General features: G+C 38.8%; 1 protein-coding gene across 2 annotated transcripts; it reads left to right on the forward strand.

Moving 5' to 3' along the window:
- Positions 1-1,227: 1,227 nt before the first annotated feature.
- On the forward strand, positions 1,228-41,217 carry ube2ia (ubiquitin-conjugating enzyme E2Ia). 2 transcript variants are annotated; one of them, XM_028814466.2, is made up of 8 exons: positions 1,230-1,384; positions 5,708-5,784; positions 23,297-23,375; positions 32,404-32,487; positions 32,775-32,847; positions 33,246-33,355; positions 34,787-34,866; positions 40,566-41,217. In XM_028814466.2, the coding sequence occupies exons 3-8, from the start codon at positions 23,310-23,312 to the stop codon at positions 40,627-40,629; spliced, it is 477 nt and encodes a 158-aa protein (XP_028670299.1). In that variant the 5' UTR covers positions 1,230-1,384; positions 5,708-5,784; positions 23,297-23,309; the 3' UTR covers positions 40,630-41,217. The 2 variants fall into 2 exon arrangements, with proteins under 2 accessions (XP_028670300.1, XP_028670299.1); XM_028814467.2 differs by lacking the exon at positions 5,708-5,784 and having other exon boundaries at positions 1,228-1,384.
- Positions 41,218-72,089: the final 30,872 nt, after the last annotated feature.

A 72,089-nucleotide genomic window follows, 5' to 3' on the forward strand; every position in this document is an offset into this window, starting at 1 on the left:
ATGTTCCTTAAATTTGCGATTCACAGAAAAGGGAGGGTGGATATTTCATCCCACCCTCCTTTTCAGTGGATGCCCATGCCCCGAGTGACTCACTTCACCTGCCAGTACTCTTTAACAGTATACAGTAAATCACGCTGGTTTACATGACTTCTGCCTTTCAAACCTGGCGGTTCGCAGAAGAAATGCACCGCGGGGAGAACAAGCCGTCGGAGTTTTCCGTCGTGCCCGTAACGAGTTTAAGTTTTAGTTGCTAAGACAGTCAACAGTCTAGATTCTTCTCATCTTGCACGAACTATTGGTCTAGTCTTCACTGTAAAACGCTTATCGTTTTCTTTATTTTGTGTAAGAAGCTCCACACCAGGACGTGTGCTTTTCGTCGTTTTAAACATGTTCTATGACTGTCAGTTGTAGCGGAGCTTTCTTTCTCTTTCTTTGAATGTTGCCTCCAGACATCTTAAATCTATTCCGCGAATGCCAGTTTTGTCGGAGCTCGCTTTTCTTTTTTACTTACAGACATCCCAAACTTAATCAATGGCTGCTAATTGTAGCAGGTATCTCTTTCTTTTGTACCTCCAGACATTTTCCACTTATTATATGGCTACCAGTTGTAGCGGAGCGATTTTTTTTTTTACCTCCAGACTTATTTAACCTTACGGGAGCTGACGCTTTTTAGAATATAGGGCCGTCTGTATTTCTTCCCCACATTGAAATAATGACTACATTACTGTTTCTTAATTCGTCACTACCATTTTATAGCGAATGATAAGTTCGACATACACAAATAATGAACATTCCTCGTCGTTTGCCGTGATCACACACACAATACTCTTCTCATCAGAAAGTAACACGGGAATTTGTAGACACTCCCTCTGGCTACGAACGCGGCTCCTTTAAATTTTTAGTAGTCCAAGTATGTGCCTGTGTGAAAGGATTTATGAAGTCCCATCTATTTTTAATAATATAGATGGTAGAATTAAGTTAACATTTCATATCGTTGCTCGTTTCAGTGTTGTAATATTCTGTTTATCGCTGTTGACGTTTTAGTTAAAAATATCACACTACACGTATAATATATACAATCAACAGCGCACAATGTGTTCAAGTTAACACTCTGTAACATGAATTAAAACTTCTTGTTTAAAATTTTAAAATAACGGGAGCAGGCCTTGGTATCCATAAAAAACGGAACTTAACGAAATCGTTTAGTACAATACAACAGGCATAGGCCTGGCACGGCGTGAAGGGTCCTATTTAGCCTGGGTGAATTTCGGTGTTCTTTTCAGGAGGGAAACTTCGGGGGGGTTTTTTGTCCCGAGATAAAATAAAGACAAAACGTTCAAATCCTAGTCCATAGAGGCCATTATAGAATTTCGAAATAACCAAGGTAAGGAACTGGCAAGCAAGGAAAGCCGTGGCGTCTTGGATGTGGCCCAAGGCGCGCTCTCCGGCGTGAGTTTTTCGGCTTGTTTTGTTTGGTTGCGGTGTGAATGGATGTGCGGCTGAGCTGAGAACGCCGGCCCGGCTCTTTGTCCTGCGCGGGCTAAGTGCTTTCGGAATGGCTCGACTCTGTCGGCGCATTTCCTTGGTGCCGTGCAGTACAATTTTACACGCCCACAGGTGCGCAGAATGTAATATTTTCTCCATTTCCTTCAGACTTCACTAGTAGCTTTTCTATCCTGCGTAAAATATGGGGCATTTGAGGTTTGCTAGCTGTTTGCGCCCCCGCGTTACTTTGTCGAGGCGAGCGGTAAAAGGCGATCATAGCTGGTAATTCAGCTATTGAAATGAGAAGTTCAGTGGATAACGAGACTGCGGAGACTACGTCGATGTTGTCGTACCAACGGTATTCCTATAAAAAAGGGGGCGCATGGTGGCAACACGGAAGATGACGGGAAGTCGCCGTTCTGGCCCTAATTTCCTGCGTTGTGTTTTAACGATCGGATTCAAATGGCTGGACTGCGAATCGGATATTGCGCGCCATCTACACCACACTTCAGTCCCGCTGCACACCTGCCTGGGGAAGTCTGCGGGCGCGGCCGGGGTTTTCAGCATCTTCTTCTGTAAGTCTGTGATTTGATGTTTTGTCGTTGGGACGTCGGTATGCAAAATTTTTTTAACTGCTTAACGTGTGGTAGCGCTTTATTAGCTTGAGGCACGTTTGAGTAGCGGTCTCCCACATGAGAGCGTGTTCATCAGAAACTGTTTTGTATTGGCGAAGTGGATGAGCGCACGAGGTGTCTTTGAATTGGAATCTGAACCGCTTTTATTTGCCAGTACTTTATTTACAGGAATTTACCTTGGTAGCGCTGGAGCTGCTCAGACCAGAACACACCACCTACAAGTAATACAAGTTAAGCCAAGCACATTATAAACAGTTGAATGCAAATGAAAGCGTGTGTATGTATCAAATGTGTCTGCACATGCGCACCTTCATACAGTATATGAAGTATATTAATGGTTTGTGAGTACTAAGGCTCTAGGAAATAATCCGTTTAGATGTCCGTTAGTTTCAGTTGACCTTAGGAGTTTACCAGAGGGGAGTTTTTGGAACAAGTGGTGACCTGGGTGAGACGAGTCACTAATGACATGGTTTGTGACCCTAGATGTATAGAGCTCTGCAACAGATTGATTCGCACAATTATTTTCTTAGACCTCGCAGCATGTGTTGTTTTTTTGTTTTTTTTGCAGTAGACCGTTGCTGAGCCACATTAGACAACAATGAAGACTGTGATTACACTTTCATATATGTAGAATTAAAGTAGGTTGGGCTTTTACATTTCTAGTTTATTTAGTCAGTGCAGAAAATACATCTGCTGCTGACCATTTTTAGTTTTGGAAGTGATGTTACTGTCCCAGCTGAGAGTGTATTTGATAGTTATGACCAAGAATTTGAAGGATTTAATCATATTGACTGTAGACTGGTTAATTTTTAAAGGGGGGTGTGAGTTCTGACTGCTGATTGTGAAAATCAAATACCATTTCTACTGTTTTGGTGCTATTGATTACGGGTTATTTGTATCCTACTAAGGCAGAAGACGCCTTCCAATGGTGGAAGTTTCATTGGCAAACTTAATGATTTTTACTGAACAGTCAGTGGACATGCAATCATTGGTGTATAGGGGAAAAAGTACACAACCTTGAGAGGCACATATCCTGATATGGGCAGTTTGAGAGGTGGGGGCTCATCCAAACATAATTTCATATTTGCCAGGAGACTTTAAGGTCATTTACTGATAGAAGCATTCAGTTCAAGTATGAAGAGGTTTAGTTAACAACATTTTGGGGACAATGATTTTAAATGCATTGCTGAAATAAACAGTACTTTGGTTTGAAGTTTTTTTTTTTACAATGTTGATGCTTTTTCTCAAAGCATAGGCTCGTATTTATGGCATTGTCCACAGATTTGTTTGGTCAGTATGTAAATTGAAGTGGGTCAAGATTAGGAGTAGTAATAAGACGGGGAAGAACCTCCTGTTGAGGTGTTTTCATTAGAACTTCCATAACTACAGTGTGCCTGTAATCACTGCAAAACTTTTCTTTTGTTTTTGATAACTCCCCCAACACTAGCAGTGTGTCACAATTAACTGTTTAACAGAATGTACTTGTGGACTGACCTAGATTGATGGATAAGTTCTGTTGCATCTTGTTTCATTGCTGGCCTGGAATTGAAGGCTGACCTCCCCTCTGCCTGGAGATTGCAGTCATTTTAATGTTGACATGTTCTTGTTTATTAATTTAATATATGCACTGGAAAACAAACTTGTATGTTTTCATAACACTTGACTGCCCTTTCTGCATTCACGCCACAAACAGTCGCTTGTTGTATGCAAATGCTCATTTAGACAAGCCAGATTCATTTTGGAACAAAGTGCTTTGGACTGATGAGACAAAAATTGAGTTATTCGGTCATAAAAAAAGCGCTTTTCATGTCTGAAGAACACCGCATTCCAAGAAAAACATCTGCTGCCTACTGTCAAATTTGGTGGAGGTTCCATCATGCTGTGGGGTAGTTCAAGGACTGGGGACCTTGTTAAAGTCGAGGGTTGGATGAGTTCAACCCAATATCAACAAATTCTTCAAGATAATGTTCAAGCATCAGTCACAAAGTTGAAGTTACGCAGGGGTTGGATATTCCAACAAGACAATGACCCAAAACACAGTTCAAAATCTAAAAAGGCATTCATGCAGAGGGAGAAATACAATGTTCTGGAATGGCTGTCACAGTCCCCTGATTTGAATATCATCGAAAATCTATGGGATGATTTGAAGCAGGCTGTCCATGCTCGGCAGCCATCAAATTGAACTGAACTGGAGAGTTTTTGTATGGAAGAATGGTCAAAAATACCTCCATCCAGAATCCAGACACTCCTCAAAAGCTATAGGAGGCGTCTAGAGGCTGTTATATTTACAAAAGGAGGCTCAACTAAGTATTGATGTAATATCTCTGTTGGGGTGCCCAAATTTATGCACCTGTCTTAATTTTATGATTCATATTGCATATTTTCTGTTAATCCAATACACTTGATGTCACTGCTGAAATACTACTGCTTCCATAAGGCATGTCAGATATTAAAAGGAAGTTGCTACTTTGAAAGCTCAGGCAATGATAAACAAAAATCCAAAGAATTAAGAGGGGTTCCCAAACTTTTTCATATGACTGTACACCTGTCTAGACACACACCCATACACACAGTAGTATTTTATTTTATAGTAGATATAAAGTATAGGTAGTGAAGCATTTGTTTATATTTTTAGAATAAAGTTTAAAATAATGTTAATACTTTTGAACAGAAAATTTGAGCTAGTGTTTAAGAAAAAACATTAATAAAAATGGTACCCTAAAATGCTAGATTCTGATAGCTCAGTGACTCATAAAGCTAACGTCTAGGAGTAAATTGCGGCTCCTCCTAAAGTGACAGTGTTGAATTGCCTGTTTTGACAGATTGTACTTTTACAATTGTAATTTATTTTTTTCCATTAATTTTGGTTTGTTTCTGGGTGATCAAGTTTTTTGGCAGGTCATTCATTTATTGAAGCTAATGCGACTGTATATTTTATGGGAAGTTTCCTTCATTCTTGACTTCGCTCCAGTACTATATGGACAAAAAAGTGAGGCGCAACTAGATAGCAAAGGTGTGCACTCTTTTCAGTTATCCATACGTCCATCCATTTTCATTTTTCAACCATTTTTTTCCACCCTTGTATTGTAAATTGTAATGCAAATTCTGTATAGTAGAATCTGATTGTCAGCTTGAGTGTATAACTCGCCACTCAGACACATGTGATTCATCTCTTGCAGGCAGAGCAAAGAAATGGATTTTTGTAAAATTTGTCCAGATCTTTACATATTTGTCTGTTTTTGTTCTTTTTGAAGTGATATCTGGAGTACAGCCATCTTTTTGAATATCTCTCCTGTAGAGTGCTTTGTGTTTGCAACTTCTAGTTGCTTTTTTTCCACATCCCCACAGACCTGTGCGCTGGGTTGATTGCCAATGCCATATCAACCCTTTGTGAGTGCAGGTGTGCACGTGAGTGGGCTTGGTGGATAGAATGCTCTTTTCTAGGGCTGCTGCATTGTACCATGTGCCAGTTTTTTCTAGCATAGGTTGTAGCTCACTGTACCCCCAAAATTAGATTAAGTATGATTCTGAATCTATTTTATTTTTTCTATTAATAAAATTAATCTCTGCTTATTTCTGCCTGACAGGCACCTCCAGGTTACTGTGTGAATAATCACTACTTTCACAACTGAATCTGGCTCTGTGACTTCTTCACTTCAACAAGGTAGGGACTGGTTGCTCCATTAGTGGTGGGATCTGTCATTTTGATCAGTTGAATCGACCATGCCTCTTTCAAAGCCTCTCTGTCTTTATGCAAAGTCACTTTTATGTTTATATTCAGTGTGTTATACACACAGTGTACCAGACTACACTTTTATTTACCTTTTTTGTTATAGCAGGGGACAAGCATTGAAAAGCAGCGAGTGTGTGTAGTGTTGCATGCATCAGTATGCAATTTCAGTAGAACAGTTTTTGGAATGCTAAGAAAACATAGTGGGTTTGGTAATAAGGTGTGTATTTTCGTTACAAAAGAATAAACATGAGCTCTCTTGATGGTAACAGGCATACTAAATCTGGACAAGAGTGTTGTGTGGCGCCTGCGCACGTGCGTAGTCTCTCCCATTTCACTATGGGGGGGGCTTTGTGTGGCGCTTGCGCACTGTCTTTTGCATCCACGGGCATGTCCCTGCTTCCATATCCGGTTTACCATTCTCGTTTAGTAATATGGATAGAACACCCATGCAGACGTGAAGCAAAAACTATATCAAACTGTATAAATGAAAACAACCTTTTTGATCTACTGTATGTATGTGTGTGTGTGTGTGTGTGTGTATGTATGTATGTATGTATGTATGTGTATGTATGTGTGTATGTGTATGTATGTGTGTATGTGTATATATATAATATATATACACACATTTTGAAGTAATACATTGATCTTTTCATTTTTTAAAATTGGTCATATATTAAGTTCATGATGCTTTCAGAGAAAGAGACAAAAATTTGAGTAAGTGCTGCATTGAGTTATTCCGTTTAACTCTGGTGGGTGTAAGGTGGTTAGCATTAATGCAAAAGTTAGGTATAGTTTTTTGCACTTTTTATTTTAACCTTTGTAACCTTTAAGTGATAAAGATGAATTGTTTTCCTTGCAGAGCTTAAGTCTAAATACACAAATGAGGAGTTAAAACTGAGCTGGCTTGAGAAATTAAAAGGTGTTCTTTGGGTTGAGTGAGTGTGGTAAAATGTATGTACAGTCTGTAGCTGCAGTGAGGTCAGGGACACGCGATCATCTTGATTTGTAACACTATAAATTTGACGTAGTGATGAGTGTTTGGCCAATTTTAAGTCTGTATTTCAGGAGATCTTTTTAAATTTTCTGAAAATTGGAAGATGCAGTTGAGGCTGAAAGGACCAAGTGGACAACTTTTAACTGGAATAAGTTTAATTATTGATGTTGTGAAGCTGAAGCATACTTAGTTGGCTGGTTGACATGTCACATTATGGCCATGCAGATGTGAGCTTTCACTGCCTTCACAATGCATGCTCAAATATACTCTGCTGTATCCTTGTAGCGTACTGGTTATCAGCATTTTGTCTATGTGCTGCTAACCAGTGTCTCAAAGAGTAGGCATTTCTGAAAGGGCTCATGGTTAGACTAAATTTCTCCCCCGCCGTTCTGAATGGGTGCATTTACATATCATTTAAGCTGCCTCACTATTTTGTGGTAAAATATGCATATTTAGCTATCCCATGGGGTACATATAAATTGGCACCATTGCATCCACTTCAGTTTGTTTACAAATCTACCTAACCTAGTTGCTGTTTTCTCCTTCTCACCAAACATAATTTTAGCACAGCTTTTTGGCATTATTTTCAGCATTGTTTTCAATGTCATAAGTTATGTAATATGTAGAAGGCATGTCTTGTGTGGTTATTTGCTTTGGGTTGGACATGTTTGATTTGTTTTAAACCTGTTGTTTCATGTTTTAAATAATGCCCAGTTGGCTATAATTATAAGCTGCATAAATTAAAAAAAATAAATAAGTAAATTAAGATATACAACTTAAAGAATCTGAGACAGATGATAGCATGCCACAATTGTACAAAAATTAGTTAAAAATACCAAACTTATCCATTGTGTTGCTTAAAGTTTTGCTGTGTAGATTAGTGCCAAATTGCTCGGTGTGGCCCTTGCTCATTAGTACTCAAACCACACAAGCTGCCTGCTGTGTGTACTTTTTCAATACTAGTGTCAAAAGACCAGTTTTACAGGTGATGATGAATGTGCTATTCATGCAATACTCTATCACCTATATAATTTTTTTTCTTTTTCTAGAGATGTGACTTGCATACGCATAGAACATGTAGTAATATAGCTGAAGATAGTACCACTGAATCTGTGGTTTATTTTTGTTTCTTGGGTCATGGCCATTTAATTTTGGGGAGGGGGGGTTTATGTAATTCTTAAACAGGTCATTTTAATTCTTAAAATCAGTACAAATATTCTCCTTTTACTCTGAACTCTTACTATTTGCGCCTATAGGTTTTGAATTTTATAAATGTCAGAAATTATGAATTTTAAAAATGCACCATACAGCTTGTGCTGAAGAGAGAAGATTTAATATGTAAATATGTGCTTGAAGTTGAAGTGTTTTCGCGTCAAGTTTAACTTTGTCGCTATCGGTGAGGCACTCTAGTTTTGAACAGATTGGAGCACGCTGTGTATTATGAGTAATGCAGACTGTTAAATTCTGCAGTATTTCTTTCTTCTATTTTTAAAGAAGAATAAAAGCCTGCCTTTTATATGTTGTAACCCAGCCACATTTTGGATGGCCTGATTGGGTAATTCTGACATATATCCCTCAAACAATTTGAACACTAAGGTGAAGGCCTCTTAATTTGTACATCTCCTGCAGGATAAACATTTATAAAGTGGTATTCTGGTGATATTCTGCAGTTATAACCATGTGATGTCCTGCAGTCAGGACTGTTTATCTTCAGTTTAGTAGCAGCAATTTGCAATTTCAAAAGACTTTGAGCACGGGAAAGGCACTTTATAAATGTAGTACTAGTATTTATTATTAAAGACATTGTTGGTAGATGGTCATGTGAGAACCACTCAGTAACTACATTATTTGAAAAATAATTTATTTAGTGTTTTTATTAATATACTTCATGGACTGTACTATTTACTGATCCTTTATGAGACATACAATATTATGGTTTGGAGTAAGATTTCTTGATGTAAGACTTACTACTTGTTACTTTTAAGAGTGATGTGCTGACAGCTTTTCTATAGTACCAATTTCAGTTTGGGAATTTCTACAAGATTCAATAAACGTTATTGTGCATCTTGTTGCATAGTTGCTTTTTATTCTTCAACCAAAAGCAAGATTTTGTATTCTGTTGATACAATACAATTGTGGAGTCGTAATACTGAATCCAGGGTTGAGCTCTTCATGTGCTTTTTGTCTGTGTAGCATTTGAGCCCCCAACAGGGTTTCACTCTTGTATCATGCTTTAGATTCACTAGCCCTGGATCGACGTGTGCGAGCTTGAGTGTACTGAGCTGGGTTAGGGCTCTGTTCAAGGTTGGTTCCTGAATTGCACCCATTAACAATGGGGTGATCTCTAGCCTCATGTGACAAGGGTCCTCTGGTGTCACTAGGTACAATTTAAGAACTAAGAAAATGATTGGGTAATGGAGTCTTTTATTCTTGCTATCGAAGTGATGCTGTGTGTTACTAATACAAGTTAAACCCCACAAGACATTTATCAGCTGTTCTTTCTATTTCCAGTCCATTGAAAATCTGAATAGAACAGAAAGGGTTTGCAGGGTGTAATTGTTAAACGATCAAGTAATATGTATAATCTCTCTCACATTGGTTTGTCAGATATGTTTTGGGTACTACAGGTAGGCCAGTCCCCTACACTGATATCTTGAGGGTATTATAGCAAACTTGCACCAAAATAAAGTGGGAAAGAATTGCTTGGAGTATCCGTGATGAAGAGTTTTATCCTTTGATTTGCATTTCAGTTTTTGCTGTAGTAGTTTCTAATCCTTTATAAGGAGAACCCTACAAATCAATTTGACAACAAAATTGTGATCTAAAAAGCAAAGAAGCTATAAATGTATTTACTCAAAAGTATTGTTGCTGCTTTTGGTCATGTTTAGCGTTTTTCAGAATGTCTTTTATGCAGAGCCTTTAACAAGAAATAATCAAGCATGAACCTGGCATTCCTGTCAAATATGTCTACATATAGCACAGTACTTTTGTGGGAGAGGAATACTTTTGTATAATGTTACTGTCCATATTAATTTCAGCTTGCAGTAAGAGGACACTTTTTTTACATAAATCACCTGTCATAAAAGTCAGATGTTTGTCTCTTTTCATACAAACATTATGGATGTTAACCAAACATATGCATTCTGTGTCTCAGCTTAAATGAGCTTTTGTCAACCTCGGCATGATGAAAGCATAAAGTAGTCTATGGTTTGTTGTAAATGATGGCATCCTCATTTGGTAATGCTGAGACATTATGGCAACATTTACTGTATTCATACAGCATATTGTCTTATTGTCACCAAAAAGGTAGAATTGGAAGAATCCATAATGGAGTTAAGTAAAAATTAAGTAACAAAGCATTATTTTTGAGTTGTAATGGTTAAAATGGGCACCCCCCACCCCCATAGGATTTTACAGTAGTTAAATGTGATAAGATTTAACATTATCGATGTGCAGTCCTAGAAGATTCACAGCACAACCTTATAAAATGTGGAGATGTAATGGAGTTGTTTTGTACACCACACTCTGAAGTGGCAGCAGTCTGAGTTCCAGTTAGCATAAAAGTAATGCAGACATATATATCTCTTTATTGACTATAAAGTATTGATATTTCAGCATCCATATTTTAGAATGTTAAAATACAAAAGTCCTGTTAGGTACGGTTCTTTGAATTTCTCCGAAGTTCAGTTTTGTTCTGCATGTCCTAGGTTTGTCATTGCCTTCTTTAATATTGTTGCCACAGAATCCAGCGGAGTTTTCTGTGGTATTCGAAAAACAGCATATCTGTGCAAAAGATGCTTTCTGTTGTTTACTTTTCATTATTTCCATTGATGATCTCCCTTGTCTCCATGATTACAGTTTATTTTCTTCATTGAAGGCAAATATTTGTATTTCAAATGCCAGTTTCCATCCTTCTTATTCATGTATCCAACTAACAAAGCACTGTTCTCCAGCTTCTTGTGCGAACAGTATTTTTGTTGTAGTTTAGTGTGTGTACTGGATGCTTGTCATAGTTGCTTGATATCTGCAGAGCTGTCTACAATTCTTTAAATACTTCTTACTGCACTTGGAAACTTAGCCTGGTCATCAATAAGTCAGTTACAGTGCTGTTAACAACTGCCTTCCTACTTTTACTCCTTTGTTTGTAATGTTTACAGTACATGGAGGTTTATAATCTCTTGGTCATTTGCTGAACGCCAACTTGTCTTGTACATCCTCTGTCCGTCCTTCTAGCTTTCTGTTTATTCTTAGATTTTGAAGTAAGCCAGTTGCTCGGTCTTTCTCTGACCTGTTATATGCTCCCTTGTTACTGCTTCGGAATGTAGGCAGAAAGATTCTTGCTGCTACTTTAACCTGAATTTTTAAACCTTACTGTGCTTCTAATGTATAGCATGAGAGTTATGAATAGTTTTTTGGCCACTGACACCACTCCAGGTAATCGTAATCTGACCTTTTAAATTTTGCTTGCTAGTATAAAAAAATGAGCAGCTGTTGTTTCCTAATGAAAGCTAAAATATGTTTAGATCCTAACACTAGTAAAAATGCTGTTTTGAACTGTTAGTCTACCATATCAGGTTCAGTAAAATAGTTGTTTGCATTTTATGTGTGACATCTATGGAAGTTCTTTTTATTTGAACACAACTGAAGTTGAAGCACTGGCCATGACTGATTAGCAGCAAATAATTTTGCTAGATGCATGGAGGTCATGGTACACTTTGGGGGGGTGGGTGTCTACTTAAACTAGTACAAGAGTAGGCTAGTCCTTTATCATAAATTCACATCCACATTTTACTTAGTTTTACTACTCTAGTTTAACGTCCCCACACTTAACATGGATCTACTATTCAAAGTCATCACTCCCTTTTGAAATAGATTTGTCATACGGATTGAAATCAAAAACCATGTTCAAAAGAACTTTTGACAGCTTTATTTACAAATGTTGCCTTGCAACATCAAACTATTGAAGAGACAGTGACCAATTCAGAAATTTAATTAAAATATGAAAAACAAGATTGACGGGGTTAGAAAAGTCATCAATCCCCTGAATTAATACTTGGCAGAGCCATCATTTGCCATAATTACATCCATTAATCTTTTTGGATATATCTATACTAGTGTTGCACACCTAGATTGGGGAATGTTTGCTTATTCTTCTTTGCAGACTTGTTCCAGTTCAGTCACATTCCATGGTGAGTGCCAATGGACTTCTCCCCCAGTCCATCCACAGATCATCTATTGGATTTACGTCAGGGCTCTGACTTGGTCACTCTGGTACATCCATCTTCATATTCTTAAGCCACTGGGTTGTTCTTTTGACAGTATATTTAGGATCGTTGTCATGTTGGATGGTGAATGATGTACCCACCTTCAGCGGTCTAGCAGAAGGGTGCAGATTTTCCTCAAGAATTTGGGCGTGCTTGGCAGCATCTATTTTCACTTCATTCCTGATCAATTGTCCAGTCCCTGCTGAAGAGAAACACCCTCAGAACATTATACCCACTGTGAAGCATGGCGGTAGCAGCATTATGTGTTTTGGATGGTGTGCTGTTTTAGTTTTTTTTGGCAGGGCTGGGTGGTCTCATGGTCTGGAACCCCTGCAGATTTTATTTTTTTCTCTCCAGCCATCTGGAGTTTTTTTTTTTTTTCTGTCCTCCCTGGCCATCGGACCTTACTCTTACTCTGTTAATTAATGTTATTTTATTTTAATTCTTTCTTTTTTATTTTTCTTCATCATGTAAAGCAGTTTGAGCTACATTATTTGTATGAAAATGTGCTATATAAATAAATGTTGTTGTTGTTTTTTGACAAACATTGAGGTTGGAGTTTAATCCAAAAAGGTCAATTTTTGTCTCATTTGACCATAGCACCTTTTTCTACATGGCAGCAGAATCTCCCAGGTGTATTTCTGCATAGAGCAAATCGGACTGAATGAGGCACTTTTTCAGAAAAGGTTTCTTTGTTGCCACCCTGCCATATAGGCCAGCTTTGTGTATAGCTTGAGAAATTGTTGTCACATCACATGCACAGATCAACCAGTCCCAGCCATGAGGCCTCGTAAGTCCTTTAAAGTTGCTTTTGCCCTGTTGGTAGCCTCTTTGATCAATGCCCTGCTAGCTTGGTCATCCAGTTTGCCTACATCAGGCCCTCTGTCCAATGTTTTAGTGGTGTTTTACACCTTGCACTTCTTAATAATGCTTTGAACAGTGTACCCGGAAGGATAGCTAAAGCCTTTGAAATCTTTGAAATCTCCTAACTTGTGGAAAGGCACAACATTTTTCCTGAGGCCTTTTGACAGCACTTTCCCAACCATGTTGGCTTCTTTTTCAGAACCTTTTATAGTACTAGTTCTGAAATCTTCAAGAGAGCTAGTTTTATTCAACACCGCTACAATTGATGTCCAGTGGGACAATTACCCGAGTGCTTGATCTGACTGCTGATTGGTTGTATTTGATTAAATTTGGAATGGTGCATTCTATGGGTATGATCACTTTACCAAACCACTTATATCACTAACTGATTTTTAATAATTGTCAAATGTTTTAGAATCTTGTTTTCACATAGACAAAGAGGGTTATAATGTGTACATTATAGCTAGAAAAAGTGAACTTTATTTTACTTGGTATGTGACAAAAGGTATAGATTTTCACACGTCTGTCTGTAGGCATTGTATATAACTATGGATACATGAAAGAGAAATGTGTCCCAACTCTGAGGGGGAACATCTTGCGGGAGGGAGGGGTTGGGGGTTATGGGCAATATAGCCTAGAAAAGTACTTTCTCATCACAGGATATGCCTTGTGTGTGTTTTTTTTAATATTCGTAGTCTTTACATCTAATTTCTACATGTCTACCAATAAGGACTGCTATTTTAATTTGTCAGGTTGCTCTAATTTTTCAGTTGCCTCATAAGAGTTAATTCAAAACACAACACCAAGCATCATAATTAGAATTAGTACATATGTGTAACTCCAGTTCTTTAGTCCCATAAAATGCTTAACCCTTCCACATATCATGCAGAATTTTTAATGCCTATACTTGTGAATATATACTCTGCAGTTCAAGTGCTGGTCTTTACATTTATGGGGTAATGGAAGCTGATTTAGGAGGCTGATCCTTTAGCTGTAGAACCCCTAAACTCTAGAATGATCTTCTTGCCAATATAACAGGCATTTAATTCAGACCCAAAGATAGCTTATGCTGAGGCATTAGTCCTGAGCCTGATTATTATTTCTTATAATGACTCCTTTAGTTAGGTTAAATAAACTGACAGTATAACACACTATTTATACAGATCTTGAAATTTGCAATGTCATATCCACTTCAAGTACTTACGTGAGGATGTGTTGGTGTTAATTTTTGTGGTGTGTTTTAATTTGACTGAACTCTATAATTATGCACAGCAAACTGTTTTTTAAAAAAGGCATTTATAGTGTACAAAGTTTAGTTGAATCTAGATATTAAAGATATGATTACCTACAGGTATATAGGTATTAAAGCTTTTAAATACATATTTGCATAACAATTGTCCTACGTACACTACCAGTCAAGAGTTTACTGCTTAATTTTTCACCATTTTAGGTCATTCGTTGTATTTCAACTGATTGAATGTGAAGAAAAACTGATATGTTCTAAGTTTTGACCAGTGGTGTATGTATTACATATAGTTACCCTGGATTTGTGTAAAAGGAGTTTTGGAGTGCCAGTCTTATTCCATCTCGCTGCTGCTTTTATAAACTTAGCATAACTTGACAGTGGAAGAAATATTGGCACTTGTTTGTCATTTTGTATATTGAGTAGAGATGCAACTAATAGATACTTTGCTAGTTATTTTTTAGACTGTCTAGGGTTTTGAATGTGTAATGTCTATGCAAACGTGCCAGTATTTTATTTTGAAATTGAAGTTATAATTCTTGTACTATTCTTATGAAGGAGAACATTGTGCATGTATGCTTAAAAATTACATTTGACAAAGGTCATAGCATCGGCATCAAGCTTAGTAATTAGTCAATCAACACTTTTAATGCAGGTGTTGACATCAAAGAGCAGAAAACAAGAGATTTCTGCTGCTTCCTGTTGTAGCTGCATTTCTTCCCTGTAAAAGAATCTTTGTGTTTTGTTTTAAGAATTTGGTTGAAGAGCATACTCATTGCACTGACCATTAAAACCCCAATGTGCTTACTATTACTTATACTCAAGCTGGTATTCCAGAGTGCTTCCTGTTACTCTATACAATATTCAAAGCCATTTACTACTCCTTCCACAGCTGAACAAGTATGGTCTATTGGTACCCACTTTTCCTTGTTTAAATAGTGTTGTATAAGTGTATTACAGGTGCTGGTCATAAATTAGAATATCATGACAAAGTTGATTTATTTCAGTAATTCCATTCAAAAAGTGAAACTTGCATATTACATTCATTCATTACACACAGACTGATGTATTTCAAATGTTTATTTCTTTTAATATTGATGATTATAACTGACAACTAATGAAAGTCCCAAATTCAGTATCTCGGAAAATTAGAATATCAATTAAGACCAATGCAAAAAAAAGGATTTTTAGAAATGTTGGCCAACTGAAAGGTATGAACATGAAAAGTATGAGCATGTACAGCACTCCATATTTAGTTGGGGCTCCTTTGGCCTGGATTACTGCAGCAATGCGGCGTGGCACTGCTCAGGTGTTATGAGAGTCCATGTTGCTCTGATAGTGGCCTTCAGCTCTTCTGAATTGTTGGGTCTGGCGTATTGCATCTTCCTCTTCACAATACCCCATAGATTTTCTATGGGGTTAAGGTCAGGCGAGTTTGCTGGCCAATCAAGAACAGGGATACCATGGTCCTTAAACCAGGTACTGGTAGCTTTGGCACTGTGTGCAGGTGCCAGGTCCTGTTGGAAAATGAAATCTGCATCTCCATAAAGTTCGTCAGCAGCAGGAAGTATGAAGTGCTCTACGACTTCCTGGTAGACTGCTGTGTTGACCTTGGACCTCAGAAAACACAATGGACCAACACCAGCAGATGACATGGCACCCCAAACCATCACTGACTGTGGAAACTTTACACTGGATCTCACGCAACGTCGATTCTGTGCCTCTCCTCTCTTCCTCCAGACTCTGGGACCTTGATTTCTAAAGGAAATGCAAAATTTACTTTCATCAGAGAACATAACTTTGGACCACTCAGCAGCGGACCAGTCCTTTTTGTCTTTAGCCCAGGCGAGACGCTTCTGACGCTGTCTCTTGTTCAAGAGTGGCTTGACACCAGGAATGCGACAGCTGAAACCCATGTCTTGCATACGTCTGTGCGTGGTGGTTCTTGAAGCACTGACTCCAGCTGCAGTCCACTTTGTGAATCTCCCCCACATTTTTGAATGGGTTTTGTTTCACAGTCCTCTCCGGGGTGCGGTTATCCCTATTGCTTGTACACTTTTTTTCTACCACATCTTGTCCTTCCCTTCGCCTCTCTATTTAATGTGCTTGGACACAGAGCTCTGTGAACAGCCAGCCTCTTTAGCAGTGACCTTTTGTGTCTTGCCCTCCTTGTGCAAGGTGTCAGTGGTCGTCTTTTGGACAACTGTCAAGTCAGCAGTCTTCCCCATGATTGTGTAGTCTAAAGAACTAGACTGAGAGACCATTTAAAGGCTTTTGCAGGTGTTTTGAGTTAATTAGCTGATTAGAGTGTGGCACCAGGTGTCTTCAATATTGAACCTTTTCACAATATTCTAATTTTCCGAGATACTGACTGACACTTTCATTAGTTGTCAGTTATAATCATCAAAATTAAAAGAAATAAACATTTGAAAAACATCAGTCTGTGTGTAATGAATGAATCTAATATGCAAGTTTCACTTTTTGAATGGAATTACTGAAATAAATCAACTTTGTCATGATATTCTAATTTTATGACCAGCACCTGTATATGACTGAAAGACGGGTTTTCCTGATACAGGAGTATCTCACAGTACTTTCCATGTTAATATGAAAAGTGCAATCAAATTTAATTTCTTTTGCTCCTTGCTGAAACATTTGTATATTTATAAAATGTCATACAATTAGATAATGACTGGCAGACACAATCAATACAACCTTTCCTGATCAACAATTAAAAAAAAACATTTCTTCAACAATGATCTCTTAAAGTTTATAAATGTTCTTGAATCTGAGAGATGTGGAAAAATGTGGTTCTCATTAAAACTATTCTGTCTAGTAAAGTGAAGCTATATTGGGATATTGTAATCTACTCCATATGCTGTCTCTCCACAAGTTGATGCCTGACTTTGGTAGGTGTTTCTTGTCACCATTTTGTTTTACTTTTTAAACATGTTGTCAAGATCGTAAGCTTTCAGATACCTTGTGAGTAAATCGCAGAGTGATTGTAATTAAATTGCAGAGTATTTTGTCAGTCATTAGATGTTCAAGTGAACATTATAGCACGGTGGAACAATGTTAATTTGATTTTAGTTTACTGTGCACGTTTGCATACTGTAGTACTGGGTACTCCAATGTTCTAGAGATCTGCAGTGGCTGCAGGTTTTCATTCCAACCAGGTTGTAATTGGAAGCCAAGCCAAGCAACAAATATTGAAACTTTGTATTTAATTATTGCTTGTTAGTGCTTTCATTCTTCAAAGACACATTGGGATTTTTTTTTTTTTAATAAAGTTCTTTGAGGACTTTATACATATGTTGTGTGGTCCCTTTTTCTCATTTATTTCAAAACATTATATTAACACAGATACTTCATGATGGATGTGCCCAGATTAAATGTAAGCACGCTAGCTGGTTAAGAAAACATGCAACAATTAAAACCAAAATGCAGCAGTTTAAAACTTAAATTGGCTATAAAGAGTTCTGAATTGTAAGAAGTAGGGTGGTCAGAATTACCAAAATATCAATAAGTATCAATTGTAACATTTTTAAAATTGTTTCAATTAGGGATGCTCTGATCAGGTTTTTAAAGACCAATTCCAATTACCAGCTGATTCAGATTTGTGTGTTGAAGCCAACCCCCCCACCCAACCTCCTTTATCCCCATATAAAACTTTTTACACTAAATTCCTGTATAACCAGGCAAATAGAAGTCATATGTCCTATACCAAACTCTATTTTTATAATTAAACTATCAACCACAGGTGTTAACTGTTCATTTTTTTTTATTAACAAAATGAAATTCTTTAGGCTTATTGTTCAGTGACTATTAAACAGTAAAATTTCTCATTAGAATATCAACACTGTACTGTGTGATAAATTTGCAAAAAGGAATGCAAACTCAATCTTTCCAAATCAATGTAATTTCAGTTCATCACATGTTTTATACAAAGGACATGCAGATGAACTGGGTGCTGCCATATCGATTTCTTGAAAGATGGTAAAAAAGCAACGTGTTGACACATGCTGCACCAACCAACGAATTTAAATAATTGACATTGATGTGCTGTAATAGCAGTGTAATATTGTCTCACACAATCTATCAATTGATAATTGTCAGTTAAATACTGCTTAAATATAAATATACATGCACTTATACGTTTTAATCTTTAAAAATCATTAATTGCACTATAGCTTTTTCCTTTTAAAATATACATTGACTGTATTTATACAGGTTTTTTTTTTTTCTTCATTGTATCATCTAGACATTCGTAAATCTTCAGGTGTAATTATAAAATTTGGATTACCATTTTAGTTATGTAGTACTAGTTTCTTACCAAAACTTGTGGTTTATGACACACAGCAACAAATTTATAGACATTGTTTACTAAGCAGCAATTTCAAATTCGTCTTTTTTGTTTTTCCCATTAAAAGTGTAAGCTGCTGCATTGTAAACAAACATGCTGTCCAAAGTCAAGCAATGTCTTTTTTTTCAATTTTAATGGATAAATTAAAGGTCTGAATTCCTTAAAGAAGCTGTTCTTGCCATTCGTCAGGATAGATACTTTATTAATCCCAAGGGGAAATTCACATACTCCAGCAGCAGCATACGTCTAGTTGCACAAGATAACTTCTCAGATTACTTTTATTTTCCAGTTTATTATCCCACTTTCTTTAATGTAAAGGCTAATATACCAACTGATCGCCAATTTTTGATCAGCAACTAATCGAGCGTAGCATCCCTAATTTCATTACTTAATAATGGTATTGATTCTATAGCCTACATTATGAATGGATTTTGGGGTCATTCTAACAGTTGGAAACTTAGACTATCAATGTAGAGAAAAGCCAAGCAAAATCCATCCATCCATTTTCTAACCCGCTGAATCCGAACACAGGGTCACGGGGGTCTGCTGGAACCAGTCCCAGCCAACACAGGGTACAAGGCAGGAACCAATCCTGGGCAGGGTGCCAACCCACCACCGGACACACACAAACACATCAAGCACACACTAGGGCCAATTTAGAATCGCCAATCCACCTAACCTGCATGTCTTTGGACTGTGGGAGGAAACCCATGCAGACACGGGGAGAACATGCAAACTCCATGCAGGGAGGACCCGGGAAGCGAACCCAGGTCCCCAGGTCTCCCAACTGCGAGGCAGCAGAGCTATCCACTGCGCCACCATGCCACCCGCCAAGTAAAATGACACCTTTTATTGGCTAACTAAAAAGATTACAATATGGAAGCTTCCGAGGCAACTCAGGCCCCTTCTTCAGGCGGATTACATCTTGCCTGAAGAAGGGGCCCGAGTTGCCTCGAAAGCTTGCATATTGTAATCTTTTTAGTTAGCCAATAAAAGGTGTCATTTTGCTTGGCTTTTCTCTACATTCATAATAGCTAACACAGTACAACACCCTAGTACTACAGACTATCAATGGGAATGGCTAGAGTTGCAGCCCTGTTTCTTCTAGTTTCTTCTTACTAAATTACAGAAACATTAATCAGTGTAAGCCTGTAACCTGTTGCATTTGAAATAGGGATTTGATGTTTATTTTTACCTGTGGACCAGATTTATTCTGTGCTATTAATTCAGGGGCAACACTCTTTAGCCCCACAGCTCTGACATTCCCTCGATACTCCCTTGCCACAATGTGTGCAGCTGTAGCATGTTACCTTTTTTTTTTTATTACATGCAGTTTTAAAATCATTTACTACATAATGTAAGGCTACAACCTTTAAGTGCCCATTTGCATAAATGTTGCTGCTATACTCTTTGTGAAATTGAATTGTAGAATTGTGAGAAAGTGAAAGTTGATATGGTAGGCTGTGGTGCCTGCTTCACGAATGGGCCTTGCATAAATGCAGCAGCATGGTGCATTTCTCTTTGAGCTGTATCACCAAAAAGTGCTGCCTGGTGCAACAGCGATGGTGGTTTTGTTAATGGTTCTGTTTTCCTGCAGTTCCTTCATACTTTTTGGAGAAATCAATTAAACATTCAAATAAGCCTATACAAGGTTATGACTATGAGTGAATGGGAACTTTCACTGTAGTTTTTTTGTGTTCAATATTTATACTTTTCCTAGTATCGTATCAATGTTTGAAATTTTGGTTGTGACAACCCCAATAACAAGCAAGTTAACTAAAACTAAGCCCCAAGAATGTTTATTAGTAAACAAATGGGTTCTAATTAAGAACCTGGTTAAAGGGAAAATCTACTGCCACTGCAGACCTCCAGGGCCGTAATAGAGTACCACTGCATTAGTATTTGCATTGGTCATTATGATTTAACAGTAATGTTTTGTTAAATGTATACTGTTATGTATAAACCTGAAATTGAACAATAAAAAAATTAAACACAATACTTCCACAACTTTGAATGCAGATTGATGACTTCTCAAACTGCTTTAGAGCAACAGTAGATTTAACCCCCTTACATTATAGGATGCATTCTCTGTAATCTGTTCAGTCAGTTCCTGTGTGCATAGTTTGACTGTTTTATTTTCCAGTAATTCTTCTCCCATTATATCTGGAACTAAGCCAACAAGTGATGTTAGTGCATTTGTAATGTAACGGAAACATATGTCCTTGGATGTTTGCAAGTGTTGAGGTAATTGAAGGTGATAAATGTAACACTGATGTGGGGGCTTCTTTAAACTTGATAATTACCATGATTTGAACCATTGTTAATAAAAGGAAAAAAATCCAGATTTTCTGCATCTGTGACCTTGATGTTGAATTTTAAATTGCTACATTGTAAAGATGCTTTTAGATTATCATTCCATTGAGGCTTCTAATTTTTCTTCCCTTGGCTTCTAAATGTATCTATAATAAGTGTGTGTGTCTAATAATAAATACATACATATATATTATACACACACAATTATATTTAATGTGTGTATATATATATATATATATATATATATATTGTGTGTATGTGTGTATATATATGTTTACTGTATGTATGTGTATGTATTCACAGCGCATCACTTTTTCCACATTGTTATGTTACAGCCTTATTCCAAAATGGATTAAATTCATTTTTTTCCTCAGAATTCTACACACAACACCCCATAATGACAACGTGAAAAAAGTTTACTTGAGATTTTTGCAAATTTATTAAAAATAAAAAAATTGAGAAAGCACATGTACATAAGTATTCACAGCCTTTGCCCTGAAGCTCAAAATTGAGCTCAGGTGCATCCTATTTCCCCTGATCATCCTTGAGATGTTTTTGCAGCTTAATTGGAGTCCACCTGTGGTAAATTCAGTTGGTTGGACATGATTTGGAAAGGCACACACCTGTCTATATAAGGTCCCGTAGTTGACGGTTCATGTCAGAGCACAAACCAAGCATGAAGTCAAAGGAATTGTCTGTAGACCTCCGAGACAGGATTGTCTCGAGGCACAAATCTGGGGACGGTTACAGAAACATTTCTGCTGCTTTGAAGGTCCCAATGAGCACAGTGGCCTCCATTATCTGTAAGTGGAAGAAGTTCGAAACCACCAGGACTCTTCCTAGAGCTGGCCGGCCATCTAAACTGAGCGATCGGGGGAAGAAGGGCCTTAGTCAGGGAGGTGACCAAGAACCTGATGGTTCTCTGTGGAGAGAGGAGAACCTTCCAGAAGGACAACCATCTCTGCCGCAGTCCACCAATCAGGCCTGTATGGTAGAGTGGCCAGACGGAAGCCACTCTTTAGTAAAAGGCACATGGCAGCCCGCCTGGAGTTTGCCAAAAGGCACCTGAAGGACTCTCAGACCATGAGAAAGAAAATTCTCTGGTCTGATGAGACAAAGATTGAACTCTTTGGTGTGAATGCCAGGCATCACGTTTGGAGGAAACCAGGCACTGCTCATCACCAGGCCAATACCATCCCTACAGTGGAACATGGTGGTGGCAGCATCATGCTGTGGGGATGTTTTTCAGCGGCAGGGACTGGGAGACTAGTCAGGATAAAGGGAAAGATGACTGCTGTAATGTACAGAGACATCCTGGATGAAAACCTGCTCCATAGCGCTCTTGACCTCAGACTGGGGCGATGGTTCATCTTTCAGCAGGACAACCACCCTAAGCACACAGCCAAGATATCAAAGAGTGGCTTCAGGACAACTCTGTCAATGTCTGTGAGTGGCCCAGCCAGAGCCCAGACTTGAATCCGATTGAACATCTCTGGAGAGATCTTAAAATGGCTGTGCACCGATGCTTCCCATCTAACCTGATGGAGCTTGAGAGGTGCTGCAAAGAGGAATGGGCGAAACTGGCCAAGGATAGGTGTGCCAAGCTTGTGGCATCATATTCAAAAAGACCTGAGGCTGTAATTGCTGCCAAAGGTTTATCGACAAAGTATTGAGCAAAGGCTGTGAATACTTATGTACATGTGCTTTCTCAATTTTTTTATTTTTAATAATTTTGCAAAATCCTCAAGTAAACTTTTTTCACGTTGTCATTATGGGATGTTGTATGTAGAAATCTGAGGAAAAAAATGAATTTAATCCATTTTGGAATAAGGCTGTAACATAACAATGTGGAAAAAGTGATGCGCTGTGAATACTTTCCGGATGCACTGTATATACTGTGTGTGTGTGTGTGTGTGTATTTTAGTTTATGGGAGACTATTTTATTAGTTTACAGCAGTTTCTTGTGAAATTATCAACAAACATCAGCCTCTATGTAAATGCTAAAATATTTGCATTAAAATTTTCATCCATTGGGTTTAATTTCATACCAGTTTGATAAGATGCATGCTGGTCTGACACGCAAGAAAGAATTTCAGTGTACTCTGTACTCTGAAAGTGAACATGAACTCAAGATATCTGTTAACCTGGGAAAGAGTTGGAAAGAACTAGACTATTTAAAATGATGTTGGCTCTTATTAACATACAGTATATCAATTTAGAACTGGTCATCATAAATCAATAGTTTAATACAGTATAGATGAGTCTCTTCCAAAAAACTTGGTGTGAAATCCATTTGTCTTACTGTATTGTTTATTTTCTTGATATACTGTTTAGTTTTAAGCAACAGTTTGCTCTGGATTATTTTTTTCCCCAAATCAGGCTGTGTTTCCATTTTGTTTCAGAGCACTTGAAGTCATGTCTGGTATAGCCTTAAGCCGACTTGCACAGGAACGGAAGGCTTGGAGAAAAGATCATCCCTTTGTGAGTATAGTTATTTCTTTTACATATGTGTGGTGAACTTTCTCTATAATTCTAGTCATGTAATAGAGAAAATGTAGATGCATTAAACACTTTTCCCAATGACTTACTAGTTAAAAATAATCTATGTATATTGTTACTACTTCTCTAAACAGTCTGCTTACGCGGCGGGGAAAGACCTCTTAACAGAGAGCATTTCCCACATTTCTAAAATTAGTATAGATTTTGGACTCCACTCATAATTTTCCTAAACAGTTGCAGGACGTATTCCTACTTGTAGTGAGTATAATTACACAGTTGCTATATTTTGCTTTTACACTACTTTGACATTTACTCAAATCTGTATTTGATTAGGTGGTTTGCATTGGAATATTCTTCAAGCAGAGTAAGTGGTCAGTAGAAACAAATTATTTCAAGTATGAAATGCTGCTTACTTATTATATATTGTTTTGTGCACAAATCATTGAAGCCTAGTTTGTGGCGGTGCCACATAGTCTGCATTATGTTCTTGAAGGTTTATTACCAATTAATTATTGAACTGTCCAAGGTAAGTGTATAACACAGGATGCAGTGAAAACTACTGAAAATGTTTGGATCTTTACTAAACTGATTAATTTGATATGCCATCTGATGCAAAAGTACTTATTGTCAATATAATGCCTTAAAGTGAGAGTTTTACTTTGGTCTTGTACAAGTGAATGACAAGAAAATCAAGAGAAATCTGTGGCTGAGTAGAGCACACTGCAGTAATTTCCACATGCATTTTTTAATAGATTTTAAACTTGTAATGAAGCATCAACACTTTTTTCTGCCTTCTGAGTGTAATGGTTTACGTGTAAGAGAGGGTGAAATCGGCAGAAGATGTTTTAATATGCACAGTGCAATACACTTTATTGGCAATGAAGTTTTGTGTAGCAAAGATTTGCCATCTTGTTTTCTTTTGGAATTTGTTTGAGCACTGGGGCTGTTACTTATGTTGTTACAAGAATGCTCCTTTGTTTGATACGCACATATTTGTAGAGGTGTAAAAGTTTGAAATATGAGGTGCAAAGTGCACCCTTACTTCAATATCTATGTAGCTGGAATATTCTTCATTGATTACTTTTGTTCTAAAATGATTAACATCATGTCAGCAAATAAGATAATTTGTGTGTGTGTAATATATAAAGTTCCCAAAATGTCAGAATGATCCCGAATGGGGCTTCTTGTGGAGGGTTAGTATTGACATAAATCTCCATGATTGGTGTTACAAGAGGTTATAGGTTGAAACATGTATTCATGCCGGTGGAGTCCTATGGCTTACTTAGCCTCACAAGGTCTTTGGTTGCCTAAACAGTTGTAATGATTCCTGTACAGTAGGGTAGCATCATATAATTTCTCCAGTGTGGGTTTGGGATTAGCACACACAAACCGGTTTCAATTTAACATGTCAAAGATCAGATTTAGAGATTTGGGGCAGATTACACAATTTCTGAACCTAATAATAAACATTTTGAATAGTGTATCATTGTAATGATGTATGTTCATGTTTGTTGTTTTTAGCAAATCCTGTTTTTCATGGAATTTGTTTTTTCTGTACTAAGTGTGCAGGCCTTCTAACATGCATATCAGTAAAAGAAATGTTGTTAGCTGGTTGCATAGGACTAATGGAGAGTGCGGTGAAGGGGTGTGCATGTTGACGTGACTAGCATTAAGCACCCAACAACATCCTAAAAAGGAAAAAAAATGTAATCTGCCAAATTCATGGCACAAAAATATCGAAAAACAAGCAGTCCTCAAGTTGACCAGCACTTTGAAGAGATTGAAGCACAATGAAAAGAACTAAGAAATTTACATCACATGGCAACCTTTACCCAGCTCCTGATCAACCAAACTGCTGTAAACCACCCCTGAATATCAGAGCTGGATGAGTTGTTGATCCACAATGCAGAATGTTCCTGGAGAACTAGAGTTAAAGATAGAGGTATGTCAGTGAGATGAAGTGACAGAGTTTGGTGATCTCCAGCAGGAGGCCAGTAATAATTTTGCAGTAATAGTAACTTGAGTGATTACCCTCGGCTGCAGTACAGAGAGGGAGAAATCCAAAAGGAAATCCTGAGGTGACCAGGAACATGAGCAGAAAGAATTGAGGTGATTTGGCTACATAGAACCAGAGAGTAGCAACTGTGGGACACTGGCAGCACATGTGGAAGAAAGTGCCAGGGGTATTTATCATCTTTGCTCCTTGAAGTTGTTCTGTAGCCAAGCCCTGAAAAGTTAAAATTAATTCTGTGTTGCACTTACAGGATGGGATCTCCATTGGTTCTCTTAAGGCTGCATTGAACTTTTTGCCAAAGGCATATTTAAGTCAGATGCACAAGCTTTTCTGTCTGTAGATATAATGGACTCTGTGGTTGTCTGTTTTGAAATTGGTGACCACTATTCCCTTCTTTCAGCTGGTAGATATTGTTTCTAATTTCCACACAGCATTTCCTTCTTATCCTTAAATTTTTGAGCTTTTTGACCACTTCAGTAAGTTTTTTGTTTCCATAAGATTGACTTGCCCTGAAATGATTTCCCCAAACCCACATTCTACAATCGTTCATTTCTGTACAGTAATTTAGAGGTACTATAGAAGTATGAATGGGTAACATTTACATGTGCTGAACACAAGGTGGCAGTGTGCCACCATGCATTCTAGTATTACACTTAACTGAGATTCTGAATTGGTCTCGTGGACAGTAAAAATGTTTGCATAATGCATGTGTGTGACTCATGGTTGGTTCCCAAAACATTTCAATATACATTAATTTTTTTAAAGACCATTTTAAACCCCTAACTGTATGTAGGGAGTGTAACAGTGTTCACCCTGTTTCACCTATCAATTCGGTTTCGTAGCTTATCTTGTTTGCCTTGTCCTCCGTCATGGAACCTGGCCTGAAATACTCTGTGGACTCGGAAGTGGGTTTTGTGCCTGCATCTGTCCTGCAGTAGATAGGTGTTCCATAAGGGTATCACTCAGTGCTTGGTGGTGTTAGAATAAAAAAAGAAGAGAACCTATAAAGGCTTGGATGGATTTTAATGTACACTTTACCAATAAAATAGATGGGTATAAACTTTATTAAAGAAATATTGAAATGATGACCTGTATTTTTTGAAAATTTAGGATACTTGCCTTAATCTGTTCCAACCCTTTGCATGTTGTTTTGACCTTTTACACTGAAGTGATTCAACTTTTTGAGCAATATTTTCAGCTTTTAAGATTAAAAGTAAACTATTGGCATATACAAAATGAACATTTAATTGTTTTCCATTAGTGTAGGAGTGGTAATCCTGGCACTGAAGGTTCAAGAAAATAGAACAGGAAAGACTTTGTTTCTGTGCACCTACATTTTCCTACTATTCACCTTGTTTAACACCAGATTTTTTCATAAATTTTCATTTTTGGAATTATCATAATTTTTGTATGCTGCCTATGGGAAAACTGCACTAATTCTTCTGCATATCAATTAATTGAATATTGGGGAGAGGAGTTAATTTTGTAAATCATAAAAATAAAATACTGTTTGCACACTTCCTCATTGAAATGTTGACTTCTATTCAGAGGCTAAGGCCTCTTTAATGGCACAAGTTCCCTTTCACTCTACTCCGAAATATTGTAGAATCTTGGTTGAATTTCATGGTCAAGTATGCTATCAGAATAAACCAGTCCCTGAGTCCTTCCATTACCTAAGTTACTAAAAATAAAGGTTATCATGTTTTGACCTTTAAATAACAAATCGTCAAAAATAAAGCACTTTGTCAATCATGTAGCATGTACTGTGGTAAGTTGCCAGTGTCAATCAAATGCTGCAGAAATTCAATTAAAGGTTTATGAGAAATTTATGTTCAAATATCCCAACAGATATTCACACTGGTTATGATTGGTGTGTTTGTTGTGAATGTCTGCTTAGTTCTTCATTTTACAGTGATACTTTAAAGCAGTACATGATATGGCTTAATTAAGTACTTGTTCCCCCCCTCTTATCATCCAAAAAGAAAAAAATAACTGCATTTATAATAGTGTCCTTTTATTTTAATTGAATAATAGGATTTTAGAGCCTTTTCACAGCTAATGATGCTGTTTTTAGCTGCCTCCCAATCTTTGTACAGCTTTTGTTAAAATCAGCTATTCACATTCTTGTTGACTACTTCTGGCATCAATTTCCATAACAATGCTTTGCAGCTTAAAATCAATAATTAAGATTCATGGTACAATTAGGTTATACAAAGGTTAAGAATAAATCAATAAATAAAATTGGCCCTCTGCTATAAAGAACAAAGTTAGTTTTCTGGGGTGTTTATTTGTAAAACTTTGCTTGGGTTCCATACAAAAATTTTCCTTGCGTTAGACAAAAATGACATATACACAAAACAAAAGTCTGACTTCTAAAACCATGCGCATGCCAAGTCCCATGCCAAGTTCCTTTATAAATCTCAAAACAACTTAAAACTCGTGTGCACATGCTTTTACCTACACCCCATCACCTCCAGTCAGTAACCATGGCGAGTTAAACACTCCTTTTGAATATTCATGACCTGATCACCATATGAATTTGGCCATGTTCCAGATTAACATCATCATTCTCAAACCAAGAAAACAGAACATCAGTTAATGTGAACTTGAGGTGTTACTGACCTGTGGCAGAGTTTAAGGAGTGGCTGTTTGGAGTTTGCATGCAAGTCTGTTTGTTTGCTTCAGTTTCCTACCAGAGTCCAAAGACATGAAGGCTAGGTGAATTGATGCTAAATCGTCCACTGCTGAGCATGTGTGTGTTTACCCTGGAATGTTGGCGCTCTGTTGAGGGGTTGTACCAGCCTTTGCCTGTTGCTTGCTAGGATAGACTCCTTCTGCCCTGGATAAGCAGGTTTAACACTAGAATTACCAGAGCCTACGAGAAAACCAGTAAAGCCGGCCCACCTTAAATCCGTTCGCACCTCTCGGTCAGTGTCTTTTTGTCCTGTAAATGTGCCGATTAAGACAAGTAGCAAGCAGCCTACTATTCCATCCCCCCACCGTCACAGAACGTTCACAAAGTTCTCCCAGCTCATGCCTTGATTATCTGGGAGTGAAGTGCTGGAGTTTTAGAGTGGAAATAATGTTGTTATTTGGAACACATGCATTTCATGTGTGTTCCGTTTCTACAGTAATTTGTATAAACACATTGTTAAAACAAACTTTTTTTCATATTTTCTGCTATTCTCCCAGATAATCAATCAAGGCATGAGCTGGGAGAACATGGTGGGGGGATGGAATAGCAGGCTGCTTGTCTTAATCGGCACATTTACAGGACAAAAGACGTTGACTGGGAGGTGCGAACGGATTTAAGGTGGGCCGGATTTACGAGTTTTTTCGTAGGCTCTGGTAATTCTAGTGTTAAAGGATGATTGGATCAATTAACACTATTATTTGTCCTCCACAAAGCGGCTTTCACTTGCACATTGCCAGTCCTTAAACCAGATACAGAAATACTCTGCACAATTTCAATGACGGGTTAATTCACAGTTTCAGATTTAGCTCATGAGTGGTTGTTTCAACTGGAATATATCGTATACAGCAGGGGTCCCCAACCCCCGGTCCGCAGCCCACTACCGGTCCGCAGCCGTCTGACAGCCAGGCCGCGAGAGAACTGCCGGCAACGACGACTCACTCAGACTTTTCAGAACGCTTGGCGGGCGGGGCTTTGCAGCGGTGCAGAGAGAGGAGAGAGACTATTACAACAAAGTATTTTTATGGTCCCGACAGTTTCCCCATATGACACGAGTCTATAGAAATCACGTTACTACGAAGTACATTCAACAGATGCTTTCATTACAACGAAGTGACCTTGAAATGCTTGAACGAATCATCCACAGAGCAGTTAGATCTGTGGTCGCAGCTCAGATGTGCACGTTTGCACAACGATCCCCAAACAGAAACATTGTAAAAAAATCTCTTTCTTCGAACTTTCCTCGTACTGTTTTTTTTTTTTTTTGCTGTTTTTGTTTTCTGTGGTTTTCATTGATTCCTTTTGCTTATTGCTTGTCAACATTTGAAAAACATCCATTGGAATTTAACTCCTTGTCACCCTCCTATAGAAATGGCAGACACGAAAAAAAGATTGCAGTGTTAATGTTTGTGATGTGCAATCTGTTGGATTGGCAAATGTAAAGCATATGTCTTTGTTATATGCAAAAAAAGAAGAAAAATCTCAGATTGCAAACGTATGCGAACTGCTTAATAACTTTAATAATAATAGAAATGTTATGTAAATTGTGTATAAAACTGCCCCCAACCAACCCCCCCGACCGGTCTGTGGAAAAATTTGCATCTAATAAAGTGGTCCTTGCTGTCAAAGGTTGGGGACCACTGGTATACAGTATTTTCCTCACCAACACCTAAAAGGCCCTCCTGTTGGCAAACAACAAGAGTTTTTGAACATGGATGGATGGACATACAGACATCCGAATGTGATTGATGTGTCACTGAAATAAAAGTGAAATGAGATTTTCAGTTCAATTCATTGTCCTACCTTCTGGAGTCGCTAAAATGCCAACAACAGAAAAGTCTGTGTGGAAATTACTGATGATGAAAATTGTCTGTATTTTAAGCCAGTTTCCTCAGCAATTTTATAAATTGTGACTTTTGTGTAATAAATGGCTTGCACACATTTTCAAGCATAAACAACTTTTATACATGAGGCCCTGAAAGAATGCAGGTTTCTACAGTCCACATGTGCAGATATCTAGCATTAACCTTCAGTTTCTAAAACCTTGTCATATCTGTCTTGTAGGCAAATTGGTGACATAGAATTAAGTTGTGCCCGACTTTTGTTAACCACAGTAACTAGGAACATGGCACAGCTTTAGGTTAAGTATTGTAGGTAGTATAGCTTATTGGATTATTTGCAGGCAATCTGCATAATATTCTGAAGAGACTGCTGGGAAGTGAGTGATGGGAAAAAATGATACACACGGTGAAAATTGTATATTTTTACAAATGACTCTTTATAGCCGAGTGCCACGACAGAGCCTGCATGCTATTTATAGAAAATTTGATTGAATGCTGTGAAGTATAAAGATGTAAGCATATTAGTATTTAATATTTATTCATAAATATTTTCATTTATTTGCTAAAAGTATAGTTTAAGCCTTTGTATATTTTCCTGCATTGTATTTTTTCACTGTATTACTCACACCTAATCTTTTATTATTCCTTTTTATTTTACTGAATTTAAAAGTGGAACTGCTGATAATATTGGCCTAAATTTGGGAATATATTAAACCTCATATGAACTCCTGGATCATTTTTACTAATTTAAAAAAAAATGACACTTGGAATAATAAGAAATGATTTGTGTGTGTGTAATAAATTTTTCAGTCCCCACAAAAAATTTTTGGGAATATTTAGGTGGACTACATATTGCTTTAGAGAAGCCCTAATGTTAGTCATTGGTTTATCATGCAGTAGCAGAGGTATATTTTTTTTCAAATTGTTTTGTATTCATTTCAATATATTGTAATGAATTAAAGTCTGCTGTCTGAGTGCATACATTTGCAATCCCTAATGAGTTATACATCACAAGACCAGCATTAATATGCTGTTTTATTGTAATGTAATTAACCATTGACTTATGGCATCTTTGTTTGGGGATTTGGACTGATACTTCATACAAAAATTTGTTTAGACCAGTTATGTGGCCAATATGTGAAAACACTGGTACTTAAGGTTTAAAATGGAAAAAAAAAAAGAAAATTATTTTTTTATAGTGTGTTTTATTGTATCCCCTAACACCTAAATCCACAATCCTTGTTGTTCAAATGTAAATGACAAAGATAGCGGGTCAAAATGAATTGTTTTTTGCTTTCATTGTGTGCACACAGTGGGGCTGAAATTCACCTCTGCCTGCAAGGCAAATAGGCCTTCAAGCACTACTGCTGGCTGGCTGGCTGGCTGGAGGGAGAGGGGAAGAGACAGAGAGAGATACTGTCATGTCAGAAGGCTCATGCAATTGAAAGTAAGGGAAGAGCCACACCATAATTAGGCTTTTTCCTTAGAAAACAAAAAAGACTGCTTTGCCCCTCTGGATCAAAATCTTTTTCTTTCTTTCTTATTTAGAAGCAATCTAACCAAAAATAGTCTGTTCCTGGACATGGCAATCTGAAAAATTCCCATAATGTTGCAATAACCAAAAGCCCCTTGGAGACATTAGGAATTTTCAGTTCAATTTTGAATATTCAGATTGCCATGCATATTCAGATTTTGCATATATTCAAATGTGTGTATGACAGCAGTAGGCTGTAGTGTGCTGGAATAATTAATTTTCATACACCACTGCTTGCAGATTGTATTTATTTTATCAAGCTCTTTCAGTTCCATAACACTTAAAACCAAAGTGTAACAAAACTCTGGTCTAAAATATATAGAAAGCATTTTGTATTAGAATTTCCTTGTCCATGCTAACAATAGCAGTTGCCGTTGCTCATCTTAACAAATAAGAATTCTTCACTGGACATTTCCATTTTCATAAGAGGGAGTACTATTTGGTTACAACACACTTTTTGAAGCTTTTTTTTCTTTTTGGAGAATGGGGTCACAATTATCACATGTACAGTGAAATTCTTTCTTCCATGTTAATGTATATCAATACATTAGTTCCATTTAGAGCATTTATTTTTGTTGATTTGGTTTTCCTCAGTTTAGTTCATCTAAATTATACTTGCTTATTACCTGAGGTAGTGTGCTTTATGTGCAAACTCTGTGTCTATGATTTTTTTTTTTTCCTGCTGTAAGTAAAGCATCCAAGGAAAAGCACTGAGCCAGTAGCTAAGCTCAAATGGCATTTTCTGACGAGGCTGATAATGCCGTGGAGTTATTATTTTGATTAGAAAATACCTAGGTGCCCTTGCTGTATTGAATATGTTGTGTGTCACTTATTCAAACTAGTTCCATTAGTGGAGTGTAGATATGCATGTGGACAACTGATTATTTTCTTCATTAACTGTATGCTCAATAGAATTCTTTGTTTCCTAGGGATTTGTTGCAGTTCCGACAAAAAATCCAGATGGTACCATGAATCTTATGAATTGGGAATGTGCTATTCCAGGAAAGAAAGGGGTAACTTTTTGTTTTATATCTTTTGCAGATACTTTATCAAAATCTACTCATAAATTCCGGTGTTAGTTGTTTACAATCTGAAAACTTTATCTTGTTGTTTATAGTTCCAAGTTACTGTGCCCCACTTCCTTTTCTATGTACTATATGGTAAATCATAATTTGACCTACTTTGTGTATCTATTTGAAAAGCATTTTTATTTCACGTAAGTTTTCTAACCTAGATGTCCATATGATTCACATCATCCACTATACTGACCTGACCAAATGTGTCATCCAAACTTTTACAGACTCCATGGGAAGGAGGTTTGTTTAAACTTAGAATGCTTTTCAAGGATGATTATCCATCATCGCCACCAAAATGTAAGTGAATATTTGGATGACTGTGGTGTGTGTTGTGGTTTTTTTTTTTTTTTTTTTTTTTTTTTTATATATATATATATATATATATATATATATATATATATATATATATATATATATATAATACATAATATATGTGTGTGTGTATATACAGTATATAATTTATATTTTGTACGTTTTATTTAAACACCCCCACATAGTCACTAGATTTTGTAGTTGTATTTTTGTTGATTACCTAGTTCCTCATTGTTCAAGAGGAAATCCCAGATTAATAAATATTAGATGTTTTGTTTTACTTTGCAGTTTTTTGGATTAATCTATTTCAGACGCATTTTTAAACAATTAAGCTATGTGTGTTTTGCTATTTATTGTACGTATAATTTTTGTGTAACCTCCAGGTAAATTTGAACCTCCTTTATTCCATCCAAATGTATATCCATCAGGCACAGTCTGCCTATCAATTCTAGAAGAAGATAAAGACTGGAGGCCAGCAATCACTATCAAACAGGTAATAGATTAGATTGGCATGATGCTTACATTCATCCAGGCTGCTTTTTGAAAGAAGAGTTTGCATTAAAATATTAAGAGCAATTTTTTTTATTAATTATCCAAAAGCATTCCATTTAGTAAATAAGTGTGATTATTAAATTATTATTTAATACAACTAGTGTGACATCAGAAAATATTCAGACCCCTCCACTTTCTACATCCTTATTGTGTTGCAGATTTAGATTAGGTTTTGATTCACATCCAATCTAACGGGAGCTTGACAGGATCTAGATCCTGCAGGCAGCGTGTTGTAGTTCTTAAGGCTTTGGACTTCAAACCCATGAGGCTGTGGGGTCAGATTCTGCTACTGACACTGACCGTGAGCAAGTCACATGCCCTGCTCCAAATGGAAAAACCAAGACATGTAATCAGTTTTACCATAAATGTTGCAATTCGCCTTGGATAAAGGCATCATCCAAATAAGTAAATGTAAAATCTACCAGAAAGAATTGAAAGCCCTGACCAAATATATGTGAACAAAGCTCGTAGAGACTTACCCAAGAAAACCTGAAGCTATATTTATGGTTTATTGAGTGTAGGTTGATAGTCAAAAATGGCAAACTTATCCATTTAAAATTAAATCTAACATATAATGTGCAGAAAGTGTAGGGGTCTAAATATTTGTAAATCCTGAGATCTGAAAAAGAGAGAGAAGCATTAGAAAAGAAATTGAGGAGAAGGGATGAGTTTACAGTAGATGTCACAGCGGGTGACCTACTAAGGTGGGTGGGATGCAAATTTATTTAAATGGTTGACCTTGCATGCCGATGTCTCAATCCTGCTGCATGGACCTGTTAGTTGAGTTGGGCAAAAACAGCTTTAAGAAAAGCACTGAAACTCGCCAGATGGGGTAATAAATAGCCTGATTTTAATAATTTCTGATTTTCTTTTTTGCCTTTAATCCACATCAATTTATTATTGATTTGTTTTTAATCACACAAAGGATACAGTTTTTATGGATTTATGGTTTATTTAAGTGCAGTGTTTCTGTTCCAAATATTTATTGAACACTTGTTTTGGATTTTTTAAAATAAAAAGCACACAACATTTTGATGCACCAGCGTTCATTTATATCAACCTGAGCTCGAATGTTATGCCACCTGTGGGCAATCCAATCATCACATAGTAACAGTGAACATTGCTTTTTTTTAATGTATTAAATGTATTTGCTACAATTGTTAGTAACAGTGTGTTTTAAATGTCTTTCAGCTCATGTGAAAAGGCTGTTATTCTTTACTTTGCTTACTTCATCGCACACTTTAATCTATGCTTGTTTCTTCAACATCCCTCCTCATATGTTGTCATTTTTAATAACAAGCAGTGTTGTGAGAAATAAGTTACTAAGAAATAATGTGTATGAGCATTCCCCTTTCTACATTTTGATTTACAGATCTTGTTAGGAATCCAAGAACTCCTCAATGAGCCAAATATTCAGGATCCTGCTCAAGCAGAGGCATATACAATTTACTGGTAAGTATCTGACTGTGGTCATATTTTATGGCAGTACTTGAGTGCTTCCATTAACATCAGGCTGTTGCACAAGCTTAATATCTATAGTTCGAATTAGACAGTCTCGAGTTAAATTTCAGGTGACCTTGCATCTCCTCCTTCAGAATAAAAATCCAGGAAAAGCGTGCACACACACACACACACACACACACATATGCACTCTTACGGCCGATTTTATACTTCACACTCAGAACACATACACACATGCATCATGGCTGCCACACCTTCCCAGTGTTCATCGGACACATCCTCTGAGCACGTCCTCAAATTTAATGTGAGTTTGTGTGTGTTGCAGTACCAGAAAAAAAAAGGGGGGGTGGAGGTCTGTGGCACAGTTTACAATTTGGAATGTGACATCAGAGTCTCTGTTTACTATCAACCTCTGACAGCAAGCCGCTTTGTAGATTGTACAGGATCAATGTGCATGGTTCAATGTGGTGAAGCAAAACGCTGACATGCAAGTGTATTCATGGTGCTTTTCTTTTCAAGCGTCTCGTATTCCCCATCATAATGATGCAATACATTTTAAAGGTCTTGCATACCATCCTTCGTTTTTGCACCTACAACAGCGTCGGAATCTATGTAAGCGTATTTGAGCCACAGAGGAGATAAATTAGGGACAAAAAGAAAAGGTCTATTTTGTGATTAAAGTGGAAATTTCCACTTTAATCTTGTAGTTTATTTTGCCATTAAAGTAGAACATCATAATCGTCCTCTTAAAACCGACCCAGTTGTTAATCACTACGTGCTTCTGGTACTTCCTCCTGCGCTGACAGCAATGACGGGCAGCAATTGCCACACAGAACATGTAAAATTTAATGCTATTCCAGCTCTCTGCACTTTTAGAATCCTTAGATTTATACTTTTGATTATCACTTTCATGATGAAAAGCATTAAAGTATGTATGTTACATTTTTCAGATAAATCATTAACTTCATTTAAATAATGAATACTGTTAATTACACATGTGGCAGTGACACAGCGGTAGCGTTGCAGGGTGTCACGTCCCTGGTGTTGGCTGCCTGCAGTTTGCATGTTTTCCTGGTGGGTTTCCACATTGTGCTCCTGTTTCCTTCCAAGGGCATGCAGGTTCAGTGATTTGGTGATGCTAAAGTGACACTAGTGTATTGTGTGCTTGTATTCGCTTTGCGTTGAGCTGATGCCCATCCAGGGATTGTTTCTGCCTCGCGCCTGATGCTTGCTGGAATGGGTGTGTCCCTGGATTGATGGATGTAATCATTAAACATCCATCCTTTTTCCAGAGATATTGTGACAGGGTGTCCTGGATTTAATGCATGTTTCGTGCAATTCACAATGCAGTTAAGCCGAATGTTTTCTCATCATGATGATATCTCACACTGCCACCTGGTGGAATCCTCCAGATTTACATTAAGTACGCGCACAAGTGTAAACTGGACACTGTTTGTATAGCAGTAGCATCTGCAGGAGCATGCGTCGTTAAGTATAAACTTGGCCTTAGGGCAACTAAAAGAAAAAGAGGGGTGTGTGTTTTTGTCATTTTATACAATATTTATGTAGGAGTTTGTGTATAGCATGTTATTGCATGTGTGAGAGAGATTTTATCCCCAAGTATATTTCAAATATTAAGTTATATTGTGGGTTGGATAATGGATGGATGGAATTTATATTGCAAGTTTTTTTCCTTATACAGTCAACTTGTCTTTTTTCGGTATAGTGGCCATATACATAGAAAAGCCTGAAGGAGAAAGTGTGGAGTACTGATTTCATATTTGTTTAGCATGCAAAGAAATCAAATCTTCTTTTAAAAGTGAAAAAATTATCCCTCTTGTTGAACTCAATGTTAAATTAGTAATTGGTTCAGCTGTTAACAATTGGCTCTGATTAAGTACAGCTCTGCCCAGTGTACAGTGTAATTAACGCTAGCCTTGACCATTAAAGTGAAGTAGTCTGTGCACTCAGTCTGCAGACTCGCCATCAGTTTTCTGAGGAGTGTTAATCCAACCTTACTGCCTCCAGTTTGATGGTGAAAGTTTCTCAGTTTTGACATCTGCAGGCCTCTTTCCACTTAAGCAAGTGTCACACTGTACATCTTCAAGTTGGAGAGCATGTGAAACTTAATGACTGCAGTTTGCTGGATCTTGCTACCTTAAGGATGTCTGAATACAAAAGTAAGAATGGCAGGGGATGACAAAAACAAATTTCCAAAGTATTGTGGTACTAGAGTGTTGTACCGTGTTAGCCATTATGAATGTAGAGAAAAGCCAAGCAAAATGACACCTTTTATTGGCTAACTAAAAAGATTACAATATGCAAGCTTTCGAGGCAACTCAGGCCCCTTGCCTGAAGAAGGGGCCTGAGTTGCCTCGAAAGCTTGCATATTGTAATCTTTTTAGTTAGCCAATAAAAGGTGTCATTTTGCTTGGCTTTTCTCTACAAAGTATTGTGGGTATTTTACATTTTGACAGCCAATTGACATGCTTCCTAACAGTGGTGACGAGTTTAGCTGCAGTCATGACCTGTCTTTCCTTTCCTTTTTACTATTCTGTGGTGGTACAATAGCAGGGAAATAAGGTTTAAGGTTTCTTTATTTAGTCATGTTTACATAAGAAAATATGAAATTTGCATTCTCAGTCTAATAACAGACAGAATGAAATAAAACAGACAAATAGAAACAAGAAAGGTTAAGGTAAGGCAGTTAGATAATACAGTGGAACCTCGAGATACGATCACCTCTGTATACGAGAAATTCAAAATACGATAAAAGTATGAGCGAAAAATTCAGATCTAAATACGAGCATTGGCTCGCGTAACGAGCCACGAGCCAGGCTGTGGGTATAGCTCGCGGCTTAGCAAGGGGGCGTGGTAGCAGTTGCGAGCCGCGATCTGCGGTGTTTGCGTTTCTCACTTAAGTGCACAGGTGGGAAACTGCCCACATCCATGATTGTTCCTGTGGCTGATGGGCTGCAGCTGCCATGTCCTCCCCGCATATATAGAGAAGTGCGAGCCGGTTAAGGGGGAGAAAAAGTAAAAGGAGAGAGAGAGAGAGAAAAAGGCAGGCGGGCGGGCGAGTGCAGGCTCGCGTGTAGCTGAACAGGCGAGCCAAACAGCTGAAGCAGGACGGTGTAGAGAAGGTCAGCTGCATTAAGTGTCTCGCCTATTGCAGAGCCCGCATGGGAGAAGCAGGTGAGACGCTAACAGAGAAGAAGCACCGGGGATTGTCATCTGTTTTTTGAAGACTGCTTCCTGTTGACGTTTTAACCTCGTGTTAAAGGATTGTTATTCTTGTGTACTTTAAACCTCCACTTCACAACTGTTTTAAGGATTATTTATTTAAAGATTTATTGAATGCTCTACTGCACTTTGGACACCTGTTTTGATTCTTTTAATAATCAGTTATATTATTTACCAGTGTTATTTATTAAAGGTAGACTACAGTATATATAATTTATCAGTGTTATTTGTTAGGAAAATTGATTTTTATGTTAATATATTTGGGGTGCAGAACGGATTAACTGGATTTCCATTATTTTCAATGGGGAAGTTTGTTCTAGATACGAGAAATTCGCTATACAAGCTCAGTTCTGGAACGAATTAAACTCGTATCTAGAGGTTCCACTGTACATATTTACACCAAAAAAAAAAAAAAAGGTTACAGGATATATATCAACAACCTTAATCATTATCTCCGATATTTCTTATTGAAAAGTCATATGGCACTAGGAAGAAAGGAGTTTCTGGAGCGATTTGTGTGGGTTTTCAAAGCGACTATCCTTCCTGATTTACTGAACTTTAGTTCTACATGTAATGGATGTCTGTCATCAGTTGAGATGATTTCCAGTTTCTTTAACATTGCCCTCTGACACACACTAGTCAAATCATCTACATCAGCCCCAATAACTTTAGCTGCATACTTTGTAATCTGCTGGAACTTTTTTGAGTTTTGGTTTCTCAGACTATTAAACCAGGCAATGAAACTGAAGGTGATCACAGACTGGATCATACTGCGATAGAAGGACAACATGAGGTCTTTGTCTATTTTAAATAGTTTGAGTTTATGGAGGAGAAATAAGCGCTGGTTGCATTTAGAAAGTAATTTTTTTGTATTTGTATTCCAGTTAAGATTGTTATCTAGTTAAGTTCCAAAGTATTTATATTCAGTCACTATTTCTTCCTCCTCTACCAGAACTACAATAGGTTGAACATACAGATTTCTGTCTCTTAAAATCAAATATCATTTCTTTGGTCTTTTTTACATTCAGAGTGAGAGAGTCTTTATTGCACCAGTTTACCATACAGTCCTCTTGATTTAGATAGGACGCATCTCTGGGGAGGATGAAAGCCACTATGAGCATGGTGTCATCTGCATACTTGATAATGGAGCAGTGGTCATTATTCTGTCACAAGTCACTTGTGTACAGAGTAAACAGTAATGGTGATAAGACACACCCCTGCGGACTTCCTGTGTTTGAATGAATGACTATTGAAAAAGTGTCCTGAACTTTAACTGCCTGTGAATGGTTTAAAAGAAAGTTCTCAATTCATAGTGTAATAAATGGGTTTACATTCATACTGTTCAATTTCCCAATCAGTATATGAGGCTGTATAGTATTGAACGCTGAAGAAAAATCCAAAAATAGTGCTTTGACATATGAACCAGGCTGATCAAGTAAGGTGTAGATTTGATGTAAGATAACAAGCACAGTGCATCTTCCACACTTCTTCTGTTTGCACAATAAGTAAATTGATTGTTGTCTTGAAAAGACACACTTCTCTTCTGTATCCATGGGCCAAAACACCCATTTTTCTTCTTTCTTTGCAGCTTCATTATATGAATTGTACTTCTAGCTGAGTACTCATTGGTTGTTAAATCGCACACACCAGCTCCCACACCTACGACTTACATCTGTTTAATTTTGTCGTGGCTATTTGCAGAGTGCTTTGACTGAATCATTAGGGATGTCGCATCACAAAATTTTTGGTTGCTGAATTGATAGCATTCACACAGGGAAAAGATGCAGATAAAAAATGGACTGGTAGCAAAAGCCTTTTTAGTTCACTGTTTATGTAGGATCTGGATCTATACTTCTAGTGTCCTGATTTTCTCATAGCATGTTCATTTCCAATCCATAAACTCTATTCAAATGTTTTTAAGACCAACATATTTAATTTCTGCATTTTAACAGCACTTAAGAACTGAATTCAAATAAAGCTGGGACTTCTACATCAAGAGGAATGCACAAGCTGTTCATTTTTAAAATACCTATAGAAACCTTTTGAATTTAATGGATCCTTGCAGCAAAGGAAAACAATTTCAAGAATTCACTTAATGATGAAGCCAAATGTTGCAGTTTTAAATTTTTGTTTTAATTTGAAATTCTGGTATTACAGAATTTGAACATTATATACATAGGACTTATTTACAGGGAGTAAAGTAGGAAGTTTGAGAGTAACATGCAAGAAAGTTATTTTAATTTTTTCAGTATGATAAATTTACCCAAGTAAAAAGTTTCTGGACTGCTGCAGGGGGCAGCAAAAGATACAGTGACGATTCTGTGACTAGAATGCAGCATCTGATCTGATTTTTGGATTTTAGTGAGTCGTTTCTTTGATTTGTCTCTTTACCAATTGTGTGTTTTTGTGTTTTTGTTTTGTTTTTTGTTTTTTTTTTTATCTTTCAGCCAAAACAGAGTAGAATATGAAAAGAGGGTTCGAGCACAAGCCAAAAAATTCTCTCCCTCATAAACATCAAGATGGACAATGAAAGGAATCGGTTTGGCAAATTTTTTTCTTCCCACAAAAGTTGCAACATTCTGATGTTTTTCATGGTTTGGCAGACTCACTAAAGAACTGGTATAGCTAATTTGCATTTTGTGTGCCATTTTACTATGTTTGCCATTCATTCTTAAAGTCCCCACAACAATTATTTACTAAATTGGCTTAAAGTTCCTTTACACAGGGTCTCTTCCTTGAAGTCTTTGTATTTTTCATGGTTTAATGATGTAAAAAAAAAAACAAAAAAAAAAAAACTTGCTTTTATTAATATGTCAGTATTTCAACTGCTGTAAAATTATAAACTTTTATACTTTCTATGAATACACTAGTGTCTATAGATTACTTTCCATCTCTGATGCAGCCTTGTTTTTCGGCATGTTGTAAAATAGAGCATCTTTGCTGCCTTGATTGATTGGAGTACTATGACATTTGTTGTGCTGCATAATAGCCACAGTGATTCAGAGGCAGACAATATCTTATTTCTGCATCAGGTTCTTTGTGTTTATATGGTGTTTTTGTCCATGTAAGTGTTTGGAGTAAATAAACTGTTTATACAAAGCTTTAGGTGTTTGGTTTTTTTTTTTTAAGCTAGGGTGTTGTTTTCTATCCATAGCGCATCTGCTTAACTCTGCATTATCTGGTTGTCAACAAAAACTGGCTGGATGTTCATGTCCCCTTTGATGTGATCATTTTACATTTTGGAAGACTGTTCATCTCCTGCTTACTACTTACTTGTATTGCATTACAGTAAATGCTTGCCAGTTAATTTATAAATATGTCTAAAGCCTAGGCATTCTACATAATATATGAATGAAGTTGCATCATGTTAGATTTCATAATTTGCCTAGTCTTTCTATATAAAACAAACCTGTGTGTTCGATAAAATGCTGGCATGAATTTTGGCAGAGTGTTAATAAGATTCGTCAAAAATGAGCAATTCACGATTTCCCTTTCACACTTACTGTCTTTGTTAAGAGGCCAAGCTCGGATCAATAAACAGTTTAGAGTCAAATTTTTGTTGTGCCATGTTGAGAGCTTCTTTACAGTGTGTTCACATCCTTGATTCAGTGTACAACATACCGTACTTAGTTTGTTTGGCTGTGTGAAGCTCCTTTGTGCAGTACTTTACTTCTCCCTCTTCCTTCAGTTCACATTTAGCATTGGTCTCCTAACCAGTGGAAGAGCCTGTAGCTCCTAGGCCTGTCTGTACCTTCTGCCAAATTATATCAAAATTGATGGTAAACTGAGGATGCTATGGCACTGCCACCATACCACACTTTAAAAGGAACTTTTTTTCCTTTTAACAATGTGCATTACATATTTTTGATAAATGCTATCCAAGCATGATACTGTATTTTGTTTAAACAGTGCAGAAAATGTTAATTTTGTTAACTACAGGTATTGCTTACCTCCAACATGATGGCCACAATAGGTTCTGCGTATAATCCATATTACTAACCGAGAATGGTAAACCGGATGGCATGGACCCAGGTACACGGCAATGGACGCAGGAGACGTACTGCGCAGGCGCCGACAGCGCGCGTCTCATAAACCGCCAGCGAAGTGTGATCCACCGCGCACGGAGTCGTCACCGCTCAAAAACGAAAGAGCTCTTGACGTGAAAGAGAAATGAAGCAACAATGTGCCCATAGCTAACGACTACCGACACGGACACACAAAAAAGAGGATTCTGCGCTGCAGCCCAGATTCAAATGGAAGAGGCTACGGAGGCCCCACAGGTCCACAAAGATGGAACGGAAGGCGCAGGAAAGTACGAAAGGCAAAGGCGCCTACACAGCATAGTGAAACCCGACATAGTACTGACGGCGCGGGCATCACCGCCATATTGTGAGTGGCACTACCGCGGAGTGAAGGCGCAGGCGTCACCGCCATATTGTGAGTGGCACTACTGCGGAGTGAAGTTAGGAATAATGTGCTGCTTGGGATTGTACAAACCAGCTCGACTAACGGAGCTACAAACACGAGCCCACATGGATAAAGAAAATAAATGTGGGTGCCTACTACGCGCATCTGAAACTGCGGAAGCAAAGCTGTCTCGACTCCAGAACCAAACAGCTCGACTAACAGAGCTACAAAAACGCGCCAGCATGGACAAATACAATGAACATAGGCGCCTACAACACGCATCTGAAACTGCGGAAGTAAAGTAGGCACGGGGGGTTGGCGAGCGAAGCGAGCAGGGGGCGAAGCCCCCTAGTGTAGTGATAAATGTTTCAGTGCTTCTTTTTAAGCAGAAAGAAGTTAAGCTGATAGGCAAATTTAAACACCAATGTCCAGAGAAATTAATCTTTTTGGACGTATTTTTTTTTTCACCCAGTCTTGACACAAGTGTACATAATTCCTGGGATAGCATGTTTGTGTTGCACAGTTGGTGAGGAATACAAATCGACAGGACTGTGGATCAGCCAAAAAAAATCATTGCTTTTTGAAGATTCTGCCCACTTTCCTATGTAAAGGTGAGTAGTAAGTACTAACTAACACACACAGGATTTACTGTATATGGTCCTAGATCGTGAACTATCTGGTGTTGAAACTAAATAACTGAATCCTCTTGTTAACAGCCTTGTATTTTGACTATTTCTTAATGTACTCCTGTGAATTGTCCATATTCTAAAGTTGCCTCTGTCTTGCAGTTTTGACTACATTAATAATACTTATTTTGGCTTTTTATAGACTTTCCCTAGCAATTTTACGAAGTCAAATCAAAGCAGGCTCCATAAGGGGATTGTCGTGACTCTGGTGGCCTGTGTGGGGTTGATTTGTGCCCAAACCTGCCAGAGCAGGTCCTGAGCCCCTGTGATGATGAATTGAATTAAGCAGGTTGGAGTTTATTTCATAGTGACATAGTTGAAGTCGGGTTGATCGTCACCTCGTCTGTATTGTATTCCATTTCTTAGTGTATTGGTGTCATGGTTCACATTTACATGCACATCTTTGTGATACACTAGATGTTAGTCATTCAGGTTCTACCACATTGACATCATTAATCTAACATTTAAGTTGGAATTTGATTCTGAAAAATTTTATTTGCAAACACTGAGTGCTAAATTCTTGCTTACTGAATGCTGTATGTTATTACTTCATAGTCCTTAGTGTTTTCATTTTCTTTTTCCTGCACAAATATGTTGCTTTTATACAAAAGGAGTAAATGGGGTTTTCATGTTCCTTTTCCCTAGCTGGAGTAGTTAACCCCTTTGCAGTGTCCTGTGAAATGTAGGCCATGTGTCTAATAGGTTTGAGACTTTGTACAAAGTTGCATGTTGTTCAGGGAATTAATGTATTCACCAAACCCCTGCTGAAATGAGTCTGTGTATGTGTAATGAAAGATATAAATTGATCCAAATGTTTCCATGTAGGTTGTGATTAGCTGATGGAGATGTTGAAAGTTTCAAAGCACATCAGGCATTAATGTGAAGGACACTGTGGCCCTTTGCTTAGCAGTTGCCAAGGTGATTTTTCTGAGAACTAGTAAATTGTTCAGCCATAGAGTCACAATAGCAAAAACAATGATTGCTATATAATATACACTAACTGAGAAACAAGTAGAGAACATGGCTAAATGGAGAATGTGTGTAGCTGTGATGGTCAGAGTGTGTCCTTCCTGTCTTTGAACACATTGTGGTTTCTGGCAGCACCCGACACCAGTCTTGTGAACAAAGCCCGTCCACCTCTGTCACGGCTTTCTGTTTCAGGAGAGCATTCAGAGTTCTTTCCCCATTGTCTCTCCTAATCTTCAATAAATGTTAAACATGTCAGTCCCAATGTGTAGCTTACATTAAAACTAAGGGTCCTTTTAATCTTCAGAATGTGTTCTCCAGATCTGTGTTGTGTTCATGTTAGATTTTTAAAAAGAAAAGGAGACAGATCACCTACTGTGGGTGGTAAATGTTTAGGATCCACAGTGTTACATTTGGACATGTAGTTGTAATGTCGTACACACATCCACACTTCCTCATACTGAGGCCAGTTTAGTTGTATCCTAACCTGTGTGACTCCCAGGTTCTTCTCGTAGATAGATGGGTGGAATTCGGCTTTTTACAGAAGCTCTATTTAATTATTATAATTGGCATAATGGAGCACCTGTAGTGTTTCTGGCTGAAAGTCCTCAGTGTTAGGGTGTCGGAGCGTGGAAGTGCAGCGTTGTTAATAATGGCACTCCGTTGTGTTTTTAATTATCTCCTTTGTTACTGGCTCCAGGGGTCCAGAGTGTGTCCCATAACTGCCCTGTTAAGGTGTACTTTCAAGTTTGTATTCCACTCTAGCATTTTACGCCATATATGTAGTACTTTTTACACTCAATTTCATCATCCACAAGTGTGCCCAAGCTCACATTCTGTCCTGTTTCCTTTTGTGATGATTCCAGTGGTTCAGCTTTATTTGTCATTCCACCCTCTTGGTGATGTTCATATAAAAATAGTTTTACTTGCACACCCGGTGTAAACAGAATTTTTTCCCTTAAGGTTTCCAATCAGATGCATGGAAACAGGAATAAAATGTACCTGACATAAGCTGATGTGTTTATGCTATTAATTACAATGAAGTTCTTTATTTTCATGTATTCTCGTTTATCCTGGAGCTGAAGAGTGGTGATACCGATTTGGACATCCGTCCATCCATCCGTTTTCCAACCCGCTGAATCCAAACACAGGGTCACGGGGGTCTGCTGGAGCCAACACAGGGCACAAGGCAGGAACCAATCCCGGGCAGGGTGCCAACCCACCGCAGACCGATTTGGAAATGCAAGATAGAATTTCACTGACTGTTGTGACAAAGTGAATACCACGACACTTTGATTCTTAGACAAGTTGGTGTGTTAGGACGTTGCCTCAATCATGACTATCTTACAAAGGGTAGAATGTGTGTTAAGTTGGTGTGTGCCCCCCCACTGCCTAAACGCTTCTTTTTGAAGAATAGGAATTTAACATAATTGCAGAAAATTACTGCACAATGCCTTGGTATTTTTCTTTTCCTATCTCTAGCTGTAGTACTAGGGTGTTGTACCGTGTTAGCCATTATGAATGTAGAGAAAAGCCAAGGAAAATTTTGACACCTTTTATTGGCTAACTAAAAAGATTACAATATGCAAGCTTTTGAGGCAACTCAGGTAATTACATCTCGCCTGAAGAAGGGGCCCGAGTTGCCTCGAAAGCTTGCATATTGTAATCTTTTTAGTTAGCCAATAAAAGGTGTCATTTTGCTTGGCTTTCCTCTCTCTAGCTTTAATTAAAAATGCCTTTGTGCTGCAAAGTTTATCAAGCAGTCATTAACGTAAGCCAACTGTACTTGTCGGGGTGCTGCATCAACACGCACGCTCTATCCGTTTGGCTTTAACCTGCCGAGTCCGCATGTTGGCGTGCTGCCCTTCTTCAATGCCGTGTCGCCAGCTGGGACTCGCTGCTTCGGATCCTAGATGAGCTGCGAGAAGTGACTGACGCCTTCACTGAATACTCTAAAAATTGGTCTTCAGTATGACTTTTTTTTTTTTTAAACATTCTGAAAAATGTCAGAATAAATTAATTTGCAAATTGGTCTTATTCTTTAAGTGAGAGTAAAGATGGAGAGGATACAAACCCAGTAGGCTGTTCATAACAAAGCTTTCTTTTCATTCCTATTATTAAGCTAATAATAAGGTTTGAAATTGTAATTATTCAGTAATTTTGTATGAATGTTAAACACACACAGTGCGGGAAACTGATGTCTGCAATAACAGTTGTTAGCTTGGCTTTTTTTTTTTTTTTTCCTTGAACAAATAAGTTACAAATTTAATTAAAATGTGTTTTTGTTTTGTTGAGGCCTTATTGAAAGCTAATCAGATTGACAAATGTCTGCATCTAAACAAATATGAAGTCTAATTTTTTTGTCTCTTTTTTTTTTTATCAATGAGAAGGTTCATGGGTATTTTTATATTGTTTTTGTTTAAATGTTGATGAATGGAAAGGCCATGCATAACACCACTATTGTTCCTTTACGTCCTTTTATCTTGTCTGCTTAATGCTGTTTGTGGGGAGTGGAGCCCTGAGCAGGGAAGGAATTAAACACGTCTGACTGCTGGCCAGTCGCAGGACACTTGTGCTTGAACCTTTTATTTTAAAACCATGGTCTTTACTTCATAGTGTGATTTTTAAAGGCACGAGAAGAATCCTGGAGGAAAACCAATTCATTTTGGACTTCAGAGATGATCAGTTCATGCTCCCCTCCTTGCTTCTCACCTGCTCCTAACCAACTCAAATGAAAACAAGTGTGTCCCACCCGAGTTCAGTTCCTGGAAGGCCACCGTTTTCTCTCCAGGCAGTGTGTTGTTGTTCAGCCCATTCTTGCAGTCAATGAACCCGTTTATTTAATGCTGTGCTGCCTTAGTGCTCTCCTCCTGTGTCACTGCAGAGCTTCCCAAAGCACTTGACTTTCCTTTTTCTGAGAGCACCATCAGTATGTTTGAGGTCCAGAGCAGGTCAGCATTTCTTACATTTTACAGAATTTACAATTATTTTGTCCCCTTTGGTGGAGTTTGACTTTTTACAGAAGCTCATTTAATAAATAGAGATTACAAGATTGTCTATCTGTCTGTCTGTATTTTTATTATATAGTTCCTTTATCTATCTATCTGACTAAAAAGGAAGGAGATTTCAAAAGTGACTTGTGTCCTGGCAGTCCCTGTCCCAGTAAGGCACTATAAAGGTGTATTTCTGTCGGCACAGAGCAGCCCCCATAGCATTTCTGGACACACTTTTCTGCCGAGTGATTCTTTGGCTGGAGGTCCTCAGTGTGTCAGAGTGAGGATGTGCAGCGTTGTTTTAATTCTCCTCTTTGCTACGACTTTCAGGGACTCCAGAGTCCATCCCCGTACCTGAGCCTGCCCTTTTTAACTAACCAGTGATCGTGTGGGCTTCTCGTGAATATGGTTATTAGCCCGGCACACCACAGTGTAGAAATTTGCACTGGCCATCACATTGATAGAAGATACAAAGGATGACACTTGTCATGTTAAAGGAAGGCAGTTTCCTAAGAAAGAAGAGTCTGCTTTGCCGTTTCTTATGAAGTTCCTGTAGTCCAACGTGTCATTGATGATGTGGACCACCTCTACATCTGCTCCATGAATAGGGACTGGACACAGAGGCTCTTTGGTGCGGTGAAAGTCGATAACCAGTGCCTTGGATTTACTGTTAAGATGTCGTCAATTCTTTTTTCAGTTCTCCGCCTGACCCCTCTACTCTGTCTCATCCTCTTCATCAGTACATCCCATCAGTGTATATTTTATTCAAGGAGATATAATACAACAACAAAAAAAAAACCCTGGTGCAAATAAGATGAAGTTAGCTGCTTGCCTCTCGGCTCGCTGTGCATCTTTTAATTGTTAGGCCGCTGATTTGAGGAGGTTTGTGGGGGTTAGTGAGACCCAGCGGTGTTTTTCTCTTCTCATTCCTGTCCTGTGTGTGCTGGAGGCGGCTTGAGCCTCCCGGGCCAACAAGAAAGGACTCTGTGGCAGCGGGTTTGTGTTCCAGTCGTTTTCACCATTGGTGAGTTGTTTTTATCTGTCCTTCCATTTCTTTTTCACCAGCTGGTCATTTTTTCTTTACTCTAAATTCAGAAAAGCACAGCAGTTTGATTTTCTTTATGCGTAATTCTATTCAATTTGTGTCATGTTTTCTATAGCTTTAAATTCCTGTCTAATTTTCATGTTAATTTGACTTTTTCTGTGTAGTTTTGCTCTGTTTTTAATTCTGTAGTAATGGCAACTATTAACAGTTGGCAGAGCAGACAGCTGGGCAAACGAAACCGAATGCTAAAAAGTGGCAACTTCTTCAGCATCACATCTGCTACTGGAGTAAATAACCCGAGCACCCAGAAAAGTAGGATGAAAATAATGAACCGATTTAAAAACCAAGTCAAATCAAAAAGATTAAATGACATGCGTGCAACGTAAATGCTTGTAAAGTTATAATAAAAAAAACTACATAGTTTTTCGTCTTGTGATGCGTTTTGACCCCAGAACATAGTAACTGCTTTCTGAATTGGGCTTGGAATGCACTTGGAAGCCGAAGTTCATTGAAACACATTGGGGGAGCCCCTGTGTCCGAGCGGACCACTGCAAGACATTTCCTTCCTTTTTTTTTCCCCCAAATGTTTTGCTTCCTGATTACGACGGACCCTTCAGACAGAACGCGCATCATTTCAGATTGACTGACTGTATCCTGTTCGAAATTGTAGAAATGAGCCACTGATTGAGTGTAGCGTGTTTAATCGCTTAATCATGCTGACGCGTTTCAGTAGCTCAATTGAGATAAAATGTTTAATTTTCATTTCTACTCGCCATCTGATGTTTTGGTGTCCAACCGTAGGCAGCCAGCATCCAATGGATTCCACTTGCCCAGATACTGCTGTTCCATCATTGCCCTGTCCTGATGAAACCTTTCACCGTGTTCACTACCGAGGTGCACCAAGATTACCAGGAACGATGTCCTAGTGTGAATGCAGAAAATGAATCTTGAAACAACACGGAGATCTTCCTGGTTTTGTATGCTTGAAGCTTGTGGTTACACCGCTGGGTGGTGAGTGTGGTGCTCTGTTGTGGATAAAAAAAACCTTCCTTGAATGCCTTCCAGGTGCTCCCCGCCAGCCTCTCCACCAGATGATTAAACTGCTCGTCATTGAGGATGCGGCTGATTTGTGGACCAACACAAATGCCATCCTTAATGTTGGCATCAGCTATTCATGGAAATGTGTTTCAAATGTCAAAATCCTTCACCTTCTTAGATTACTTTTGTGAAATTTCTCAGAAGGCCAGAGGAAGCAAAACTGTCATTGTGGTTTGTCTGGGGGGTGTCCAGTGTTTTATGTGCTACACATTTTTCTGAGTAACCAGTTCTTTTTTTTAATGATTTGAGACTTTAGTGTGGCTGTACCGTTCACAAATGACTCAATGGGACTTGGGCCACCTGAGCTACCTCCCTACTAGCGGTGACACCACAGATGTTCCAGTTGTTGTACTGTATGAGTAAGCTTCAAATATGATGGGAAATCTCACATTCGTGATTTAGGATAAAATGGTATGTGATAGGAACATGTCAAGGTGCTGTGTGTGATCAGCTGATGAAATCCATAAGAAACACCCAAAATGTTCAGGAACTTTAAATCATTGTTGTCCATTGTAATCTGTGAAGCACCTACGAGTGACATGTCATGGCAGGGATCTTTATATACTATAGAACTAAAGCTTCACCCGTCTGTTATATGTATGTAATATGTTTGTGTATATGTTCATGTAATTTGTAATACACACCCGCACTAAAATGTTGTTTAGCAGTCCACTGGTAAATTTCATTTACTTCTGTTCACTGTACTCGCGTTCCTCAGTTCCTTGAAACCTCTCCAGTTCTGACACCATGACGTGTTTGCCAGTTGTACATGAAGGTCGGAGTAGAAAGAGAGCAGTGGGTGGAGGAGGCTGTTGAATTCAATTTCTCTTTGTGATCTGCTAAGGACTTGAACGGCCATCGCTGTCACTACTAGAAGTGTGTTTGTTATCCTGTAGCCATGAATTTGTAAAATGAAAAACTTCAGTCCCACTGGCCTCAAAATTCAGGCAGGTCAGGGCTGCAGTGTATCGTGGCAGGAAAGGGCACCGGTCAATGCAGAACCCAGTCCGACCTAACCAGCATATCTGTTTTGAAGCAGACTGGCTCTCAAAACGGGCCCGCGGGTCATCCTTCAACGAGTGACGAGGTCGACCCACCCGGCCCATAATTCATTGTGATGAGTACGCGGCTCGCTACTTGCTATGAGCCTATGATATGAACTCGATCTACACGGTTGTTTAGACACAACTTAAAATTTGACGACAGGCTTAGAAAGTAAAATTGAATGAAAAATAAATATTTAGTACCACAGCTTCCGTGTCATTACAGTCAGTCATGTCCAAGTGCCAGTACCCTAGTAGGCTAGTAGCTGCTCACTTACAATGGAATAAATTATAACCGAGGTGATAATGAAAACCTCACGTGATTAAAATGTTCGATTAATTTAACGATAAACTACAAATGTCCCGTCCTAATATTAAAAATTCCTATCCTGTGCTTTATAACTTTATTTCATCATACTAATAATTGCAGCTGAAAACCACTAATTATCACTCACACTGACAACCAGAGAACAATAAAATGCATAATATATAATCTAATTATTAGTACTGAAGAATTTAAATACTAGATATGAGATAAAATAAATTGCAATAATGTATATGCTAACCGAAATGTAGCGGTATCGAAGCAGAAATTGGCAAAAGGCTATTTTCACCAGATTTTTTGCTGCAACATTGTGTACTGACAACTAAACCAACTTGATGATGTAATACGGTATATCATATAGGACTACATAAATCACAGTACCGGACGGATAATGTTTAGTAGTTTAGAAAAAGATTTTTAATGTCAAACAGTGACCAGTACGTACAATTTATTTCATGAAACAGCCATGCCCATGACCAGACCAGACTCTGCGGCCCACCTGGCATTGCCCTAATGGCCACTCTGCCCCTGTTTGGCTGTCCATTCCAGTGCAGGATTTACATATAAGCTACACAAGCTATAGCTTAGGGCCCCCGCCTTCTTGGGGGGGCCCCCAAAACAAATTGTCCGAGTGAGCAATTGTCATATATACTTAAATATACTACAGCATTATTTGTCCCAATCAGGCCCGGCCTTAGGCATAGGCGAAGTAGGCGACCGCCTAGGGCCCTGGCGTCCGGGGGGCCCCGGATTGACTCCTTGGTCTAATTTTCACGCATTTCACAGAGCTTCCGGGGGGCTCCTGGACCCCCCTTTCGCCTAGGGCCCCATAATAGCTAAGACCGGGCCTGGTCCATTCTCATGCATCCAGAGCCCACCCTACGACTAAAGATAAACTCAAACGCATTCGAGGGTGTGGGCGCCAGTCACAGATTAGTTGGACTCTGCTGTTGGGTTTGTCAAAACAGCCACCTGCCATGACTTGCTGAGATTGTATGAATGAAGCCTGCGACTGAAAAAAGAAAAGCGAGAAAAAAACAAAAAACCTGAAGAAGTGTCGTGTGGTGTCCTGTGGTGTGGGGTGGTGGCCTTCACTTTAAGTGCAGTCCTACTTGGACACGGGAATTGGCTGAATGTTTTATTTTTTAAGTATGGATGAAGGATACCGAACACTGGGGCCTCTGTCCAAAACTGGTTATGTTTAAAATTTCGGAACACCAAAATGAAATGTTAGGTGCATTTCCTATTAATACCTTTTAACACGAATCTCCATTCTCACTGTATGCTCTTCTTTATTCTGCCAGTTTCTAAAACTTTAGAAGACCAGCTCGTTTTTTTTTTTCTTTCTCCAAAACTAAAACCACTGCATTATCGGCTGACTTTACCCGACACACAGTAAGGGGGGCTTGTTGTTAGGGGCCTAGTAGTCAAGCGGAGACGCTGTGCAGACCACTGGTGTCCAGAAGGGGCAGAAGAGAGAACACTTGCGCTTTGGGGTCTCAATCCTGGAGTGCATCGGCACGATGAGGTGGGCTGCGGGAGGGCACCGTTAACTTGACGGGAGGGGGGGGTGAGGGCGGAGCCAGTCGGCAGAAACCGGAGCGGAGTGCCGCCGAAACAGCATCATGGCATTGGAGCGCAGCTGCACATGGAGAGTCGAGGGTCGGCCACAGTGTACCTAACCGCTCCTTAAGGACGACTCCATTGCTGATGTCTTCACCCCTCTTGTTTTTTTTTTATTTATTTATTTATTTAACTCGCTCAAATGAACAAATAAATGCAAAAGTCACCATTGGAACTTCTACTTCCATCCTCTATTCCGTTATTCATGCAGACATATGTAAGCAGTTACATGTTTATTAAAAATGGAAAGAACGAAGTCATAAAGATATTTTAGCCTGCGTCAGTCCTTGATTAAACAAAAATGTGACGCGCTGATCAATAAAGTTCCGCTCTTCTGCCATTTCTGCCATAAAAAAGGCCACTACTGCACAGTCATTTACTGGCCTCAACATACAGTCGTATCCAATACCTCCCATAAAACCAAGAAGTATTTGCGATTCCTTCATAAATCCAAACGAACAGTCCGCTAGTGGACACCACTTGAACCCTCTTTGTTCAGTGGCATACAAAGACAGCAACTGCTGTCACGATTTTTGACTTTTACCCCAAATTGCCACTCATTGTAACAGCGACCATTAAGACTGCAACAATTTCAGGTTTCATTTGTGATCAACTGGACTTGCAACTGGGAATAAGGAGATGAAAAACGAAACGTGCAGCTGCTCCTCGTGTTCACCTTGTGGCTTAGAGACTTCTGATCGCTCTTCGCCCTTTTAAACTCGCGCGGCATCGGAGGTGGTAAAGACGCGGCGGTCCGCAGCCATGGAATGAGACTGTTCTTTAAAGAGGGGGGGGGGTCTTGGTTCGGGGGAAACACACTACTCACTGCCCTGTTAACGCCACCCGTGCGAGTGTCTTGGGGGTCTCTCCAAGTTGATTCTGTTCTGCTCAACAGACGTTTTAAAGCGTATAAACAAACTGCACTGGCAGTTCACATTATATGACCCCAGAACAGGGGCGAACTGACCATTTGGGCAATGCCCGGTGGGCCGCGGACTCTGGTCTGGTCATGGGCCGGCCGTTTCATGAAATAAATTATATGTACTGGTTACTGTTTGACATTTAAATTTAATTTTCTAAACTACTAAACATTATCCGTCCGGTACTGCGATTTATATATTCCTCTATAATATACCGTAGTACGTCATCGAGTTGTTTTAGTTGTCAGTACACAACGTTGCAGTGAAACACTTGGTCAGAACGGCCTTTTGCCGATTTCTGTTTCGATACCGCTACATTTCGGTAAGCATATACATTATTATCCTTCAACATCTGCAATAAGATGCTGCAGATGTTCTATCAAACAGTTGTGGCGAGCGCCCTCTTCTACGCAGTGGTGTGCTGGGGAGGCAGCATTAAGAAGAAGGACGCCTCACGCCTGGACAAACTGGTGAGGAAGGCAGGCTCTATTGTTGGCATGGAGCTGGACAGTTTAACATCTGTGGCAGAGCGAAGGGCGCTCAGCAGGCTCCTATCAATTATGGAGAATCCACTGCATCCACTAAACAGTATCATCTCCAGACAGAAGAGCAGCTTCAGCGACAGACTGCTGTCACTGTCCTGCTCCACAGACAGATTGAGGAGATCGTTCCTCCCCCAAACTATGCGACTCTTTAATTCCACCAGGGGGGGGTAAACGTTAATATTTAACATTATACATAGTTATTGTCTGGTTTTTTCACCTGTATTATTATCATTCTTCAATTTAATATTATTTATTGTATCAGTATGCTGCTGCTGAAGAATGTGAATTTCCCATTGGGATTAATAAAGTATCTATCTATCTATCTATCTATCTATTGCAATTTATTTTATCTCATATCTAGTATTTAAATTCTTTGGTACTATTTCGATTATATATTATGCATTTTATTGTTCTATGGTCGTCGGCGTGAGCGATAATTAGTGTTTTTCAGCTGCGATTATTAGAATGATGAAATTAAGTTATAAAGCACAGGATAGGAATTTTTCATATTTGAACGGGACATTTATAGTTTATCGTTAAGCTAATGGAACATTTCAATCATGTGAGGTTTTCATTATCACCTCGGTTATAATTTATTCCATTGTAAATGAGCAGTTTGATTATCGAGTTGAAAATAATTTTTTCATATCTGTAATCATTTACTTTGCTTTAGGCCGCCTATATTCGTAATTATTTGTCATTGAATTAAGTAAAGTTCTATTAACACCCACTCATGACCTCGTCCTCGTTTGACTTCGTGTCATTGTCGTTCATTTCAGCCATTCAGCGTCTGTTGCCAAATATGGAAGAAGCAAAACGGACGAGGAGAAACATCTTGAGACGTTCATATTGATATCGGTGGAGAAATGTATCGTAGCCGTGCTTGACGCTATCAGTATTGTTGATGACGTGGCTGCTAAAAGAAGCGAACTCCGTAAGCTACTAGGGTACTGGCACATGGGCATGACATTGTCATGTACACTAATAACGTGTAAGCCGTGTTACTAAATTTTTATTTTTCATTAAATTTTATTTCTAAGCATGTCGTCAAATTTAAAATTGTGTCGAAACAACAGTGTACAGATTAAGTTTGGCAACAGTTTAGATCGAGTTCATATCGTGAGAAGAGCGCTATATTAATGCAAAGAATTCTAGGCTCATAGCAAGTAGCGAGCCCCGTACTCACCACAATGAATTATGGGCCGGGTGGGTCGACCTCGTCACCTCCTCACTCGTTGAAGGATGCGAATCCCCGGGCCGGTTTTGACAGCCAGTCCGCTCCTGTGGGCAAAGAATACTCATCTGGAAGTAAAATGCTTCTAATGCAGCAACAAGGAATAAGGAAAGCATCTATTTTGAATCTCACAAGCAGAAACAAGGCTCAGTCTGATGTTTGCTGTAGCTCGACACAATGGAGGGAGGGGTTTAGGGATTGTGGATGAACTCCCTGTACCTGTAAATCCAACACATGGACACGAGCTCCATCAGGCAAGGCAGCACAGTATGGCCTATCGGAAAAAGCGGCAACCTTGCAATGCTTTAGACATATGTAACTGTGCTGTGGCCCAAGTATGACAAATTGCTGGGGATGTCAAAATACACGAGCAGCCACTGCGGTCATCAAGTTTGACATCCCCTTCGCACCGCAAGATGTCTAAAGAGACCATGTCACACTACACAACTTTTCCAAGGGATTTTCAGTTGCAGACTTCATTTTACATAATTTTAGGAAATTGGGGGTAGTCACAGCATGCGCCTGTGATGGACTGTCGTGTAGTCTGCCATCCCCAGTGAGTGACTCACTCCAGCTATACTGCTTCCTCCAACAAACACCTTTATTTTTAAGAGTGAACTCAAATATGATCCTAGCAGTGCATTTGACTTACTGTTTTTTATTAATTACTATCTATTTCAATTCATTGTTATTTATTTATAGTATAGTATGATTGGTTACTTGGAAGATGTTACTTCGTGCTCTGTATGCAGCAATATGGTGTATAGCAAGTGTGCTAATAACGCCACTTGACTTGAGTGGGCCCACACTGAGCACTGCACCACTGCCAGGCCAATTCAAGTGATGCTGGGTGTATTTGGTGTCGATGAATATCATTAAAAATAGCCGGTACTGTATTCTATTCATTAGTTTCATATTGTGCTCTTCACAATATGACAAGCTTGCTGCTAGACGTCAAGATGCAATGCGATGGCTCCGAGGGTCTGGGATGCGCACATTTTCTTTCATTCTGTTCTGTCCCTCTTCTGATTCAACCTAGGCGGAGTTCGCATTGAAAGGCCACGCTGTTCGTCAGTTTTGTCCGTGTCTTTAATTCAGATGAGCGTCCTTTCCTTTTTGAACTCGTTTTAGGGGGGCGGTGGTGCCAAAGCGATGGCCAGACGGGTGGGCACTAAAGGTCAGTCAATACGCGCTCGGAGTGGACACTTGAATCTTCAACAGAAGAAACACAGACGACGTACGCGTTCGTCTTCGCCGTTACGTGTGGGTGTACGTGGTGAATAAGCGGTGGTCTCTGCAAATATCGACCGATGAGTCACCACCGTTATATAAAGCCGCCTCCTTCGGCCGGTCCCAGGGCGAACAGCGAGCGCGGTGAACCTTTAGTTGCCGAGCCGCTCAAGTTTTTCTTTTTCTTTCTCGGCTCACAATTCCTGACAAGAATGACGTAAAGTTTACACACATAGAATCAGCTGGGGAAAGAAAGCGAACTTATCCCTTCCATGCCTTACCTCTCAGGCGGCAATACTGGGCTCAGTCCGGGGATCAGCTGTGGACCGGGTGCCAGCTAATGCTCACTCACTCACTCACGTGACACGTTAGGGCTGCCTTTTAAACTTACTTGCCCTCCTGCCTCTGAACTGGGGGAACACAACACGAACACGGGGACAACGTGCCAATTCCACAGTGTCCAATACTGCCCGCTTTGTGCCGACCATGTTCTCTTCGTCATTCAAAAATTCAAACCCTGTGTGAAGGTTCAAGGCTGGCGGTATTCAGTGGGGATCACTACCTGGCACCGGCGGAGATCTTAGCGCCGATGTTGGCAATCATTTTATTTAAGCGATTTTAAAATCACAGCCGTCACGTCTTCAATTTTCTAAACGCGCTGAATTGCGGGGAGTTGGAGCCTCAGGCTTGCGGGTTATTGACTCGGAGTGGAAGGGCTTACAGAGTTGGGTCAGCGGCGAAGGCGGTGCCATCGCGTGGACACTTAACAAATGGACATGCGATTCAATTAAAATGTAGAGCTGCAACTACGTGCCCATTTCCTTCAAATACCGCCTAAGCCCATTATAGTAACTGTACTGATCCGTGCCTCTCCTTAACAACCTGGGACTCGCTTTACCGCTTCACTGTTGAGGTTCAACGTGGCCGCCCAGTGCGTGCCCGGCTGGAGTGGGGTGCAACAGTACCTTATTTCACAAAGCACGTCTGCCATCGTCGTGCGTGGAAACTGCAGCCCGCAGACGAGGCTTTGTTACCATGGCAACAAGCACACGACGCCGCAGTTGCCCCCCTGCCTCTCAGACGGCGGTCCGCTTTTCTTGTTTTTGCCTTCTCCGCGGCTCCAGTAAATGTGGAAACTGGAAAAAATTCTTTAACCATCATATATCTACTTTCTGTGTATGTGTGTATATACATATATAAAATATAGTTATTTATATTGGATGTTTCTCCGCTAAAACGTTAACATTATGCTTTATGCTAATGCATGTCTTTTAGCCATATTCCATCTGTAATTACTGAATGACGGACTACAGCGGATTCAGAAAGTATTCAGACCCCTTCACTTTCGACACACTTCACCGTGTTGTAGATTTCATTGTAAATTGATAAAGTTGCCATTTTTGGGCCATCAGTCTACACTCATTAACCCATAATGACAGATGAAAACAGGTTTTCAGAAAGGTTTGGACATTTGTTAAAAATCAAAAATTGAAAACTCTCATGAATGTTTAATAATAATAATAAAACAGAAATCTCTCATTTCACACTCTTTGTTGTGGCACTCCAATTTGTGGTCAGCTGTTGTTTGCTTTAATTCTTCTTGAGCTGTTTTCTAAAACTTGACCTGTGCAAACTGAATTGTCTGGACATCAGTTAGAGCGGCACAGACCTCTGTATAAAAGCTCCACAATTCACACTGCATGTGAAGAGAAAAAACAAGCCACAAAGTCCAAGAACTGCTCTGTAGGTGTCCATGATCAAATTGTGATGAGCCACTGATCAGGGCAATGGTACAGAACCATTTCTAAAGCTTTGAGTGTTCTCAGGAGCACAGAGGCCTTAATAATTGTGACACAGAACTTTTGGAACCACCAGGATTCCTCCTAGAGTAAGATGCTGCAGATGTGAATTTGTGAATTTCCAATTGGGATTAATAAAGTATCTATCTATCTATCTATCTATCTATCTATCTATCTATCTATCTATCTATCTATCTATCTATCTATCTATCTATCTATCTATCTATGTTCTATCAGATGGTTGTGGCGAGCGCCCTCTTCTACGCGGTGGTGTGCTGGGAAGGCAGCATTAAGAAGAAAGACGCCTCACATCTGGACAAACTGGTGAGGAAGGCAGGCTCTATTGTTGGCATGGAGCTGGACAGTTTGACATCCGTAGCAGAGCAACGGGCACTCAGCAGGCTCCTATCAATTATGGAGAATCCACTACATCCATTAAACAGTGTCATCTCCAGACAGAGGAGCAGTTTCAGCGACAGACTGCTGTCACTGTCCTGCTCCACTGACAGACTGAGAAGATCATTCCTCCCCCAAACTATGCGACTCTTCAATTCCACCAGAGGGGGTAAACGTTGAACATTATTCAAATTATTGTCTGTTTTTTACCTGCATTGTTTATTACTCTTTAATTTAATATTTTTTGCTGCTGGAGTATGTGAATTTCCCCCTGGGATTAATAAAGTATCTATCTATCTATCTATCTATCTATCTATCTATCTATCTATCTATCTAGAGTTATCCATCCAGCCAAACTGAGTAACTAGGTAGGAATGGCCTTAGTTGGGGAGGTGACCAAGAACATAATGGTCACTCTAACAGACATCCTCTGTGGTGTTAGGTTACCAAGTCGGAAGAGCCGCCATCTTGGCAGCACTCCATCAATCATGCATTTGTGGTTGAGTAGCTAGATAGAAGCCACTGTTGAGTTTCAAGGACCCTGACTGCATTAGGAAAATGATTCCATGAGATGAGGAGACAAAATGGAACTCTTTGGGCAGAACTCCAAGCACAATGTCTGTTAGAGACCAGGCACTACTCATCCCCTGCCTAATACCATCACTATGATGAAGCATGGCTTTACGAGTTTCATGCTCTGGGGATGCTTCTCAATGGCAGGGGCATGGAGACTGGTCAGAATTAAGGAAAGGATAAATGCAGCCAAACACAGAGAGGTCCTTGTAGAAAATCTGCTCCACAAGTTCATGTGACCTCAGACTGGGGGTGACGGGTCACTTTCATCAAGATAATGACCCAAAGCATGCAGCCAAGACAACAATGGGAGAGGTTTCAGGACAACTATCTGACTGTCCTTGAGTAGCCCAGAGTTGGACTCCATTGAACATCTATGGGGAGACCTGAAGATGGCAGTTTGCAGATGCTTTCCATCCAATCTAACAGGGCTTGTGAGGGGTCTGCCAGGAAGAATGGGAAAGAAGACTTGATGCTTTAACTTGTCAAAAAACTTTCTTCAAGGCACTGAATCAAGGATCTGAATATTTATATGAAAAGAGGTATTGGTTTTTAATTTTTAACAAATTTGCAAACCTTTATGAAAATGTTTTCACTTTGCTATTATTTTTGAGTGTAGAATGACTGGCAAAAACTCCAAATTTATCTATTTAAAATTAAATCTATAACATCATTAAATGTGAAGAAAGTAATGGAATCTTCATACTTTCTGAACCCACTGTATGAATGAACTGAATTAGAGTTTGGGTCCTCATTGACTTGGCTCAGCCATGTTGTGCCCTTCTTCTTTTTGCTCCAGTACCTCTTTTAATCCAGCAGGCTCCATAGCCCCTTTTGTCCAAAGCAGACCTCCTCGTCTCTTTCACCCCATTGGCTGGCACAGATGCAGAGCAGTGAGCTTGGCGATACCAACCTTTGTTATCAATAAGCAGAGGAAGTATTTTCTAATTTAGTTGCGGCATTCTTTATGTACTCGAGACATAATTGCAATCTTTAATTATAAGTGAAGTGGCTCCTTGCACTAAAGTGCTCCTCAGTAGATTCCTCTCAGCCTGCTTTGTATGTTTCTCTAAGTCTTAATCTGTTCTGGTCTTACTGACCTGTATGCACTGAAGTGCTATGGCAGGGTCACTGGCACAAGACACGTGTGTTTTATTCAAAGTCACTCTGCACCCTCTGTACATGGTTCCTAGAAAATTACCAAATGGAAATTGTATTTGACCCTGACCTCCGATCTGTGTCCATCTGTTCAGAAATGTCTTCTAATCTGGACAGGGCGTTAATTAGTGATCTACAGAGACATTGCTGGCGTGATCGGCTTAGCTATTACAACTACCAAAGATCTTATAATTCAGACTGAAGTGGCACACGTTGGGTACACGTCTACACCAGCACAGTTCTGGTTCATAATTTGTTAAGTCTTTTTTTTTAATATTCCTCAAACTATTGTGGCTTAGTTGCTTTCCTGCTTCATATGGAATCTGTGCTGACTTAGAGATGTCACGGAGGGAACGGGGTGACATCATAGTCACTGATTTGATGATTTGTTTCAGGTTGGGTGCTCCTGCAGATGACAAACCTGCTCTTTGGCCACTTTTTCCCCAATGGTCAGGGAAATGCTCTAGAAGTGGTAATGAGTTGTTTTGTAGTTGTGTCATGACATGTGTAGAGTACAGTAAAATTCCTACTAGATTGTCTGACCACCCTACAACACACTGCCATTGTTGTGTTGCTGAACATCATGATGATACATCGAGAACGGAGGATTATTCTGAGCACAAAACAACCAGAGGATAATGGAGTCACAAGAAATCGTAGTCAAAAGACAACAAACAAGTGTCAGAATGGATAACCAGAATCAAAGTGTAAAATAAAAAAACGAAGGCCAGAGTTAGGAGAGCGTCGTAACCAAAACACAAGATCCTACTCTAGGGCCTACTCAGAAAGAAAGCTAACTATGAAGGTCAGAATGGATTTTTTTTCATCCACCGAGGGCTAACATAAAGTGCAATCACCATAATATTTATCTTGGAACTTCCATTACGTCATGAATGTGACATTCATGGTAAGGTTCATTCATGGAAGGTAACATTACTTTCAAAACAGTGTCCTGTAAATACAAATACTAAGGCCTTAATGAAATTACACAGCAAAAATGCAAATAATAACAGAATGGAATCCTTGTGATTAAAAATGCAAAAATACACAGATAAATAAACCTTAATAATACTACAAATAGAAATGCAAGTCAGTAATGGGTTAAGTCGGTTCAGATGGCAGATGGCTAACGTTCCTTTTCACAATCTGCATCACAATTTAATGGCTGGATTCTGCTTTAGGTTTTGTTTTGGTGAAGCCTGTAGGGCCAAAAAAATACAACTCGGTTCCATGTGTCATGATTTTGGATACTGTGGGGTTTTGTTTTGTAATCCTTCCACGTCACAAAGTCTGCGCTAATAAGACTTTGCTTCAGCTTACTGTCCAAGATAACCACTTTAAACCTTGAACAATGATTAATTGCAGTTCATGGTGTTGGGTATTCAGGTTAGAGACAAAGACATGCAGGTTAGGTGGATTGGCGATTCTAAATTGGCCCCTAGTGGGTGTGTTTGTGTGTGTCCTGCGGTGGGTTGGCACCCTGCCCAGGATTGGTTCCCTGCCTTGTGCCCTGTGTTGGCTGGGATTGGCTCCAGCAGACCCCCGTGACCCTGTGTTCGGATTCAGTGGGTTGGAAAATGGATGGATGGATGGACTCATAACTTCCCCCTTTTCTGTTTGGTTTTTAGTCTTAGCATTTTACTTCTAATGATATTCTCATAATTTTGGTAACAATTGTTGGCAATTCTTATTTCTGTTTCACTTATGGTTAAATACTCTGGATTTAGAAAACTGTTTTTGTTTTATTTTCTGAAAGACGTGCACATCTCGGAATATTTTTAACAACATACTCATGGTTGTTCTCAATCCACAATCCCAGCAGAGAATAATTAGAGCACACAGATATTGAGTATATGTGCGGTCTAGTCGAGTCGCTTTAAGTATTTACTACTGGTATAACAGTCAGCAGCTGGTGTTAACATTTTGTGTTCCTTGTTCATTGACACCACCATTTGGTTTATTGCTGCTACGTTAACTGCCAGTCATTACATTACCTCATTATCACATGGCTGTAAACATGGTGGCACATCAAAGCATTGAGATAACACACAAAACTCTTTTCTCGTGCGTCTTATTTTTGGCCTTTTAGTCTGTTCTTTGCTTTGTCTCCTGTGTTGGCTCATTGTTTGATAGTTTTGATCTTTTCTTTTGCACTTTGGTTGCTCTTTTGCCAAGCCCTTCATCTCCTGATCTTCTCATCCTGGCACTACAGCATAGTTCTTACTTGAAAATTCACAAACCCACCCTTTCGCACAATGGTTACCAACCTCAGGAATTTACCAGGATTTGCTATTTCACCGTTGCCAGGGTCGAGGGAATTCCCACTTGAAAGTATTGTTTCTGGAATGACACAGCCACATAAATTACATGAGTTAGCAAGAATGCTCAAGTGTGGCATTTATTGTACCTGTGTGTTTTTAATTATTAAGTTACAGAGTGTAGTTGAGAGACATTTGAGACAAATGAAGTTATGGACAGGAGTTTGAAAAAATGGCTGATCCAAATATAAATCAGCAAGGGTACAAAGGCATAAGCTCATGTAATGTTACTGTTTCAGAAATGTGCCGAATTCATTCCTTCACTCCTTTTTTAGTTTTGCTTTGCTTTTGAACTCTTGTTTAATTTTTATTGTTATTTTTTTTAATGTTTCTATACTGCCATGTTTTTAAAGAGGCCGACATTTAGGAACAGTTTGTTGCTAGTAATGTTTCACCATTGGTACTTTGTGATATCCGTATATAAGGTGTTGGCATTCAAGTTTGTTGTTATCAAAACAAATCTTTGCATTTGTGGTTTTGTTTCTTAACAATTTAGGGTCTAGAACATTTCCGTGAGTTGTGTGTTTATTTTTAACTACAAATTTGATTGATTGTGCTTTGGCACATATTGTGTTGTTCTCTCAGTTATCGCCATTCCTCCCACAGTTTCATTTCATCTCCCAGTCCTTTTCCTGCACTCATGGACTGTCATGTTTTCACCAGTAGCACAGCCACATTCACATTACGAATGTAAGGGCACCATGACGGTACAAGCTCTCACTGTTGGCATTCAACACAATTTGAAACTTTTAATCCATGAACAAGGTTTACTGTGCAGTGAAAAAAAGTGAGATATAAAAATAGCAAAATAAAAACAGTTAGCACTGCAGCTGCTTTCTCCTTGTGTATATAGACACCACTTCTGATGTAATTATTAATCTATCACTAACCCCTTCTTTAGGGTCCTTGCTTATAGCTGAACATAACCTGGAGCCAAGCTGTCATCTTCACTCTGGTTCTTGATGTCAGTGAAAAAAGAGTGCAAGATGTTTGGTCTTTATACAATGGTGTGAAAAACTATTTGCCCCCTTCCTGATTTCTTATTCTTTTGCATGTTTGTCACACAAAATGTTTCTGATCATCAAACACATTTAACCATTAGTCAAATATAACACAAGTAAACACAAAATGCAGTTTTTAAATGATGGTGTTTATTATTTAGGGAGAAAAAAAATCCAAACCTACATGGCCCTGTGTGAAAAAGTAATTGCCCCCTTGTTAAAAAATAACCTAACTGTGGTGTATCACACCTGAGTTCAATTTCCGTAGCCACCCCCAGGCCTGATTACTGCCACACCTGTTTCAATCAAGAAATCACTTAAATAGGAGCTGCCTGACACAGAGAAGTAGACCAAAAGCACCTCAAAAGCTAGACATCATGCCAAGATCCAAAGAAATTCAGGAACAAATGAGAACAGAAGTAATTGAGATCTATCAGTCTGGTAAAGGTTATAAAGCCATTTCTAAAGCTTTGGGACTCCAGCGAACCACAGTGAGAGCCATTATCCACAAATGGCAAAAACATGGAACAGTGGTGAACCTTCCCAGGAGTGGCCGGCCGACCAAAATTACCCCAAGAGCGCAGAGACGACTCATCCGAGAGGTCCCAAAAGACCCCAGGACAACGTCTAAAGAACTGCAGGCCTCACTTGCCTCAATTAAGGTCAGTGTTCACGACTCCACCATAAGAAAGAGACTGGGCAAAAACGGCCTGCATGGCAGATTTCCAAAACGTAAACCACTGTTAAGCAAAAAGAACATTAGGGCTCGTCTCAATTTTGCTAAGAAACATCTCAATGATTGCCAAGACTTTTGGGAATATACCTTGTGGACTGATGAGACAAAAGTTGAACTTTTTGGAAGGCAAATGTCCCGTTACATCTGGCGTAAAAGGAACACAGCATTTCAGAAAAAGAACATCATACCAACAGTAAAATATGGTGGTGGTAGTGTGATGGTCTGGGGTTGTTTTGCTGCTTCAGGACCTGGAAGGCTTGCTGTGATAGATGGAACCATGAATTCTACTGTCTACCAACAAATCCTGAAGGAGAATGTTCAGCCATCTGTTCGTCAACTCAAGCTGAAGCGATCTTGGGTGCTGCAACAGGACAATGACCCAAAACACACCAGCAAATCCACCTCTGAATGGCTGAAGAAAAACAAAATGAAGACTTTGGAGTGGCCTAGTCAAAGTCCTGACCTGAATCCAATTGAGATGCTATGGCATGACCTTAAAAAGGCGGTTCATGCTAGAAAACCCTCAAATAAAGCTGAATTACAACAATTTTGCAAAGATGAGTGGGCCAAAATTCCTCCAGAGCGCTGTAAAAGACTCATTGCAAGTTATCGCAAACGCTTGATTGCAGTTATTGCTGCTAAGGGTGGCCCAACCAGTTATTAGGTTCAGGGGGCAATTACTTTTTCACACAGGGCCATGTAGGTTTGGATTTTTTTTTCTCCCTAAATAATAAAAAACACCATTTACAAACTGCATTTTGTGTTTACTTGTGTTATATTTGACTAATGGTTAAATGTGTTTGATGATCAGAAACATTTTGTGTGACAAACATGCAAAAGAATAAGAAATCAGGAAGGGGGCAAATAGTTTTTCACACCACTGAGCATCACCCAGACGGACTGCCACTGTGCAACACTATGCAGCTGCAACAGTTGTGAGTCTGTCTAGCGTTGTCTGTGTTGCACAAGATAAAGGACCTCTTTCCCCCTTTTGCCTCCTCCATTTTTGGTTTTATGTAGTGCCTTTAACAGTTAGAAAGCTGGGAATGTTTGACTGTCATGCTGAGTTTTTTTCCCTGTTCAAATGCTCTAGCTCTCTCTGTCTTTTGTGATCTCATGTTGATGAACTGACAGGTCTTTGCCCAGGAGACTGTTGGCTGCCACTAGCTGCATTTCACAAATCCAGCAGTCTGTAGATAAAAATAGAACAGACAAAAGACGAGGAAATCCAAAGCGAGCCTGGAGATGGGAAGAAGAAAAAAAAAATGAGGCTGTGAGCGCAGCACGGCTGGAAGTGAAATAAACAAGCAGATCAAACCTGGTGGACGCATCGTGGCCTGCCAGGCAACTGTGTCTGGTCAAAAGACTGGAAAAAAAGCACCGAAGGAAGGACAAGGTACCACTGGGTGCTGCCAGCACAATGCCAATATGTTTTGTAGCATCCGTTTATTTCAAAAATGTCTGTCATATTGCATTAATTGCTGTCCTATTCTAACAAAACACATCAGAAGGCAAAGGCGAGCAGCTGTTTCACAGTCTCCTTTTACAAACTGCTTTACAAACTTGTGTTACCTCAAAAAAAAAAAAAAAAAAAAAAATAAAAGTACAATCCATCTAGTCCATCAAGCATGTCTGCTTCATTAATGGCAGGGTTGTCATAGTAGCCCTTTCATCAGCATATTTCCAAGTCAAGAATCCTTGGCAAGTTCCTACACTTAGGCTTAAATTCTGAGAATTTTCTGGGCTGACGTACATATGAACAACGTATGGCAAACATGCGGCACTACAAACGATAACTGACTCAGGCAATGACGTGTTAAACACTAGCTTGATTATTTAGTGTACATCTGAAAATGCTAGTGGGTTAGCTATTTCAATTACCCAGATTTTTAAAATAAATATCCATCCTAAGCAGAGAGGAAGTTTTTTACTACCAGCTAAGGTCCACCTTCTTTAGAGACCTTAAAAGGTAGAGACACGTGCTAACCACCGTGACCCTAGAGGAAGTGGGGCATGTGGTGTCCATTGGGTGTGTTCTGTGCTTTCCAGTATGGTGAATCTTGATTTCTATGTGTACAGAATCATTTCGGCTTCATCCACACTACCATGTTTTTAACAACAACAACAAAAAAAAAATCTCTATCCACACTAGTATTTTCAGATCATTTACAAAAATATCTGTGCCCACACTAAAATGACCAAAAACACAGATGACATAGCCGTTCACCTACAGTGGACATTCACACACTGGCAGAAACAGGAAGGGAAAGTGTCCTCCACGATACACATTCATTTGCAGCTTGGATTTACATATGGAGAACAGTAATGGCAAATATGAAAATCAAAAAAACAGGTTGCTTTGTTTGGACTGACAATGAGAGGGAATTGTTATTGAGAGTAATGCACAAATAGAAACCAGGCAAAGTGGCTGAGAAATTGTAATGGCCCGGGCCATGTAATGAGCACAAACTAATCACAGTGTGATAGGAGTCTGCAATTTCAGTATTCTCAGTTTTCACCCATCTACACTGCAACAAGTCTTTGGATCTGGGCAGTGTTTTCAAAACTCTCTGTTTTGTGCGGTTAAACGTGCAAAGGCTAATGTGGATGAGGGGTGAAAATGGAGACCAATGTCTGCATTTTTAAACAAAAATGTAGCAGTGTGGATGTAGCATTAGTTTCTTTTCTGGAATTTCTTACACATTTTCCATTGTTTAATAATTGTGGTGTAATGGCGATGATAAGATTAAGGCACCATTTTGAATGAATCAATTGCCATATTTTTTGATTTTTTTTTCGCATGGCCTCAGCCACGTTGTTTACTTTTTGCTATTACAGTTGCCGGATAAATGGCCATACCTTTCATCTTATTTCATCTTTGTAAAATGGTGAAATCAGAGTGTTCACAAAACAGAATATTCTTGCAACAATTCTAGGTTAAGTTTGAGGCATGGTTTCCAAGCTAGTGTAGGACTTTGCAATGCTCAGTTTTGGTATACAATTTAAACAATGTTTTAGGCTCTGACTTTTCTGTGATTATTGACTGTGATTCTAGTTTAGTTCAATCTCCTGATTTAGTTTTTAGCTCTTAATAAACCTATATGGGTGCTCACAACATCCAGAACAGTGAAAATACAGTAGCATATATCTTTGGATCCATGCTATTATATCTGAACGTGTTGTTTTTTATTTTCCCATCAAAGCTGTTGTCTATATATCTAATCTGTGTTTGTAATTCCAGGACATTGTATAAACTATTAATTACATAAATAAAGCCCATGTTACATTGTCTGTTCCATTGATTTCCAGTCAAAGCCTTCATTTATATAATAATAATAATGCATTTTATTTATAGGGCACTTTACATTAGCAGTAAATCTCAAAAGTGCAACAGAAAAAGTTTAAACAAAGGGAAAGCGAGATAAAAACAGAGATTAAACAACAATAATTATAGCATTCTTGTTAATAAGCTTTCCTAAATAGAAAAGTCTTTAGCTGTTTTTTAAAACAGCCCACAATCTGCTGTGTTCTTAGGCTCTCTGGTAGGCCATTCCAGAGCCGTGGAGCAGTGGCTGCAAAGGCTCGGTCTCCCATTGTATGAAGTTTGGTCACAGAGGGGCGAAGGCGGTAGGTATTTGCAAAATGGAGGTTTCTTGTGGTGGATTGTAGTATAAGGAGTTCCTTAAGATATTGTGGAGCATTTCCATGGATACATTGGTGAGTAAACAAACAGAGTTTGTATTCGATACGGAGATGGATAGGGAGCCAATGAAGTGAGCGAAGGATTGGTGAAATGTGTTCATATTTCCGTACCCTCATCAGGATTCTTGCAGCACTATTTTGAATTTGTTGGAGCTTTTGAAGGCTCTTGTTGGGTATCCCGATGAGGAGTGCTTTACAATAGTCCAGTCTGGATGAGACAAAGGCATGAACCAGCTTTTCAGCATCACAGAGGGAGAGGTAGGGACGGAGTTTGGCTATGTTTCAGAGATGAAGGAATGCAATTTTACAAAGGTGATGAACATGAGTGGTGGCTCTGAGGCTAGGGATCTGCACTGGCAATCAGAAGGTTGCCGGTTCAAATCCCATAAAATGCCAAAAGGGACTCTGCTCTATTGGGCCCTTGAGCAAGGCCCTTAACCTGCAATTGCTAAGCGCTTTGAGTAGTGAGAAAAGCGCTATATAAATGCAAAAAATTATTATTATTAAAAAAAATATTTATTATTATTATGTGTATCAAATGACAAATGGGAGTCTAACTTGACACCCAGATTTGTAACAGAAGGGGAGAGAGTAATGGTACGGTCAGAAAAGGAAATATAATTTACAGAGGAACGAAGTTGATGGGGGGTGCCAATTAAAAGAGCTTCAGTTTTGGTGCTGTTCAGCTTGAGGAAGTTCTTGGACATCCAGGCCTCAGTCTCATCCAAGCAAGAGGAAAAAGTTGATGGAGGTGTAAGAGAAGTCGAATCCAGTCTCACATAGAGCTGCGTATCTTTGGCATAGCAATGGAATGAAACTCCATGCTTGTGGATGATGTGACCCAGGGGTAGCATATACTGTAGATATTAAAGAGGGTCGGCCCAAGGACTGATCCTTGTGGGACCCCACAAGTGACAATGTGGGTATGAGATTTAGCATCCCCCAAGGCCACACACATACATATAATCTTAAGAGAGTTGAAATCTGTCACCTAATGTGACATACCCACTGACTCGCTCCATCCAGCCCATGACTTCTGACAAAATCAAGCAGGTTTGATTTTGTCCTTGGTCATAGGGCTGGGCTCTATCTGAATGAGAGCGTACAACGAGTGAATGCTTATCCAGAAACGCAATGCATAGAATGTAGCGACAAAGAATAAGGAACACTCGTGTTTTGAACTTTGTAAACAGAAGAAATGGTTGTATTACTAATGTCTCATGTTTTATTAACTAAAACAGAATGGAAACAAATTAAAAGATGTACGCAGTATGGAACATTCAGGCACGTTTGGCAATTAAGTTAACTGATATGAAAGTTGGATCATTTTTCACTTTTCATGAGTTGGTTATTACATTTTTGTTGATTAAATAGTTTTGTAGAATTGAGTCATGTTTAAAAGTAACAGTGATATTAGAATGCAGTTCCATGTGTTAGTAGACTGCACTAAATACAGTATGTGCTTTTTAACAGCACTTTACAATGGAGTTAAAAATGGAGCACAAATCAGCTTGTGGTGGCTCAATAGCTTTCATATAAAGAAGAATGCATTTCAAGTGAAGGGAAAATGGCATCGACTGATGTATGTCAGTTGTAGATGGTCTGTGACTAATTATTGTTCATTCTCTTAAAAGACATTTCTTAAAATATACAGAGTAGTATCCAATAATTAACCAATGGGAAAAATCCATTAATACAAAATGACCAAAACTGGTATAAAATCAGTATCATTACTAACCTATGAAAAGGAGAAAAGTAGCTGAAATAAATTCCCCTATCTAGGTATTAATATTAGTTAAAAAATACTAAAATTTTATAAGTAAGAACTTAGAAAATAACTAATTTATTGTATAAACAGAATATGAATGGTGATGGAGTTTCTCAAGGAATAAATTCACCAACAACGACAGCTTACAGAATCTTGTTGCCCATTGAAGCCTTCATAGATAACAATCTACCGACACCACCACTTGAAATATTCACTTGTAATCATGCAAGTCAAACTAATTTAGTTTCCAGGATAATCAAGTATTTCTCACATATATTGTACAGCAGGGGTCCTCAATCACAGTCCTGGAGGGCCGCAGTGGCTGCAGGTTTTTGTTCCAATGCAATTGCTTCATAAGAAGTCATTTATTGCTGATGAAGCACTTATTGTTCAACAGACATTTTTTTTTTGCTTCCTTTTAGTTGAGTCAATTGTTAAGATTTTGAACTCTTAATTGCTTATTTTAGTCTTAAACAGCTGCATTCACTGTTTTTAATTGCTTATTAGTAATAAGATGCAAATGACAAAGGACCAGCAGTTCTCCGTCTAGCTTGTTTCTGTTTACATCTGTGTACCTTCATCATACACTATTTGGTTTAATGAAGTTCTCAGAGGAAAACTAAAGATAAGGTGAGGAACTGAAAATTACTGATTCATTTAGGATTCAAATAATTTAGATGATATCATTAGAAAGGAAAACAAATTTGGGATTTAAGAATGACCTGATATTGTAAAGTTAAAACACTAACAGATCATGATGTTAAATAGGACCCGTCATTCGCAATAATTGTTTTCTTATTAATCAACTTAGTTGGAACACAAATCCATAGCCAATATGGCCCTCCAGGACCATGACTGAGGACCTCTGTTGTACTTTATTTTGATTGGTATAAGCTAAGATCTGAACATTCACCATTCATGTTGGATTTAAACATGAATTCTTCAATAAATCACAGAATATATAAGTGTACTGTGCTAGTGGGGAGATGGCCACAGTATTTATTTATGAGGAAGGCAAGGAGATGAAAGAGTTAATGTAGACATAAACTGCATTAAAATTGAAAGCCAAAAGATGATATAAACTGAAATCACCAAAATGACAACTAGAACCAGAAATCATAGTCAAAAAATTAAGAAGCAAAAGAGCCTTTTTTACTGAGAGGTTCCATACCAACACCTCAACACTTAACTGTTTCTTTTTAGATTTTGTCCTCAAGCTTTGAGGACAAGAGTTGCTTTCAATAGTATGATAAAGTCTCAGACAATTGACACCATACTGTAATACGTGTGAGGAGCACAAGGGTGACAACTGTGCTGGTTGCTACAACAAAAACAGTTGCAGCAGCTATGCAGACTGTCAAAATAGTGCCAATTGTGAAGAAAAACAATAAGGCTTTACTGTCACCAAAATACTATTATCTACTGAGAATCTAACAAGCATAAAATCACAAAATGTGCAAAACCTTCACTAAACACAACAATGTAAAAATCACAACAATGAGTAGAACATGGCAAAAAGTGCCAAAATCTGAATATCATTAAAAATTGGATCAAATATTTATTCAAAATAATCCACAATGGATATAGCTTTGACTCTGCAACAGACCTCTAGTTACCATCGTGTGTGTGACAGCAATGGTTTCAAATGACTTGGATAACCTCTGCTTAGTCGTATTAACCAAGTCACCATTGGACTAGAGACAGACGGCTTACAGGAGTAAGTCTTCTGCTCAATCTGGAATACCAGCTCCCTACCACTAATAAAAAAGTAATGTTAAGAAAAAAATAAAACATCCTTAAATTCTTCATTTGTTTCATTTGTGTTTTTTCTTCTTAGCTTTTTGGAGGACACAGAATTTTCTTTTCTTCTTGCTGCACTTAATAACCCACTAACAAGAGTGTTATTGGATTTATGACAAAGGCATTGTGGTGTCACTTGTACAGTTTGTGTGGGAACAATGTTGGGCATCATTGCACTCTAATGACCATATCTCACACAACAGTGTGAAATGTATAATACAAACACAAAGAACCGTAATCAAACAAATTAATAAAAAGACAATTATTAGCATAGAAAATTAACTCTGAACCTTCAATATTTAGGTAAAAGTGCCCCAGTTTTAACTGCCATATTTCTGTTCTTGCTGTAAATGTGGATTCTGGACATAGTTAGTTCAAAAACTCAGTCCCATTTAAATATGCAATCTCTGTTATGCACTAGAGCATTTTCCAGAGGAGGTGTATTTACCAATATTATAGTCAAAATATATATGTTTGCAGTGTTGTGAACATGCGATTCGATAATTGATATTTATATAATGTGACACCAGTAAGTTGGGATTTTTAAATGTATTTTTTGATATTGTATGCTGTTGTACAAGTTGGGTCTCATCTGCAGTTTATTG

This window comes from Erpetoichthys calabaricus, chromosome 11, assembly GCF_900747795.2.
Source record: "Erpetoichthys calabaricus chromosome 11, fErpCal1.3, whole genome shotgun sequence".
NCBI classification, from domain to species: Eukaryota; Metazoa; Chordata; class Cladistia; order Polypteriformes; family Polypteridae; genus Erpetoichthys; species Erpetoichthys calabaricus.

What these genes read in the sequence shown, in the direction of transcription:
- ube2ia (XM_028814467.2), top strand. Translation starts at nt 23,310, where the DNA reads ATGTCTGGTATAGCCTTAAGCCGACTTGCACAGGAACGGAAGGCTTGG. An exon ending in CTATTCCAGGAAAGAAAGGG is followed by an intron (nt 32,488 to 32,774) that starts GTAACTTTTTGT and finishes AAACTTTTACAG; the next exon opens with ACTCCATGGGAAGGAGGTTT. An exon ending in CAGCAATCACTATCAAACAG is followed by an intron (nt 33,356 to 34,786) that starts GTAATAGATTAG and finishes TTTGATTTACAG; the next exon opens with ATCTTGTTAGGAATCCAAGA.